At 41.9% G+C, this 72,089-nt stretch overlaps 1 protein-coding gene across 1 annotated transcript; it reads right to left on the bottom strand.

Moving 5' to 3' along the window:
• Positions 1–33,904: 33,904 nt before the first annotated feature.
• Positions 33,905–56,923, bottom strand: CLDN1 (claudin 1). The gene is made up of 4 exons (XM_056563217.1): positions 56,604–56,923; positions 37,120–37,284; positions 36,364–36,448; positions 33,905–35,748 (listed from the first exon to the last, which is right to left on the bottom strand). The coding sequence occupies exons 1-4, from the start codon at positions 56,824–56,826 to the stop codon at positions 35,586–35,588; spliced, it is 636 nt and encodes a 211-aa protein (XP_056419192.1). The 5' UTR covers positions 56,827–56,923; the 3' UTR covers positions 33,905–35,585.
• Between the last annotated feature and the right edge of the window lie 15,166 nt (positions 56,924–72,089).

The following is a 72,089-nucleotide window of genomic DNA, read 5'->3' as shown; positions in this document are numbered from 1 at the left end:
CAGCTTAGCTCAGGTGTTCTGTGTGTCATGTTCTCTGAGGAGAGGCCTGCTTCTAATCTAATCTCTCAACTGGTCATACTGCAAGGATTATTTGCAAGAAGGAAATTCATGCCTCAGCGGAACAGTCTTCAGTAACTTGGCAGGACTCTAGCAACCAGGATTTATTCTACACTCTCAAGTCAGTATAATTCTCTCTGGCAAGAGCACCACAAGTCTCATCAAGGCAACAGGGCTCCCAAGGGGTTACGCTGCACTCTTGCACCAAGGCCAGCTGTTTGTGTTTTACCATCTGCACCAGCTCAGTAAAGACAGTTATCCATAACCTGACATCGGTGTGTGTTCACTTAATCCCTGTGTCTGGCCCAGGAGAAGCTGTCTCCAACCTCGGACCATGTATAGGATAACGGTTCCCTGGCATCACAAGGTGATCAGGAACGTCCACCAACACCACCCCGTGAGCCGACGCCACAATAATATTACAGGTTATGGGTATTAGATCTGTAGGGACAGAATGTTGATCCAGGGATTTATTCTGATTGCCATATTTAAAGTTGGGAAGAAATTTTCCCTTAGTATTGTGTAGTAGGAATCAGCCCCATAAGGGTTTGTTCCTTTCTTCTGGATAAACACAGTAGGGACACACTAAAGATATAGGTTGAACCTTATGGACTCTAGTCTTTTTCTTAACCTATATGTAAATATGTGACTATGAAACTATAATGTGAGGCACTGGGTCTCGCGCTGGAGACGAGTGCTGTGAAGACAATGCGGTAAGCATTGTCTCCTAATTCATAGTTATACAGTGATCCCTCATCCCTGATGTCTGGTAGCGCCCCCTACAGTACAGGGAGGAATTACATGTTCTGTACACTTTACCTGTACCAGGGTTAGCTGCTCCTTTGGACACCAGGTGATGGCAACTCCATTACTTTTTTAGGACACTGTGTGTACTGTACAGGACCCCGAAGAAGCTCCTGTCCTCTACATAGACCAGTGTTTCCCAAGCAGAGTGCCCCCAGCTGTTGCAAAACTACAACTCCCAGCATGCCCGGACAGCCTTTGGCTGTCCGGGAAGGCTGGGAGTTGTAGTTTTGCAACAGCTGGAGGCTCCCTGCTTTATGAAGCACTGACATAGAAATTGATTTACAGCTCCCAGCAGATCTTTCTTACTTTTATATGTAAGGACTTGCTTTATCTGTATTAGTTATCTATTTATTTTTCTTTATTCCTCACTTTTTCTTATTTCTGGATGACATTTTGGTGCCTTTAGAACCAATTACCAGGTTTCCTTAGAGTTCTGGTCTCAACACACAATGGTTTCAACATACAATGGTGGTCCTGGAACCAATTAATATTGTAACTTGAGGGACCACTGTATATGGTGGGGAGAAAAGGCATTTAGGTGCCAAATTTAAAATGAATGTCATTTAGAAAGTGCACAATAGTAATAAAAAAAAAAAAAAAAAAAAAAAAAGAAGGCATGCTTTAATTAAGTTTAGTAGTGAAGTTTATTCATTCGCTGCAATTTTTGCTGCTTCGAAAGTGATTTCCTTGGGGTATTTATTTTATGACATACGGTATTTAATTACAAAATAAAAAGGAAAAAGGAAACATGATTTGATTCATCTACTACTCTGCTAAAATATTTTACCCATAATCTCTCTTTTCACGTGTCTAGGCATATAACAGTCACAGATGAAATGAGGACTCGTGTACACAACTATATTACAGAGCTTTGAAGGAAATCTTTTTGTTTTATCCTGATCTATCTAAGGGCAGCATAAAGTAGTGACTACTAGAACTAGAGTCCCTGATGTTAATGATGTATTATATATATATATACCTGAATGCAGCTGTAAGTCCATCTTTTTCTCCAGCTCACACAGCATAGACCAGTGTTTCCCAACTAAGGTCCCCATATCTGTTGAAAAACTACAACTCCCAGCATGCCCGGGCAGCCAAAAGCTGTCCAGGCATGCTGGCAGTTGTAGTTTTGCAACAACTGCAGTCACCCATTTGTGTAGACAGAAAGTTGTCAGTCAGCAGCTGGTGGATTGAGAAAGGGGCTGCCCATGGCTATCTCGGTCTACTGCGAAGTCAGTGTTTAGCATTGTTTTTGGTGTCCTGGTGCGGAACACACCTGTCTTCCTGAACTGTTAGGTGGATATGATCTAGCGTATCTGCTCCTGGCCCACTCATGTTTAAATGTGTTATTATTACATTGTAAGGTATTTTCAATGCACTTTCATGCTTTATTGTGCCCAAAGGGGTTAACCTGTATGTACAGGAGGATGCTAAGGGGATCACATGCTTGCTCTAGCCAACCAGGGTGGCTGCCCTGCCTCCCCCAAATCTGCTAAACTGGGAGGATTTGGTCAGTTTTTTAGTGAGGAGGAGAAGAGAGTGGAGGTCACCTCTAGACCTCTGCTGTGAACTTGTACCTCATTACAGGAGGACAGGGCAAAGAAAATCCAGTTGCAGCACTAAATTGAAGAAGAAGAAATCCCTCCACCAACGGCTTAGATGCAAATAAAGGATTTATTTGTAATATGGCATATTACATACACGTGACAAGACGCGTTTTGGCTATTACAGCCTTTCTCAATTGTATACAATTGAGAAAGGCTGTAATAGCCGAAACTCGTCTTGTAACATGTATGTGATGTGCCATATTACAAATAAATCCTTTATTTGCATCTAAGCCGTTGGTGCTGGGATTTCTTATTCTTCCATTGGATTTATATGATCCACGTGCACGGCGAACTACATCCTGGTGCCATCCTCCTCTACACAGCAGCACTAAATTGTTCCAGAGCTACAGTACCCTTCACAGGATCCCGCTGACCAGGTTATCTGGCAAGTCAGAAGCAAGACTGCAGTTGAAGAAAGAGCCAAGAAAGCCCCCTGACCTCATTAGCAAAGAAGAGGATTACAGATGATAGAAAGTCTCAGGCAACTCCAGTCCATAAATCTACAGTTTAAGGAACTGTAGTTTAAGGAACTTAAGTTTTACACTGGTGTACCCCTTTTAACCAGCGGTTCCCTCTCAACCAGGGTGCCTCCAGCTGTTGCAAGACACACGGACTGATATTTTAGCCCTAAAAAGGGCTTTTTTGGGTGCTGTCCTTAAAGCAGATGTTAGACTAGTGCTTTAGGAGTAAAGTGGACCCTGAATACACCACCTAGCAGAAACCTAGCTATCGCTTTCCCTATTACAGCAGGAGCAGCTTCTCTGTCCCTCCACTTTCTAAGCCTGCAGCATGCCGAATGAAGGTAAAATGGCATCCGTGCAGGAGGTAGGAGGGTCTGGAAGGGAGGGACTGCTGCTGATTGGCTGTAATGTGTCTGCTGACTCTGACTCACAGGGTCAAAGTTTACCGCAATGTTAAAGTATAGGGGGCGAATCGAACTTCGCCGGCAAACAATTTGCGTCATCTGTAGGACTAACCTTAAATGAGTACAGCTCAGTGAATATCGCACCTAGTGCTTTCATCCTGTCATGTCCTTTCAAACTTAGCTTCTGGGCTTTTCTAAGGTTATAGTATAGCAAAGTCATTGTATCATATAAAGTCAAGACATTTTAAATATCGATAACATTGAAATGGTTAAGATTAGGGATGAGTGAATTGAATCTGACGAATCCGAATTCATTACAAATTTCAGAAAAAAATTGCTTTGCAACGGATGTAAATATTGCCGCGATTCAATCGCACAAATCACTTCATTAAACTCCATTTAGTGCGGTCCAGGCTCTGGGGCTTCTAAGATGGTGGCTCCACATGGCAGGACATGGTGCAGAGAATGCTGGGAAAGAGGGAACAAGGGTAGATGGGATGATCCTGAATCACATGCAGCAGGCAGCCTATCAGAAGCCAGCCACCCCTGTAATGTCACAGTCCTATATAATCGGTAGCCATCTTGCGGCCACTCACATCAGCGTTCTATTGCAGATACAGAGGGACAGAGAGCAGTGTGTGTTGCACAGAAAAGCATTTTTACAGCAGCGATTCACATCAAGTCCAAATCCAGCCTAGAAACACTGATAGGGAAGGGAGAGAGATTGAGAGAGAGTGCAATTTTGGGTGTAGTACACAGCGACTGTGTGTTGCAGCACTGGTGTGTACAACAACTGAAAAGTTAATAGTATCCAGCCACTTAGGGTGAGCAGAGCACTAAAAGCTACAATCACCTGCTATTAGTGCCTAACACTGGTTGAGTAGAAGAGCATATTGTCCTCTCTTAAGTGTAACATGTGCGTACATAGGTGGTGTACCATTTTGCTCCTGTTAAAGTCTTAAGGGCCTAGTTACTGTGAAAGGCCAGCTAAGAGTACACACCTGCTGCTGTTCTAGACAAATACTGTTTTAAGCGTAGTGGAGCACATTGTACTCCCCTCTTAAGTGAATACCCTGCACTTGCATCTAAGTGGTGTACCATTTTGTTCCTGTTAAAGTCTTAAGGTCCTAGTTATTGTGAAAGGCCAGGCAAAGGTACACACCAAAGGTGCTGTTCTAGACAAATACTGTTTTAAGCATAGTGGAAGGCATTGTCCTCTCCTCATAAGTGAATACCCTGTACGTACATCTAAATGTGTACCATTTTTGTTCCTGTTACTGTTTCACAGTAACTAAGGTCCTAGTTACAGTGAAAGGCCAGTCAAAAGTACACACCTGCTGGTGTTGTAGACAACTACTGTTTTAAGCGTACTGGAGTGCTTTGTACTCCCCTCATAAGTGCAAACCACATACGTATATGTGTACCATTTTGTTCCTGTTAAAGTCCTATGGTCCTAGTTACTGTGAAAGGCCAGCCAAAAGTACACACCTGCTGGTTTTGTAGACAAAAAATGTTTTAAGCGTAGTGGAGCGCATTGTTCTCCCCTCATAAGTGCATACCATGTACGTATATCTAAGTGGCGTACCATGTTGTTCCTGTTAAAGTCTTAAGGGTCTAGTTACTGTGAAAGGCCAACCAAAAGTACACACCTGCTAGTGTTGTAGACAAATACAGTTTCAAGCGTAGTGGAACGTATTGTCCTCCCCTAATATACACACTAGGTATGTCAGGGAGAGAAGTGCAAGGACATGCATAAAGGAGTGGCAGAGGCCTAAATTCATCAGGCGCAGGCAGAGGTCGAAGCAGACTGGGGACAGGTGGCAGAAGGAGTCGCAGAGAGAGGCCTGAGCTCCCGGTATCAGCTAGTGGTCATGTCTCGACCAGCAACCGATTTGCCCTCATCGATTGGTTAACATGGTCATCCACTTCATCACAAGTGACATTTGACACCCCCAGTCAACAGTCGGTGGGTTCCTCAGACACAACCCTCAGTTGCATGGCCTGGAAGCAGTCCCTGTCTTCCCCTTGCCTCTTCCCTATGCTGTTCCCTCCCCCACAGAAGTATGTTATGCTGTGGGTTCAGCTCCACTATTTAGTGAGAACAATTTACTAGAGGACAGTCAGCAGCTACTGCCCAGCCAAGAAGTGGAGGAGACATCCGCCACTTCCTCCACTAGGCAGGCAAGCAGTGATGAGGAGAGTGGCATGGGAGGTGGTGTTGCGAGCGTTCAGGCTCCTGAAGCAGACACTGTTAAGGGTTCTGAGGATCACATCAGTGACGTGCAGACAACTCATCTTCAACAGCTCATAAGTACTGTAAGGATTAAGATTTTTTAATAGAAGTCATTTACAAATCTGTTTACCTTTCTAGAACCAGTTTATATATATATATATATATATATATATATATATATATATATAAAAGTTTTTTTCCTGGATAACCCATTTAACACAGTATCAGAGAACTTCCCCATTAGGGAAATTATTTGAGGAACTTCATTGGGTGGACCTCTTGGTTGAAGAATGGGGATAAAGCAGAATTTACTTGTGTTGAAGGAGTACTCTGGCACTAAGACATCTTATCCCCTATCCAAAGGGGATAGGGGATGAGATGCCTGATTGCCCCCTGTCACGCCCCCTCACACAGGCTTACATTGAGGGGGCGGAGTGTGTCATCACACGGGGGCGGGGCCGTGATGTCACTATGCTCCGGCCCACGTGATTGCCAGTAATCAGACCCGGAGCGAACGTGCTCCAGAGACTGATTCTAATGGGGTGCTGCGTGCAAGATCACGGGGGTCCCCAGCGCCGGGACCCCTCTGATCATGCATCTTATACCCTATCCTTTGGATAGGGGATAAGATGTCTTAGCGCTGGAGTACCCCTTTAAGAAGATCCTTTGAATTAGAGCTTGAATTTAAAGGTAGAACTTAAAGGAATGGTAATGCCGCAATTGTTCAAGTTTAATCTGGTATGGCTGAAGCTTATTTATATAGTTCTTGGGTCCGTAATAAAGAGTTTTTATTTGAATAATTAGGTTCCACTTCTGAACCGATTATATGGAATACATTCAAAGCCTATTAAGGGAACGTTCACGCATACAAGATCTGCTTCATGTTTTCTACAGCTGATTTAGCTAACTCTTGAAGTCAATGGGTAGCAAAATCAGCTGAACAAAATATGCAGCTAGCATATGCAGCAAAGATATGCAGCAGATCCTGTACGTGTGAACATAACCTTAAAGGGAAACTGACAGGCTGTTCACCTGCACAGAACTCAATGCACTGTGTTATAGTGCAGGTAACCATGAATAAAATGAGGAGTCACTTAAATGAATTGGTGCAGTGGATTAAATGTTCTGCCTCCCGGTATCCTCATTGCTACAACGCTGCTGTGCTCAATGGAGGTGGGGAGCTGGCTTGCCAAGTGCTATGTCCGCTCATCTAATAAATATTCTAATTTCTTTACTCTCACATTCTAGTGACATGAGAGCCTACACAGGAGCGGCCACTGTGTTCTGCTTGGGTCGGTTGCAAAGAACAGATCGCTCGCATGCCTGCAGGCTGTCACGTCACTAGGACTTGAGAGTGAATTGAAAGTTGTATTTTGAGGCAATGTTGTAAAGAGGTCTACTTGAGGAGGAAGTAATTATGCTTTAAAGGTTTAATGTGAGTAAAGATGGTGTCAAGTGGCCTGGCCATGTTAGTGGTATGGGTACAGGAAAAATAAAAGAAGGGGGTGAAGGGTAGAAGAGACTTTTTTCCCCTTCCTTTCTTTCCATTCCCCCCCCTCTCCATCTCCTTTATTCAATTGTCCCTGCCTCTATCTTTTTAGACCATCTTCCCATTCAGTCTGTGCTCTCTCCTGTCTGATAGTACTCCTCTGTGCTCTCTCCTGTCTGATAGGACTCCTCTGTACTCTCTCCTGTCTGATAGTATTCCTCTGTGCTCTCTCCTGTCTGATAGTACTCCTCTGTGCTCTCTCCTGTCTGATAGGACTCCTCTGTACTCTCTCCTGTCTGATAGTATTCCTCTGTGCTCTCTCCTGTCCTATCAGACAGAGCACAGTGGAGTGCTAGCCCACCCTAACTTACTGGACTTTGTCCATTGCCTGTGCTTTGTCCATGCCTGTTTTTTTATATATCAACTGGCTTCAGAAAGTTAAACAGATTTGTATATTACTTCTATTGAAAAATCTTAATCCTTTCAGTACTTATCAGCTTCTGAAGTTAAGGTTGTTCCCTTCTGTCTAAGTGCTCTCTGATGACACGTGTCTCGGGAACCGCCCAGTTTAGAAGAGGTTTGCTATGGGGATTTGCTTCTAAACTGGGCGGTTCCCAGTTTTTTCCTGGATAACCCCTTTAATCTCTATTATACATATATTGTACATAACATAAACACTACTACATGCCAGAGATCATAAAGTTCTGTTTAGCTGTATCATAGTTGAATCTAACTGTACATTTCTTGTCTAAACATAACATCTTATCCCTTTTAAAAGTACAAAAACTGTTCTTTTTTTTTTTACTGATCACAGTGCAGAAATTACAGCAAGTGTTGGATTTCATTCTACGTGGCACATGTCCTGGTCCAGAGAAATAATCATTTTATTGCTAGAGGAACCTATTACCTACTCTACTACCCTACCTCACTAGATGGTGAAATGCTTTTACACTGGAATCCTTCACAAGCATTCCATGTAACTTTCACAGTGACTGCCAAAAAAAGAGATCCTGCAGATCAATGTGACAACTGTAGTCCAATGTTGTTGCTAAATGTGTACTTTATGCACAAAACTTTTGGCAAGGAGACTGAATAAATAACTTTCCAAGCTTGAAGGAACTGAACAATCTGGATAATTAGATAAGTCAATAATAAGATAATAAGTCAAAGCTCAAAACATGCCTTTAGTAATTTTAGGTGCTAATGCCGAAAATGTTTTTGATAAGGTGAACTGGAGCTTATAGGGGTACTCCGGCCCTCAGACATCTTATCCCCTATCCAAAGGATAGGGGATAAGATATCTCACCGCGGGGGTCCCGCCACTGGGGTCCCCCGCAATCTTGTATTCGCCATCGGAGTATTGTGAGGTCACGACCCTGCCCCGTGTGACATCACACCCCGCCCCCGCTATGTAAGTCTATGGGAGGAGGGCGGGATGGCCGTAGACTTGCATAGCGGGGGTGGGGGTGACCTCTCATGGGGCGGAGTCGTGACATCACGATACTCCGGCCACATGGTCGCCACCCAGCTGTTTGGGAGCCTGTACCGCGGCATGCAGCTCAAACAGGTGGGTGGCCAATACAAGATTGCGCGGACCCACTTTGGATAGGGGATAAGATGTCTCAGGGCCAGAGTACCCCCTTAATGAAATTGACTCTCCAGAAATTTGATGCCTACCCACATTTTCACCCTCTATTCCCAACCTGCAGCCAGAACTCTAGTTACCAGTTCACTCTCATACTCCTTTACGATTAATTCTAATGGAACTGACATTAGTTATGGAAATATTGATGCAGACACTTTCAATGACGCCCACCATGCAGCAGTTTTCTTTGATCACCTTCTCATTTTTGTAATAAATCCCACCACACCTTTTCCACAATATTATAATATAATATTGCAGATTCTCTAGAAACTCAGTTTAGTGTCAAGCTTTAAAATAAAGAAAAATAAATCTAAGGCCCTAAAAATCGACCTACCTCCTCAAACTTTATGTCATTTTTGAAAACTAATAACCCCATTTAAATGGCAAAATACTTACAAACTGCCCTGCTTCTCACTAAAATTTTGAAAATTGCTGCTAAACTTTGAAGCCCTCTAATTTTTTCAAAAAGTAAAAATATGTCCATTTTATGATGCCAACATGAAGTAGACATATTGTATTTGTGAATCAATATAACATTTATTTTGAATATCCATTCTTCTTACAAGCAGAGAGCTTCAAAGTTAGAAAAATGCTAAATTTTCTAAATTTTCATGAAATTTTGGGATTTTTCAACAAGAAAGGATGCAAGTAACAACAACAATTTACCACTAAAAAAATAAAATAAATATGTCACGAAAAAACTATCTCAGAATCAGAATAATCGGTAAAAGAATCTTAGAGTTATTAATGCATAAAGTGACAGTGGTCAGAATTGCGAAAAAGGGCTGCGTCCTTAAAGGGGTATTCCAGGCAAAACCTTTTTATATATATATATATATATATCTCAACTGGCTCCAGAAAGTAAAACAGATTTGTAAATTACTTCTATTAAAAAATATTAATCCTTCCAATAGTTATTAGCTTCTGAAGTTTTCTGTCTAACTGCTTAATGATGATGTCATGTCTCGGGAGCTGTGCATGATGGGAGAATATCCCCATTGGAACTGCACAGCTCCTTGGACGTGATTCATCAGAGAGCAGTTAGACAGAAAATAAAAACTCAACTTCAGAAGCTAATAACTATTGGAAGGATTAAGATTTTTGAATAGAAGTAATTTATAAATCTGTTTAACTTTCCGGAGCCAGTTGATATATAAAAAAAAAGTTTGGGCCTGGAATAACCCTTTAAGGTGAAAATGAGCTGTGTCCTTAAGGGGTTAAAATCCCAAAGATCTCTTGGATCGGTTGCAAAAATATACTGAAATCTTTTAACTTTCCAAATGTCTTGAATAATATTTATATGTTGCTTTTTTTTTTCTCCAGATAAAATTCTTTGATAAAGTAAAATCTTTTTTCTAAATTTATAAAATCTAACACTATTATACATTATAAAGCATATTCCTAAATTCTACAAATCCTCTGATATTGTATTGCAGTCTTTTTGCTGGACACCTAACCCATTGATATGAGGTCTAGCAGAGTTATTAAGAAGTAGAAAAATCCTAATAAAAATAGATTTCTTAAAAGGGTAGTCCGGCAAAAAAAAATAAAAAATAAATCTAAATCAATTGTATATCAAAATGTATTTGTAATATTCTTCAGTTAGCTGAGGTGTAAGCTTTTTCCCAGCCATTATATATATTCCCCATTCTCAGGAAGCTCTGTAGTTCCGCTGGTTTCTTTTTCATGCCGTCTGTACTCAGCTCCTCCTTTCTCCTTCCCCATCCCCTTTTTAAGAGACAACATGTCATAACTCTTCTGTGCTCTGAGGGCTTGACTATTCAGAGCAGCCACCTGAGCTGATGTCAGCTGCCTCATCTTTAGTGAAAGCACTAAATCAATCTACCTAACAAAAGATGCAGCTACTACATGAGGTGCCAAAGCAGTGTAAACAGATAAACACTACTATGAAGTAAAATGCTGGCGATGAGGTGGATGGGGGGAAGGGAACAGTGGGAGGAAATTTCAGCACAGAGCTGGGAGACTTTGTAGGAGAAATGCATCATGGCAATTGTTGTCATTGAGCAGGCACAGATAAGAAGATGGACTCCATGCTGTGTCTGGGAGAAAGAACAGAACGGGCCCTTTTTTCATTGAAACCGCAGGGGAAGCATAAATATCAAGCAATTACACAAGTGCAAGCATTTTTTTTTTTTTTATGAATTGCAGGATAATTTAAACAAATAATGTGGTTATGATTATGTATTTATATATAGCAATAAAATATGTTTTCCTATAAAAGAGAAAGAAAAACAGCCAAAAAGCATGTTTCTAACCTTTGTATTGTTTTTGCCTCCACCCGAGATTCTTCTGCCAGTGTCTCTGTTGGACTTTGCTTTCCTTATTATCATTTGGAGTTATAGGAAAATGTAAGGGACAGAGACATTCAGTTTAGCTGGTTTGTAATTTGATCACTGTTTGCACTGATTTTCTTCTTCATACCATCATATTTTACTATAATAATAACATCAAAGCATCTCTTGAGCTTCATGGGGGATCATTTCCTTACAGTTATGTTTTTCTTTTGTGGATAGGGTTGGTCAAGGTCTTACCTCAAGGCTTACTCTATTTTTTCTTCATAGATTCAAATTTAAGGAGTGCCTTTAGTAGACTTAATATCTGGATTTAGCATCTGTTTACTCTGACCCGAATGTAAACTTAAAGATGGATGCCTGGTGATGTTCAGAAACACTGTTGTGTCTGGACCTCTATCTGCATTCAATTACACCTTTGAGATGGATCTGGGCAGTGCTAGAACACAGGGGCTTATAAAACAACAGAACGGAAGCAGACCACCCACTCACAGGTCATGTCATCACTGAAGGTAGGGAACAATGTGTTCCATTCACTACAGAATACTGCAGGCAGCTAAATAGCATTGTAGAACACTGGAACTTTTCATTTATTGATAAGTCCAATAAGTGTATATTAGGTGTTAAATGGTATGTCTGGTAAGAGAGGGGATCAATGACAATGCTTTAAAAAAAAGAAAAGAAAAAATTGCATCTGTATCAGAATTTCTGAACATTTCTCTACTCAATTTTGTAATGTGAACCTAGCCTTAAAGGGGTACTCCCGTGGAAAACTTTTTTTTTTTTTTTTTTTTTAAATCAACTGGTGCCAGAAAGTTAAACAGATTTGTAAATAACTTCTATTAAAATTTTTTATATCTTTCCAGTACTTTTTAGGGGCTGTATACTAAAGAGAAATCCAAAAAAGAAATGCATTTCCTCTGATGTCATGACCACAGTGCTCTCTGCTGACCTGTGCTGTTCATTTTAGGAACTGTCCAGAGCATGAGAAAATCCCTATGGCAAACATATGCTGCTCTGGACAGTTCCTAAAATGGACAACAGACGTTAGCAGAGAGCACTGTGGTCATGACATCATGGGAAATGCATTTCTTTTTTGGATTTCTCTTTAGTATACATCCCCTAAAAAGTACTGGAAGGATTAAGATTTTTTAATAGAAGTGATTCACAAATCTGTTTATCTTTCTGGCACCAGTTGATTTAAAAAAAATTTTTTTCCACGGGAGTACCCCTTTAAGGAGAATTGCTGGCTATATCAAAACTGTGTAAGGGTACGTTCTCACATACATTTTCAAGTCAATGGGTAGCAACATAATCCAGTGCATACATTTAGCTTTGGAAGCAGAATTTCTGTTGTGAAAAAGCTGCAATTGGATTATATATATGTGTGAATATTGTATATCCTAAAAGTTAAAATGTTTATGTTGCCCATGCCAGCTAATCACATAACAGATTTTATTTTTGAAAAGTGCTATAAGAAATAAATGCTGCACTCTGATTGGTTGCTATTGGCAAAAAATACAGTTTTATTTTAGCCATGTATATGGCCATGGTTACAGGTAGGGATGTCCTAATACCATTTTTTTAAGACCAAGTACGAATACCAATTAACAATACTTTTTTCAATGTCAAGTGACAGGGTTGTTTTTTTCTTTTTTTTTCCTTTAATGGGAAAAAAGGGGTGCTTTTTTTATAAGAGAAATGGCTTTTTTTATATAAAAAATATATCTTTTTTTATTTTATTTAATTCACATTTATAATTATTATTTATTACACATTTTTTCACATAGGAGGCTATTACTTGCAATCTGTAGATTGCATACACTGATCGATGATATGAGAGCACCGTGGTCGTGACATAAGAAAAAGCTAAAAAATAAAAACATTTTCTCTGTAGTATACAGCCCCTAAAAAGTACAGGAAGGATTAAGATTTTTTAATAGAAGTAATTTACAAATCTGTTTGTAAGCGCCGGAGTACCCCTTTAACTTTCTGGCGCCAGTTGATCTAAAAAAAAAAGTTTTCCACAGGAGTACCCCTTCAAGAGTTTAGTCAGCAGTCCAGGTAAAGAACTGGAGAGATTGTAATGTAGACAGAGGTTAGGCAGAGTCAATGACAGGCAGGTGAAAAGTGAAGTCAGCCAAATAGTAAACCTCCATATGTCTCGGGTACTAGGGGACACTGAATTTCCAAGTACACGCTGGTCCTTTAAGAGGCTGGCCCCATGTGTGCACATACACTTTAGGCAGACCTAAGGTACGTTCACACGTACAGGATCCTGCACAGATTTGATTCGCAGGATTTTCTGCTGCAGATTTCAATGTAAACTAAATGACTGAGCACAGCTTCTAATCTGCAGTTACAAGTCCTGCGCATCAAATCTGTGCAGGATCCTGTACATGTGAACACACCCCTAGAGTGAGAATAGATAGGATGCAGTGGAGATCAAATACTAAAGTGCAGTGGAGACCAGACAGTAACCGGAAGTGGTGCCTGCCAGGAGGAGCAGTACCTCAAATGGGGCAGCCTGCCAGCATGGTGGTATGAAACAGCGTTGGTAAGAATCAGGGTGCTGACAGGCAGGGATGCCATCAGGGAAGTACTGGCGGTACTGCCATTAGGTGCCAATGCTGAATTAAACATAAAAGGGGGGCCCTTGCTGCTGACTCAGCCCCTTTCCATGTACTGTCTGGGGGCCCAGATGGTTCGGAAGTATTGTTCCTTAAATGTCTAATGGTGGTCCTGCTGGAAGGAGCTTACCGCAGCATTGCTCTGATCTGTAATTATTCATTATTTGCTTATAGTATGTGTCTATTTTGTTTGAACTTAATACATCATTGTATTCTCTATCTTCTTTATCTACATTCCTTACTGGGTTTGGCCCAAGTAATTCCTTTATTTCCCTGACATTCATTCCCCTCTTTTGAGGTTCACATCCTCAGACTCTTCTGGCCATCTTCCTTAAGCGGTACAGTTGTCTGTTGAAAGCTGTCTATAGAAAGCTCTCCAAAGTGCTGCACCTCTATATATATCTCCGCACCAATCTGTCTACCATCCTACCTGTGCTTTTCGCACTGCTAATGATCTAAAACTAATATCTTCCATAATCTGAACATATTTCCAATCATATCATTCCAAAAGACTTTGCTCTTGCTGCACTAGTTTTTTTTGAAATGCAATACCCCAACATTCAGACTTATTCCTATTACCCAATGGGGGAGATTTATCAAAACCGGTGCAAAGAAAAATTGACCAGTTTCCCATAGCAACCAATCAGATTGTTTTTTTTCTTTCAGAGGCCTTTCAAAAATGAAAGAAGCGATCTGATTGGCTGTATGGGCAACTGGTCAACTTTTCCTCTGCACAGGTTTTGATAAATCTCCCCCAACATCCAGTTTAAAATTTTCTCTAAAAACACATGTTATCAGTCTGGTGTATAACATTCACTAACTGGTCTCCCCTACTACCGATCTACGCTCTAGACCAGGGGTCTTCAAACTATGGCCTGCGGGCCACATGCGGCCCGCAGAGGACATTTATCCGGCCCACCAGGAGGTACTACTTACTCCTACACGGCCGCTGCGCATTGATCAGGGATGTGGAAATTGTAGTCCCCAACGCCTGGGATATGCAGTTCTGGGTGCTGGGCAGGTGAATTCTTCAGGCATTTAGCCATGTTGTAACTTTCATGGTTTTACTGGTGTATAAATTGAGTTATATGAAGGCTAAAGATTCTTCTGCAGTCTACCAATGAAAAGAATATATGTATGTATAGCCGTTATTTACGATAAATATGAATTTCATCAATGTAATGAGAAGACCAGGAAAAACCTGTTGGCAAATCCCAAAATAACAGTCATAATAGAGGTTTAGTAAGTGTAGTAGATAATTATGGAGCTGAGGCTGAAGTTGTGAGAAAACCCAAACACACTAGCTCAGGGACATGAGGTTAGCCTTGTTCTGTCCTAACATGCTTGAGTTCTGGTGCCAGACACTGACATTTTTGCAATTGTTACAAAAGTTCCCACCCCACAATTATAGTAGGTGTTTATATTCAATGATTTTTGAACTGGGACTATCCAGGAAAACAAGCTGTGAGAGCTCCGCGGCTTCCACTCTCTGAAAGGTTTTTCTAATTATAATTTGGGGTGACTCAGTGTGAAAATGGCTGCTCTAAACTAAGTAGCAATTTTACTTTAAGGTAAACAGTTATTTTCAGGGGAAAACACCATGGTAATCTAAAATGTTGAAAGACTGTGTGAACACCAGCTATAGTAGTTTGGATTTGTTGTCTCCTAAAGATGTATATAACCTGACACTTGACTGATCCACCTCTCATACTGTTCTGTTCTTTAAAGGGGTACTCCAGTGGAATTTTTTTTATTTTAAATCAACTGGTGCCAGAAAGTTAAACAGATTTGTAAATTACTTCTATAAAAAAAAAATCTTAATCCTTCCAGTACTTCAGCTGCTGTTTACTACAGAGAAAGTGATTTTCTTTTTGAATTTCTTTTCTGTCTGTCCACAATGCTTTCTGCTGACACCTCTGTCCATGTCAGGAACTGTCCAGAGCAGTATAGGTTTGCTATGGGAATTTGCTCCTGCTCTGGACAGTTCCTGACATGGATAGAGGTGTCAGCAGAGAGCACTGTGGACAAAAAGAAAATAAATTCAAAAAGAAAATAACTTTCTCCAAGTATTGGAAGGATTACAAATCTGTAGGAAAAAATTGTATAACCAATCCTTCAAGGATTTTACCCCAAAAAAGGTACACAATGATATTTGAATCAAATATTATAGGAATACTTCAATTATGATTAATTAATTTTTATTATTAAACATTAATAAAACAATAAAATAACAATAATAATAATATCCTGGCACACATATATAAAAAAGGTGAGAATCCACTGGGCCCTAGTGGTATTAATCACCAACAACTTTGTATTAAGGCAACCATATGGTATATGATAAAGATTGCTGTATATCCCGGTCTAGAAAAATATGTTCAAAAGTCCTCTTCAATATGGCTAGTAAAAAAAGAGCTCTTGTATTGGATATTGTAGCAAGTATAAGATGTTATGATAAATAATGTAAAACGGATATTGTTACTTGTTGCAGTCTTTGAACTGTAATAGTCTTTTAGATGAGCCATATAGAACACTGCTGGTACAATATATCTCACCCGCTCCTGGTAGATGTTATCCTCTCCGCTCACCACACACCGGCAGCGCTGGCACAGGGCTGGCACTGATGGTAGGATGGACCTGTGCAGGGCAGCGTTTGGCACAACGTCCCCAATAGCCTCCGTACTGCTCCTGTGTTGTTACTTACAGGGCGGGCACGGGTTGGCGTCCCTCGTGGTGGATGTGATGGAGACTCAGGGCAGATGGATAGATGGATCTCTCCCGGCAGGTTCAGGCTGAGGCAAAACACAGTGAAGATACGGACTGGATCATGGCTGCAGTGGTTGCCGATTTCAATGGATGGTAAATAACGGTGCCAGGTTCACACCATGAGTATATTGCAAGGTGCGATAATTGATATAACTTTGTCCTATATCTGTGCCAGGATATTATTATTATTATTTTATTGTTTTATTAATGTTTAATAATAAAAATTAATTAATCATAATTGAAGTATTCCTATAATATTTGATTGAAATATCATTGTGTACCTTTTTGGGGGTAAAATCCTTGAAAGATTGGTTATACAATTTTTTCCTACATATTTTACCTCTGGCCGTTGGGTTTCGGCATATAACCAGATATATCCTCGGATTTTTGGTTTGTGAGCTGCACACACATTTGCATTTTTAATTTACAAATCTGTATAACTTTCTTGCATTAGTTTATTTGAAATATTTTTTTTTCCCACCGGAGTACCCCTTTAAATAAGCATATATGGCAAAGGTCTATTTTATTTTTATTTATTTTTTGGTGAAAAAGGATATTTCATCCTAAAGAATGTCAAAAATACATCTTTGGAGTAAAAGTTGTCTATGGATGCATTTGGAGCCTTTCCGTTGCGTATGATAGATGTATGGCTCTAACATAATAAGAGAGCCCTACAGAGTTGTACAGAGAAAGAGAGAAATCTTAAAAGGTAGATTGTCAAGTTTCTTGAATACAAATTTTTGTAGTATGCTGATAAACTATAGGGTGTGAACTTTTTTCTCATATTTAGATTGATAAAGCCTAGCCATGTTTTGAAGACACAGTAGTATTTTCATGTATATAGGCATAATCAATAAAGTAATATACTGTAATCAGTATCAATATCTACTGCATGCTACAGAAGGCGGTTACCAATGAATGTGGAGTGATCGAAACCAGATTTTGCTGTGTAATCCATGTAATACAGTAAGAGTTTGTTTTAAATATGACATCTAAAAATACAGAAAATCTGATTTTAAGACACTTTTTACAGCACTGAACTATAAGGGCATCTTGACAAAAGATGGAAATACCGAACGTACAAAAATGATAAATGGCCCAGTCATTAAAGAGTACCTCTCATGATCTTGTTAAAATTTATAATTCTCCCAGTTCACTGCCCCCATCATGATAAACCACCCCCTGCCTTTATTTTTTATTATTTGTTAGTTTTCTACCTTAATATTGCTCTGTATATTTTGCTCAGTCTCAGTCAGATTCACAGACAGACTGTTCTTATGGTCTACATACCTGACATGCTATAATATTTTTGGCCACGTTGTAGAAGGAGGTTTTAATATTAGGATCAATATCTGTACTTTCCACTGAATAGTCAGGTATGTGAAACCTTTGTTGAACATGTCATGTGTGAATGCTAAGAGGCTGCGTGGTCATGAATCATGTTCTGGGGGTGTGATTATGAGTTTCCTTATCACACTTCGTGAGCCTAGAATTCACACCCTATTTTGCAACAAAGTTCCTGCCCATATGACTCAATCAAGGCAAAAGTATTAGTTAAACCTAGGCTCAAGTCCTGCAGGAATGCATGGGAATGGAGTTGCTGCACTTTTTCTTCAGCAGAAACACTGTTCTTATTAGCAGCAAGACCTGGCCCCGCGTGGACATCTTGGGTGAGTTCCCACACTTTTCTCCGAGGGCTTGACCCCTGGTTAAACCCCTATATCTCAGGAGCAGGGGGTTGTAGCATAAAGTAAAACTACTGTTGGGATCAGGGCATCCTCTACGAAATGATATAAATAACTCAATATTTTTGGACTCTTTAAAGCATTACAGACTCCCTTTGCATTCACTTCCAGGCAAAGAAAGAGAGATGTGGTAACTATAAAAGCAAGTATACTAAGTGATTGTTTGAGCTAGTGATTGTGTGTCTGTATACAAGAGGGTGAAGTATACAAGTGAGTGTAAGTATAAAAGTGAGAGGGACTTAAAATTAAGGGACTTTAAAGTCAGGGAGTTTAAATGAAATATTTGATTGTTTTTCTACTGTAAATTTTTGATAAAGGCAGTCCAGTGTACATCTTGCACAATGTATGTAATCCTTGAACAGCAGTTTGGGGGTGCATATTTTTGTGTGAGATGTGTGCGAGTTGTTCATTTTGATGCCCAGATCCTGGATCTAGAGGAGCAACTGGCAACACTGAAACGCATTGACAACTTGGAGAGGAGTCTTCTGCTCACTGAGCAAGTACTCTCTGGGGTAGGGGAGGGGGAGGATAGTAGGACGGAGGTGCAGGACAGTCAGGCAGCTAGCTGGGTTACAGGTAGAGAACTAGGTAGAGGGAAAAGTGTCAGGGAGGCTAGTCCTGAACTGGCACACCCCAACAAGTTTGCCCAGTTGGCAGATAAGGGGGATGCCCTTTCAGAGCTAGCAGTACTGCAGCAGGACTCTGCCTCTGACTGCCAGGGGGGTCTGCTCCAGTAAGGAAGGAGTGAGGGAGGAGTGCAGGGCATGCCAGACAGGTACTGGTAGTGGGGGACTCAATTATTAGGGAGACAGACAGGGCGATCTGTCACAAAGACCGGGATCGCTGAACAATGTGTGGTCTTCCTGGCGCTCGAGTTCGGCAGATTGCGGATCGGGTTGACAGGTTGCTGGGTGGGGCTGGAGAGGACCCAGTAGTCAGGGTACATATTGGCACCAATGACAAAGTAAGAGGTAGGTGGAGTGTATTTAAAAATGATTTCAGGGACTTAGGCCGCAAGCTTAAGGCAAGGACCTCCAAGGTAATATTTTCTGAAATATTACTGGTACCAAGAGCCACACCAGAGAGGCAACAAGAGATAAGGGAGGTAAACAAGTGGCTCAGAAGCTGGTGTAGGAAAAAGGGGTTTGGGTTCATGGAGAACTGGGACGACTTCGCTCTTGGATACCGGCTCTACCGTAGGGACGGGCTGCACCTCAATGGGGAGGGTGCAGCTGTGCTTGAGGAGAAGATGGCTAGAAGGGTGGAGGAGTGTTTAAACTAGAGGCTGGGGGGGGGGGAGGGAACCTACAACATAAAGGGGGAAGATAGTGTAGATAGAGAAGTGGGACTTATTAATATACCTGGGGTGGAGCGGAGGGAGGGGTTAGAATAGTTAATAAGGAAGGCAAAGTTTGATCAACTCAGAGAAGCCCTTAACAATATAAATTGGGATGTCCTCAAAAACAAGAATACTGACACTAAATGGGAGACTTTTAAAAATATCTTAAATTCTCCCTGTAAGATGTATATACCTTATGGGAATAAAAGGGTCAGAAATAAAAGAAAACCAATATGGATGAATAAAAATGTTAAGGGGGCAATAAATGACAAAAATAAAGCAATTAAACTACTAAAACAGGATGGCAGTGAAGAAGCATTAAAAAGCTATAGAGAAAAATGAAAAAATATGTAAAAAAACAAATAAAAGCCGCAATAATAGAGACAGAAAAACTTATTGCCAAAGAGAGTAAAACTAACCTCAAAATGTTGTTTAACTATATAAATAGCAAAAAGGTCAAAAATGAAAGTGTTGGTCCTTTAAAAAATGATGATAAGGAAATTATAAACAGGGATCAGGAAAAAGCAAATATATTAAACAAATTTTCTCCACTGTATTCACCGAGGAAAATGAAATGCCAGGTGAAATACAACGAGTTAAGGTAAATTCCCCAGTACAGGTCACCTGTCTAACGCAGGAAGAAGTACAGTGCCACCTACAAAAAATCTAAATAGACAAATCACCAGGTCCAGATGGCATTCACCCCCGTGTTCTAAAGGAATTGAGTAATGTAATAGACAGACCCCTATTTTTAATTTTCAGGGACTCTATAGTAACAGGGACTGTTCCCCAGGACAGGCACATGGCAAATGTTGTGCCAATATTTAAAAAGGTGTCAAAAGTTGACCCTGGGAATTATAGGCCTGTTAGTTTAACCTCTGTTGTATGTAAATTGTTTGAGGGTTTTCTAAGGGATGCTATTTTGGAGTATCTTGATCAAAATAAATGTATAACTCCATATCAGCATGGCTTTATGACGGATCGGTCCTGTCAAACTAACCTGATCAGCTTTTATGAGGAGGGGAGCTCCAGACTGGACCAGGGGGAATCGCTGGATGTCGTATATCTGGATTTTTCCAAAGCATTTGATATGGTGCCACATAAAAGGTTGGTGCATAAAATGAGAGGGATTGAACTGGGGGAGAATGTGTGTAAGTGGGTAAGTAACTGGCTCAGTGATAGGAAACAGAAGGTGGTTATTAATGGTACTTATTCTGATTGGGTGACTGTTACTAGTGGGGTACCACAGGGGTGAGTCTTGGGTCCTGTTCTATTTAATATATTCATTAATGACCTTGTAGAGGGGTTGAATAGTAAAGTAGCAATCTTTGCAGATGATTCTAAACTCTGTAAAGTGGTAAACACTATAGAGGACAGTGCACTATTACAAATGGATCTGGATAGGTTGGAGGTTTTGGGTTGGGAAGTGGCAGATGAGGTTCAACACTGATAAATGTAAGGTTATGCACATGGTAAAGAAAAATCCAGGCTGGGATTATGTATTAAATGGGAGAACACTTGGGAGGACTGACATGGAAAAGGACTTGGGAGTCTTAGTTAATAGTAAATTTAGCTGTAGTGACCAGTGTCGGGCAGCTGCTGCCAAAATAAATAAAATCATGGGGTGAATCAATAGGGGCATAGATGCCCATGACAAGGAAATAATTCTACAGCTGTACAAATCACTAGTTAGACCACACATAGAATACTGTGTACAGTACTGGGCACCAGTGTACAAGAAAGATATAGTGGAGCTGGAGAGGGTTCAAAGACTGGCAACCAGGGTAATACGGGGGATGGGAGGACTACAGTACCTAGAAAGATTATCAGAATTGGGGTTATTTAGTTTAGAAAAAAGAAGGCTTAGGGGAGACCTAATAACTAAGTATAAATATATCAGGAGACAGTACAGAGATCTCTCCCATGATCTATTTATACCCAGGACTGTATCTATAACAAGGGGGCATCCTCTACGTTTAGAGGAAAGAAGGTTTCTACACCAGCACAGACAGGGGTTCTTTACTGTAAGAGCAGTGAGACTGTGGAATTCTCTCCCAGAGGAGGTGGTCATGGTGAACTCTGTAAAATAATTTAAAAGGGGTCTGGATGCATTTTTGGAGAATAATAACATTACAGGTTATGGATTCTAGATCTATATCAACTCATTAGGGTTATAGGTTGAACTTAATAGAATGGTCTTTTTTCGACCTTATGAACTATGTTATATGTAGAAATTGAAGCTCCACAATAGATTAGTCACTAGCTGACAAATGCACACAAAACAATTTTTCACAGACTTGCTCATACTGACTTATATCAGTTCTACCAACAATATCACAGCTAGGTCAAGATCAGAGCTTCAAGTATAACACATTGAAATACTCACCGACACAAAAAAATGTTAGTCATTTTGTATTCTTCTGATGCTGTAGCTTCTATGGAGCTGCAATAGATGGCATGGCCACATAATAGTTAAAGATGACACATGTCCTTAAAGAACATTTATACTCAAACTTTAAAGGAGTAGTCCAGTGGTGATTCAGTGGTGAGCAACTTATCCCCTATCCTAAGGATAGGGGATAAGTTGCAGATCGCGGGGGGTCCGACCCCTGGGGCCCCCCGCGATCTCCTGTACGGAGCCCCGACAGCCCGCTGGAAGGGGGCGTGTCGACCTCCGCACGAGGCGGCGGCCGACACGCCCCCTCAATACAACTCTATGGCAGAGCCGAAGCGCTGCCTTCGGCAATCTCCGGCTCTGCCATAGAGATGTATTGAGGGGGCGTGTCGGCCGCCGCCTCGTGCGGGGGTCGACACCCGCTATCTCGGCGGAGAGCCGGGGCCCCGTACAGAGAGATCGCAGGGGGCCCCAGCGGTCGGACCCCCCGCGATCTCAAACTTATCCCCTATCCTTAGGATAGGGGATAAGTTTTTCACCACTGGACTACCCCTTTAAAGGTGGCCTTTCATTAGTAATCTGCTTTGCTTACACTGCTAGGTACCAGGACTATAGATGAGCTGATCCTTAAAAGTTTTGTCCTTCATTTCTTTTTCCAAAATGAAAGTCACTGTTATTCACTGAATATTTTAAGCACGGTGACTCCATTTTTCTACCTCCAACCGAGACCATCATTTCTTTTTTTTTTTTCTTTTTTTTTTTTAAATAACTGTTTATTTTTATTTTTCCAAAGAGAAAAAAAAAATATTTTCAAAACATTTTATACGTACATCATTTCTTATTAGACTTAGAATAGCTCTGTGGTTATTTCTTTTCTCTTATCTTTTGCTGCTGTATAAAAGTGTGTTTGCTAGTGTTTTAGTACATCTGTCACCATTTGTCATCAGTTTCACCTGCACTACCCATCTGTACTGACAGGTTAGTGCAGGTGACACTGGTGACAGATTTCCTTTAATGCAGCTTCACATATCCTTCATTCTCAGGTGATGTATTTGATAGTGATGCTCAGTTTTGCCAATGCAAATAATCTTAGAAAGTAGCAGCTATTCCCAAATGGAGTATGGGCAGAGCTTAGTGACATCATTGTTGATATTTGCTAGCTCCGCCCATGCTCCAAGTCGGCCCCGGAAGATACAGCAGAAGATTACGGGAGAACCAGAGCATGGAACAGGACCAGGTAAGTATTGTTGTCATCAGTTTCACATGAACTACCCATCTGTACTGACAAGTTAGTGCAGGTGACACTGGTGACAGATTTCGTTTAATGCAGCTTCATATATCCTTACTTCTCAGGTGATGTATTTGATAGTGATACCAGGAGTGGATAAGGGTTCTGCTGGCAAAATGCCACACTGCAGCTTCAAATGGAAAGTATAATGTAATCAAAAACTGGTGGCAAGAAGTTTTAGAAGTTGTCTATTACGAGTGCTACAAAATCATCAAATTTGTAGTTGAAAACCAAAGGGCAGATACATTTTTCTTGTGCAGCGGCTCTCTCCTGTCCATGCACATGTTTGGGTAATTTCATAGCATTTGTGCATGCACTCATTTAATGAAAAGATGATATACCCAGAAAGAAATTTCGGAGGGCTGCAAAACTTGGCACACATTTTATGTCTCAGATATGACATGATTACAAGTGTGGTCTGATTAGACACTGGGTCTTGCCACAAGGGAGTGTTTTCCCAGCTGCTTTATGAAAAAAATTTTATATCTCAGAGGTTAATTTTGGGTAGTGTACCTTTTGCTGAGAAATTGCTGACCAATAGATATGACTTTATAATGCACTTGAGGACATTTTGCCCAGTTGACAGGCATTGAGAGGGGGTACATTGTTGGACTGAAAGAAGCAGGATGGCTGTTTTAACAAACTGCCCCCATCCCCAAGTGAAGTAATGGATATGTAAAGGCACACATGGCATACAGGGTCCAGATGGCTCAGACAGACCACCAGTAGAGCGGGTTATTTGATCTGCTGACAAGCACAAGCATCAAAACACAGAAGGCACCTTCATTATATACCTCTGTCTGCACCTGGACCATTTTCAGGTGCTATTGTCTTAAGCGATGAATCTAGGTTCTGTTTGGCATCCGGCAATGGTCGGACTGGAAGATGGAGGCCTTAACTGTGATACGACACACTACCCCAACTGCTGGTGTGATGATCAAAGGAGCCATCATATACAACAGTCAGTCACATCTAGTAGTAATATGAGGGATAGTATTGAGCAGGAATATTCAAAATGCTAATTTTTACAGCGAATATTGGCCCTTCGCGATATCGGAAATAATGAGAAAATAGCCATATATATTCGTAATGATGAATATTCATTTTCTTTTCTTCACAGTACACATGATGTGTACTGTGTAAAAAAAAAAGTGATCATCCCTCCCTGCTTCCAGCTTGTGGTCAAAAGAAGGCTCCAATATTATTTACTGTGTGAGTCAATGTGGAGCGTGAATATTTCATATATGCAAATATTCATGAATATCGGCACTTCCAGAGGACACTGATCCCTTCCTTTTTTTCGGTGAAAGATATAATCGCGCTTGCGCACTATGCAAATTTCATTCGAATTTCATAGCGAATATGTGAAATTCATAGCAAATATGCGAAATTCGCGAACACAGGACAAATATTTGTCCATATATTTGCAAAAGATTGCGAATTCGAATATAGCCCCTGCCGCTCATCACTAATGAGGGACACTATCAGCTCAGTGATGTGTGCTGGACACAAGTGTTGCCGCTTCCAACTGGCCTTTTCAGCAGGATTATGATCACCCACACACAGCAAGTGTTTCCGAGGAATGGGTTCACCAGATTGCAACACTTCCTTGGCCTCCCTAGTTGCCAGATTTATTGTCAATCTAGCATTGGATTAAAGAGGACAGGAAATCTTTCCCAATAGTAAAGACTTGTTCACATTGGCATTATTCGTGCAGCTCTCATCTCCATCTGCACCAACTTAAAAAAAGCCAATGAAACATGGAGCAAACATGGAGCATACAGATTATATGCTGTATATTTAAAATAAATGGTGTTAAAAAAAACCTGCTGATGCCTTAGGTGGGGTCATTTACTATTTGTCACTCTGGTACAGAACTGTGTGGAGAAAGGCCATTCATTTATTTTCTTTTTGGTGTTTGATCTTACAGGTTTTGACCGCTGGAGATTATTGATTCCTTATTGTAAAATATAATTTTCATTCTACCCATGTGCCATCTAAGTTTCCCTGACAACAATGTTGGGAAAAAAAGCAAAAATATTAAGGCAAGCCTAATAATAATTCAATATACGAAAATACATATTATTAATGCTATCCAAAAATACATATTATCCTTACTATGCCCTTCAGGAATTTATTTAAGGTGGTGGCCTTTTCTTTCCTTATCAGAGACTATTAGCATTTTAACATTGAGCATTTTCAAGGGAATTCATCACCTATTGCCCCCCCCCCCCCCCCACTAAAACTAAACGGTAAAAATATTATTTTCTTCTTATCTTTTTTTTTTGATTGTAGATTTTTTTTTCTATCTTCTGAATATGTTTGTGGTTTCAGCCATCTTTCCTGAGCTACTTTAACAACACGTTAAGATGATATGCTTTACAGCAGTCACATGGAGCATAGGAACCAATAGTCTGTAGCTGACCTACTGACTTATATGTCAAAGTGTTCTGGGCATGCAAGGTGTCTGTATTATCTATTAACACTAAATTGGAAAAAAAATGTACCAAGATGCCATATTGCTGCAAAACTCGGCATACTGTTAAGCCTTAGGCTGATATGTAAATAAATACAGGTTTGTTACATAGTAAGTACCATTGAAAAAATACACATCTATTTATGATTAGCGGCAGGGCCCATATTAGAATTTGCAATATTTCATGAATATATGGACGCATATTCGTCCTATGTTCGCAAAATTAGCATATTTGCTATGTTCGTTCACTTTTTTTTTGCCTTGCGAAAATCGTTATGAAATTCGTATAGTGGGTATTTAACCCCTTAAGGACGCAGGGTTTTTCCGTTTTTGCATTTTCATTTTTTCCTCATCACCTTCTAAAAATCATAATGCTTTTCAATTTTGCACATAAAATTCCATATGATGGCTTATTTTTTGCGCCACAATTCTACTTTGCAGTGACATTAGTCATTTTACCCAAAAATCCACGGCAAAACGGAAAAAAATTAATTGTGCGATAAAACTGAAGAAAAAATGTCATTTTGTAACTTTTTGGGGCTGCTGTTTCTACGCAGTGCATTTTTCGGTAGAAATAACACCTTATCTTTATTCTGTAGGTCCATACAATTAAAATGATACCCTACTTATATAGGTTGGATATTGTTGTACTTCGGAAAAAAATCATAACTACATGCAGGAATATTTATATGTTAAAAATTCTCATCTTCTAACCCCTATAACTTTTTTATTTTTCCGCTTACGGCCGTCATTTTTTGCGTCGTGTTCTGAAGTTTTTATCGGTACCATTTTTGTATTGAATGGACTTTTTGATCGCTTTTTATTCCTTTTTTCATGATATAAAAAGTGACCAAAAATACACTATTTTGGAGTTTGGAATTTTTTTGCGCGTATGCCATTGACTATGCGATTTAATTAATGATATATTTTTATAGTTCGGACATTTTCGCACGCTGCGATACCACATATGTTTATTTTTATTTACACTTTTTTTATGGGAAAAGGGGGGTGATTCAAACTTTTATTAGGGAAGGGGTTAAATGGCCTTTGTTAACTTTTTTTTTTGCAGTGCTATAGCTCCCATAGGGAGCTATAGCACTGCACACACTGATCTCCTATGCTGATCCCTGCAAAGACATAGCTTTGCACGGATCAGTCAGATAGGGGCTTAATTGCTCAAGCCTGTAGCTCAGGCTTGGAGCAATTAATCGACGATCGGGCACGGTGGAGTCAGGTAAGGAGACCTCCGCCTGCGTCCCAGCTGATCGGAACATCGCGATTTTATCGCGATGTCCCGATCAACCCAACGGAGCTGCCGGGAAGCGTTTACTTTCGTTTTCAGACGCGGTGGTCAACTTTGATCGCCGCGTCTGAAGGGTTAACAGCGCGCGGCACAACGATTGATGCCACATGCTGTTAGCCCAGGGTCCCGGCTCTGAATAGCAGCCAGGAACACCCTATGTCCTTAAGGAGTTATACTTATCATAATTCTACTTTCCTCGAGTCCAGAAGGCAGCACAGAAGGGTAATTTGGTCTCCCGGACCACCCACTAGGACCACCCATCTTAAATTAAAATTATTAATTTATTATCCCCTGGTCCAATGGATCCATAAATTGACCCCGACAACTCCAGTATACTGAGTAATAAAATAGACCGACTGATGCAAAACATAACTTTATTGGGAGGGTGTGTGTGCTGCCTTCTGGACTCGAGGAAAGTAGAATCACGGTAAGTATAAATACCCACTTTCCTCTTCGTCCATCCGGCAGCACAGAAGGGATATAACATAGAACAAAAAAAAGGGGGGGGGGGCTTAATATCTGCGAACTGCGAACAACACCCCGGTGCTGAAGGCTGGGCTCCCGGTCTGCAGATCCAACCGATAGTGTCTGGCAAACGTGGATGATGATGACCAAGAGGCAGCTTTGCAAATCTCCAAAAAGGATAGCTGCTCCCTTTCAGCCCAAGATGTAGATGTTGAGCGTGTAGAATAGGCTCATAACGGATGTGGTAGTTCCCTTCCTTCTTTAGTATAGGCTTCTACTATGGTGGTACAAATCCAACTTGCCAAGGTATATTTAGATGCCTTACAACCTTTTTTGTTGCCTGATCTCAAGATGAAGAGGTTTTCTTCCTTCCGTAATTCATGTACCTGTGACAAATAGCAGGAAAGCGCCCACTTAACATCCAGTGTATGGAACTTCTGTTCTTCCTCTGAGCCAGGATCCGGACAAAAAACTGGTAGAAAAGATTCCTTGTTTATATTTTCCCCAGATGGAACCTTTGGAACAAACGATGGCATAGTTCTGAGCCAAACTCCATCCAGCAGAAATCTGAGGTATGGTTCTTTAGATGATAGAGCTTGAATCTCTCCTAATCTCTTGGCGGAAGTAATAGCAACAAGAAAAAAGACCTTCATAGACAACCATTTAAATTCCACTGCACCCAGAGGCTCAAATGGTGGATTAGTCAAAGCCCTGAGTACTAGAGCCAGATCCCAGGCGGCCACTGGAGGATGGATTACAGGATTTCACTTCTTCAATGCTTTAAAGAACCTTATGATAAGCAGCTGATTGTTTAATCTCCCTTCTGTCATGGCATTAATAGCGGTTAAGTGGACTTAATGTGTTTACTTTAAGCCCTTTGTCATGACCCGACTGCAGGAACTGTAGAACCAAAGACAGAGAAATTGTAACCCCAACTGGGAGAGCCAGGCCTGGAACTAAATTGAGTTTGTGGACAATTTCCTGGAAGCCAGCAGAGTCTTCACTACTTCATCTGATAATCCTAGCTGCTTCAGTCTTTCCCTTTCAGGAACCATGCTGTCAAATGTAGATGCTCTGGTTGAGGATGGAAAAAAAAACCTTCTGCACTAGAAGATGTAGAACTACTGGGATCCTCCAAAAATTGCCTGCTGACAGCTAAAGCAGTACTGGAAACCAGGCCCTCCTGGGCCAGACTGGGGCTATTAAAATTACTGAGGGAGATTCTGCCATAATCTTGTACAGTACCTGGGGCAGAATAGGAAGAGGAGGATATAGGTAAATAAATCTCTTGCTCCGGAGTAAGGAAAATGGGTCTAGCACATCTGGCTGGTTGTGTCTCCTAAGAGAACCAAATGTCGCTAACTTCCGATTCTCCCGGGTGGCCATTAGATCCATCTCTGGGACTTCCCATTTCTCTGTTGACAACTTGAAATAAATCGGATCCAGCGACCACTCTCCGGACTGAAGCAATTGACAACTTAGGAGATCTATTTGATGGTTGATAACCGCTTTGATGTGTATTGCTCGAAGGTCTGAAACAACTGGCTCTGCCCACTTCCTGATTAGGGCACACAGATACTGAAGAGACTGGCAGCGAGTTCCCCCTTGCTGTTGACATAAAAAGCCGTGGGGGTGTTGTCTGTCTGCAATAAAACCGATTTTTCTAAGACAGTTGATTCATAATGCCGGAGGGCCAGCTTGATTGCCTTTAGTTCCCGGAAATTTAAAGGAGTAGTCCAGTGGTGACTCAGTGGTTCACAACTTATCCCCTATCTTAAGGATAGGGGATAAGTTTGCAGATCGCGGGCGGTCCGACCCCTGGGGCCCCCCCACGATCTCCTGTACGGAGCCCCGACAGCCCCTGGGAAGGGGGCGTGTCGACCTCCGCACTAAGCGGACACGCCCCCTCAATACAACTCAATGGCAGAGCAGAAGCGCTGCCTTCGGCAATCTCCGGCTCTGCCATTGAGATGTATTGAGGGGGCGTGTTTGCCGCCGCCTCGTGCGGGGGTCGACACCCGCTATCTCGGCGGAGAGCCGGGGCCCCGTACAGAGAGATCGTAGGGGGCCCCAGCGGTCGGACCCCCCGCGATCTCAAACTTATCCCCTATCCTTAGGATAGGGGATAAGTTTTTCACCACTGGACTACCCCTTTAAGGATTTCTTTCCAACACTGGAGGCCAAGATCCCCTGGACCCAAGTCTGTCCAGAATGAGCCCCTGTCCTGTGGTTGAGGCATCTGAAGTGATCACCACTGGATTGTTGTAGATTAAGCTTTTTCCCACTTCCAGATTTGAACTGACTGTCCACCAAATTAGACTGCTGCAGACTTTGAAGGATATGGATATCTGTGAGTCTAGGGACTGGAGATGCAGCCTGGACAAGAGAATCTCTTGTTGAAAACTTCTGAAGTGGGCTTTTGCCCAAGGACTGGCCTCTATAGCAGCAGTCAGAAGTCCAAGAATGCTCATGACCCTTCTGATGGTTACCCTTGGAGAGAGATAGAGCATCTGTATGTCATTTCTTATCTGAAGAATCTTCAGGACTGGCAAGATTTTCATCATCCAAAGATCTACAATAAGACCCAGGGACTGGATGGGGGATGTTGGAGCCAATTCCAACTTTTGGTGGTTTATAATAAATCTGACGTTCTGTAACAGCTGGATGCAGGTCTGAATGTGAATCTTCAGAACTTCTGGAGTAGAGACTATGATCAACCAGTCGTCCAGTAGGGTGTGATTCTTATACCGTGGAGCCGGAGTGCTGCCACAAGAACAATCACAATTTTTGTGAAAATTCTCGGTGCGGGAGATAGCCCGAACGGAAGAGGATGGAACTGAAAGTGAAAGATTTGATCTTTTGATGCGACTTCCACCTTGAGATATTTCCTGTCTTCTTTTCAGATAAGAACGGGGAGAGAGGCATCCTTCAGATCGAGGGATGCCATAACCTCCTTGGGTTGGATGACACTGTAGACAGACCTGATGTTGTCCATTCTGAACTTTGTCTTGACCAGATGTTTGTTCAGATATCATAGGTCGATTATCAATCTCCATTTTTGACCTGATTTTGGAACTGGGAAAACTCGGGAGTATACTCCCTAGAATTCTTTCTCTGCAGGAACAGGCCGGAGAGCTTATTTGGCCAGGAAATCGCGAGCAGAGAGAGCACTCTCTGATCCCTTTCCTGATTTAAGAAAAATCTGCTTCTGGGAAGATGAAGGAATTCCAGGACATACCCGGAACGGATAATGTTCAGCACCAAGACATCTGTGGTGAGTTTCTCCCATTCCCTTACAAACTTCAACAGCCTTGAACACATTGGATCCCCTCTCCTGGCCTCAGAACTCAGGTTTTGGCGAGGGTGGACCTGGGGCCTTTTTCTTTCCTTAGTCCTGAAACTTGGATTGGAACCTTCAACTGGTTCCAGAAATTTAAACAGATTTGTAAATTACTTCTATTAAAAAATCTTAATCCTTTCAGTACTTATGAGCTGCGGAAGTTAAGTTGTTCTTTTCTGTCTAAGTGCTGTCTAATGACACGTGTCTCGGGAATCGCCCAGTTTAGAAGCAAATCCCCATAGCAAACCTCTTTTACTCTGCAGTTCCCGAGACAAGCAGGGATGTCAGCAGAGAGCACTGTTGCCAGACAGAAAACAACAACTCAACTTCAGCAGCTGACAATTATTGAAAGGATTAAGATTTTTTAATAGAAGTAATTTACAAATCTGTTTAACTTTCTGGTGCCAGTTGATATAAAAAAAAAGTTTTTTTCCTGGAATACCCCTTTAACCCCTTAAGGACCTGGGGTTTTTCCGTTTTTGCATTTTTGTTTTTTGCTTCTTGCCTTTAAAAAATCATAACTCTTTAAATTTTGCACCTAAAAATCCATATGATGGCTTATTTTTTGCGCCACCAATTCTACTTTGTAATGACATCAGTCATTTTGCCCAAAAATCTACGGTGAAATGGAAAAAGAAATCATTGTGAGACAAAATTGAAAAAAAAACCCGCTGTTTTGTAATTTTTGGGGGCTTCCGTTTCTACGTAGTACATGTTTCGGTAAAAATGACACCTGATATTTATTCTGTAGGTCCATATGGTTAAAATGATACCCTACTTATGTAGGTTTGATTTTGTCGTACTTCTGGAAAAAATCATAACTTCATGCAGGAAAATGTATACGTTTAAAATTGTCATTTCTGACCTCTATAACTTTTTTATTTTTCCGCGTATGGGGCGGTATGAAAGCTAATTTTTTGCGCCGTGATCTGAAGTTTTTAACGGTACAATTTTTGCATTGATAGGACTTATTGATCGCTTTTTATTCATTTTTTCATGATAAAAAAAATGACCAAAAATGCACTATTTTGGACTTTGGAATTTTTTTGCGTGCACGCCATTGACCGTGCGGTTTAATTAACAATATATTTTTTATAATTCGGACATTTCCGCATGCGGCGATACCATATATGTTTTTTTTTATTTTTATTTACACTGTGTTTTTTTTATGGGGAAAGGGGATTGATTCAAACTTTTAATAGGGAAGGGGTTAAATGATCTTTATTCACTTTTTTTTCACTTTTTTTTTGCAGTGTTATAGGTCCTATAGGGGACGTCCACAGCTCTTCACCATCATAATGTTTTCAATGTGTGAGGAGACATACTGCAGGGGCTGGGGATGATTTCTATATGTGAGGAGACATAGTAAACTGCAGGGGCTGGTGGTGTATAGACTACAGGGAATAAATATCATACTGGGATGATTTCTATATGTGAGGGGGGGGGGACTCCTGAATGACATGCTGGGAGTTGTAGTCCCTGTTATGTATGTGTATGCCAGTGTTTCCCAACACTGGGGTAACATGATGTGTATACTGAATAGGCTAGATACAGTGTTTCCCAACCAGTGTGCCTCCAGCTGTTGCAAATCTACAACTCCCAGCATGCCCAAAGTCTGTCAGGGCATGCTGGGAGTTGTAGATTTGCAACAGCTGGAGGCACACCGGTTTGGAAACACTAGCATAAACACACATAACAGGGACTACAACTCCCAGCATGTCATTCAGGAGTCCCCCCTCACACATATAAATCATCCCCAGTATGAGATTTATTCCCCTACAGTCTATACATTCCCAGCCCGTTATTATGTCTCCTTCACACACGTCCTCCCTCCCCTCCCCCCATGCAAACTTGAAACCTCCCTATGATAAGTTAGGTCCTGTGTAAACAGAGCTGGGGGGGGGGGGGGAGGAGCTGTGTCAGTCCTCATTCTCCCCCTCACACTTCTCCTGGCTTACAGCACGGCACCCATGTGACCAGGCTCAAGCAGGAGTGCTGTGATTGGTTCAATGTGAGAGTGCTGTGTTTGGTTCAATGTGCGAGTGCTGTGATTGGTTCAATGTGCGAGTGCTGTGATTGGTTCAATGTGCGAGTGCTGTGATTGGTTCAATGTGCGAGTGCTGTGATTGGTTCAATGTGTGAGTGCTGTGATTGGTGAGCACTCACATATTGAGAACTATGAGGAAAGGAATGAGGAGCTGACCACAGGCTGTAGAAGAAGGTGGAGATGCTGGATTATGCAGCGCTTCCTGTCTAGAGAGAAATCACTGATAAAGGTACTTTCCGTTCCAGATGGGTTATGTGAGTATATTACAAAGTTATATAACTTTTTAAACTGTTGCTAGCTGTATAGAATTTTTCACCATTGGACTACTCCTTTAAGGACTCTATCCAGTTGTTTCCCTATTAGTCTTTCAGGCTCAAAGGGAAAGGCACAAAAGTGTGTTTTAGAGGAAGTATCCCCTGACCATGGCCTCAGCCAGACAGCTCTACGAACCAAGTTAGCTACTGCCATGGACTTCGAGGCCGTCTTCAGTACGTCAAGGGAAAATCACACAGGAATTCAGCTGCCGATTTTAGAGAAGAAAGATGTTCTTTCAGATAATGTTTATGACTCTGATCTTGCACATCCCTGGATAATTAACTCAGCCATAGCCTGACCACTCTGGATACTGGAACAGCAGAAATAGGGGATAAGCTGTCTAAGCGCCAGAGTACCCCTTTAAACAATAGGTAATTCTCTAAAACCCATTTCCTTTGAGCTGGGAATTATCTTGATTATTTTATACATATAGAAGTGAAACTGCACAAAGTTTGCCTTAATACAAAAATCAATGGCATTTTAGTAGGCTATGCCAATGACGTTGAGCTGTGGCCTCCACTGATCTAGCAAAGTGCTTTACCTCTTAATCTCCTGTCCGTCATGCTTGACTTTATTCAGAGGCATTAGGCACCAGAAAAAGCCATGCAAAAGACAAAGTGGTGCTTTTATATTTCACAGTTATAATAAGACCCCGGTAAATAAATAAAACACAGTTTGACTATTGTAAAAACAAGTTATTTATTTTAAAAAAATTAAAAAAAAAATTATAAAACAAAATAATGAAAAAACAATATATATATAAAATCAGGTTTATTATGTTAAGGTATGCCCTGACTCCAAAACCCATTGGCATTTGGATATCCTGATTATTTCTGCCTCCTAAGGTTTGACATTTATCATGCTGATTCTAGAGAATACATATTCCTAATACTATAGCATTTAACAATGGTAAATTTACATTTTAAAGAATGAAAATACATTTTGTTATCAGATGAAGGGCAGTGTCATATATACATATACCATATGTCTTAGGAATAAATGTTTGAGGGACATTGAAATGATTTATCTTCATCTTCATCTTAATTTGTATTAGTACAGAAAACCTTATTGTCCCTTTAAAGTGAATACAGAGCTACAGGTCCCTGACATTTAGGTGGTCTTTCATATCAATGTGTTCACCTACTATTAGATGATGGGGAGGAAGAGGAACGTGCTGGCTACTTGGAACACATATAAAGTGTTCTTTATGTATATTCTTGTTATCCCAATGAAAGGGAAATATGATAAAAGCAAAGTAGATTAAGGTTGCATTTACACAGTATTTAGTTCCGTAGTTTGGTAATAATTTTGAGCAGTATTTTTAGCCCAAAAACCAATACAGAAAAAAATATAACGTAAATTGGTTTTGGTTAAAAAGACTAAACAAAATACTGACCAAAAGCTAAACAGTATGTGTGAACCTAGCTTAAGGGGCTTATTTGTGTTCATTTTCAAGCGTACCATTTTTTAAAGACAGAAAAGAGTGCATGAACCATAGAGAAAATCTGTAGGGCTACTGTGGGACCCCTGAGGGGAAGGGGTCCAGCCAGGTTAACTGAATCTCCACATGTCCTACAACGTTACCAAACAAGTGTTTGGGGCATTGAACCGAGGATGACAGAAAAGAGCTGAGAACAAACAAGTATCAATTCTTTCTGTCCTACATTATTAGTGGGGGATAACCAGCAGCAAAATGGGGCTTTATTCACTTTTCTCTGAGACCCCCTCTATATATAACACAGAAGAAAGCATTCCTCTAAAGGCTACATAAAATTTCCAAGGAAACTAGTACATAAAAACACCATAGTTTGACATTAAAGAACTATCTCATATTGTTTTGTTGGCCCGAGTTCATGACGTCCAATATATAATGCTGCTGGTTTACATAGTGGTTCATTAAATGCAATAAATAGTTACTTAGCTCCATTTAACTATGACAAATGAGCTGTACATCCCGTAATTCCTCATTATGCAAAAAATAACCTTTGAGAATATGATATGTAAAAGTGCTTAATACTTATAAATGGGGGTATCGGGCAGGAATTAGTGATGATGTGTATCGTATTAATATAGAAATCCACTTTAATGGCCATTTAGCTGGATTTGCAATACTATGTACTTTTTCAGGACTCATGCATACATTTCCATGTATAAACCCTTCTACTCTTTAATCCTCTAGCATTGTATGCAACACATTATCAAGACAAAATCAAGGGAATTTGCACTTTTGTTTTTGACAAATAGCTGCATTTTGACCTTTCAACCACATCTCTGTTAATAAGTTCGTATCTGTCATCATTTTACTTTTAAGCCGAGATGTTTTGGACCACTTTTATCTAGATACTAGAATAATGGATTGTGTTGCCGGTAAAGAAGCAGATCATTTTGGCAAGTGGGTCTGTTTTACTGGTGGCAGTAAGAAAAAAAGATTATCAAGTCCCGGTGAAATATTAATACAGAATTACACGTAGTCCTTTCCTGTAGAAGGCGCACTTTTGTTGTAGGCTCTTGGTGGTGGGTAGGAGGTCTCTTTTTTGGGACAGGAGCAGCACAGAAGGGCACCTCCCAAAATAGCCAGTGCAGCACCAGCCCAGCCGATAAATAAAGCTGGTCCAAACTCATACCTGAAAAAAAGAAGAAAAAAATAAATATGTTTTATAGGTATCTGCATTGGTAACATATATACATTGTATCATGGAACTTGCAATTGGTTCCATCCATACACCAGTCTATATCAATAGATTTGTCAGGATTTAACTTTCATAACAAGTAGTTGAAGAATATTAAAGCTGAGTACTGAATACTTTGGGCAACAAGACCACTTTGATTTGTGTTTGTAACAGTTTAACTATATAGGGCCAAGCTAGTTTTTGAGTGCCACGACTCTAACATCAACTTCTGCTACTTCAAGTGCTGCATGTGGTGGTTCATACTGATTCCTGACCTATCTTAGGTTATTGGAAGCCAGAAAAGATGACATTTTTAGTTATTACAATATGAATTAAGTACCTGGCTTTATACTGTAACATGATGGATTCAAAAAGATAAGGGAGATTGTAAACTAGACAGACACATTTCTTCACAAAGGTTCAGATTTTTATGGTATAATTCATGTTTTTCTGTTTGCTAAAAAATAACAGCATTGAAAATAAGTTATAAAGGTATGATATAAGTATGATCTAAATGGCAAAAATGGTTTTTGTGCATTAAATGTAAGTTTTGTATTGCTGTAAACTTACTTGGAGTTGGTTGGTGTAAGTACACTATAGAATCTTCTGGCAATTTGGTTTCCATACCATGCTGTTGCAATTAGAACACAAAGTCCTATAGAAAGGGAAAAAATAATTCAGTAGAGGTAACATAGTACAAAATTATTCATTAAGAACTTTTTTGTATTTAACCACAAGATTTGGAAATGTGGATGAGTCTGTTAGATGGGAAAGATTTACACAACTGCAGGACCAAACGGCAAACAAGGCGTTGTGTAGTCTGTAACCATGGAGACATAAAAGTCTGATAAACCATTATGTACACATATGCCAGAAAAGCCTTTTTAACATTGGGTGATAATTGGCTGAACAGGCATCTATTGGCCTGTCTAAAAGGCACAACAATAAACCAATGGACAAGCAAACGCCCATCCATCAGCTAATCTCACTGATCATTCAGGCCTATAAATCATGGCTCTTCTGCAGTACATCTCTTGTGTAAATAAAGGATGTGCTTCAGACAATGATGGAAGTGAATGGCCATAGAAACTATCAACCAATCATTCATGCGGATGTTTACTGCGAGTTATCAACCCATCTTAGAGGTGCTTACAATAAAAACCAATTCATCAGTGCTTGTATCGTGCAGTTGTCTGCATTGGTAAAATGAACCTTACACCCTTACACATATTATAGTATTGAACAAGTAGATAGAAGTTCAAAATGGCTGTATGATATGTCAGATCAGAATGTCATCTCAAAATACTTAAAATGAATTATTCTTACCAGAAATAATAAATAGAACGCCACCTACAATCCCAACTTTGGCTTTCATCACCTCATCCTCCTGAAGACAGGTTAGGCATTTCATACCAACTGCAGCAGTACAAACAGCAAAGAAACCCAAGATAATCCCACAGATCATCAGGGCCCGTGTGGCCTGCATAGTGCCTGAATAAAGAAAGAATTGTTGATAAGTGACATTCACTAGTGACAGTCTATTTTCTAATTTTGACCATTCATATATAATTAAAATTGACACCAATATTCCATTCCCCTTACCCATGGTTACATTAACAAGGCCCTAATGACCTTATATCTGGGGGTCTTTATGTGAAGTCTTTACATTGGAACTCTATAGCAAGGTAACTCTGAGCTCTACAGAATCAGCCAATACAAATGGAAATCCTTGCCCTTGCAAAGTCAGTAGTTTTTCTCTGCTTTTTGCAGCTGAAGATCTTATGTCTGTCCTAAGAGACCAGGGGTGCAGTGATATACAGTGCAGTCCATATAGTGATTGGCAGCAGAGTAATACAACTCCCCTTATCACACTGACTGTGTCTCCTGTGTGCAGATTCTGTAGTGTGTCCGGTGTGATGTAGTGTTTTCTAGTTAGAGGACAGATGTTCTATGTCGCTGATCTATCACTTGCTGCACTTAGGTATAACTGTAAATTAGACTGTTTAGTAAATCTGGGCCAATGTATATAAAATGAGCGCATGGCTTAAATTGTACAATAAATCATCTCTATTTGTAAAAAAGACATAAGACCATTGAATACCTTGTCAGTGTTATAGTGAACAGGGCTGATACATAGCTCAGTATGAGGGGCATGAAACCACTGCTATTTCTTTAGATGAATAGGGCTTAAAGGTAATGGAATATTAGACTCCAGTCAAACCTGACTGGTGTTTTGAGCGGAGTGACAAATGTATCAACTTCTAACTTTCCCAAGATTTTGTTAAGGACTCTTTCCTGATACATATTCAATACTTTTATACTCTAGCAAATCAATTAAAGTGCTGCATGTCCTATCACAACCATTGGATGGCCATGTACTATATACAGCATTTACATCTCCTGACATAGTAATGCAATACATTGCCTTTTCAAAGCACACAAGAAATATCAAGCCAAAAAGAAAAGAAAGGAAGGACAAACCTGTAAGGCTATGTTCACATCAGTGTTCAGAGCTCTGTTAGAGAGTTCCATTTATTCTATTCGTTAAAATGATGGGACTTTAGTGGAGAAAAAAAATCCTGCATTTCTTTCCCCCTAAAATACTGAAAAATAATGAGAAATCTAACAGAACCCTGATGTACCCCATTCAAGGTGAATGAGACCTTTTTGGGATCTGTTGGTGTCCGAAGTCACACCCACCATCCAGCCCCATTATCAGCATGTGTAACAGAGCTCCACAACGCTGATGTGAACATAGCCTAAGCATTTAATGATTTATAAACACTTCTATACTGAATTCAAAATAGAAACAATAAACTTGCAACAATTGGAAGCATTGCTATTTCCATAATACAGGACTAACCAGAGGTACAATGCAATGGTGCAAAAAGTACAAACATGATTTTTTTTCCCCCTTCTGTATTCATAGTCCACGTTCTTCTTGACAGTGGTTTGTACTGTAAACTTAATACTCAATTATTAAGATTTGACTACATGCAGAGCGCTGCTGGGGAATCCGACACCTGCCTTCTAAAAGGAACTTTGTGATCTGGTGCAATTTGGGGCAAGGAATGGAATTTTTACGCAGAAGGTAGTAGACAATTTAAATATAGAACATCATATAGTGACAATATTCCATTCCTTGAACAAAATCAACAAAAACATTTTTCTACCTCAAATGAGACCCATAGTGGCTGGAATTTCATCGTTAAATAAAAGATTGTGTGCTTGGACAAATAGCATGCTGCAACCATTTATTTCTCACATGCCAGGGTTTATCAGATACCCAACAAGTTTTGGCAGCCTTTGATAAATTGGAGTGGCAGAATCATTATTTTTGGATGACTGCTGCTGTGACCGCTTTATATTCTGTAATTCCGCACAATTTAGCTTTGGTTGCCCTACGTTGGTTTCTTTGTAATTTCTCATCATATTCCCATGATCTGCAGGAGTATTTGATCTTAGTAGTCAAACATCTCCTGACCCATCATTTTTTAATGATCAATACTACTTCAAAGTTTAATGATCAATACTACCTGCAGATCACGGCAGCTTCGATGGGGGGCGAAATTTTCTCCCTCTCTCGCCAACATCTATATGTGTTGGTGGGAGAGGGAGAACTTATTCGCAACCCATAATCCCTATGTCCATTGCATCATATGGTATGGCCACTACATCGACGACCTCCTATTTATTTGGGGGTCCGAGTAAGCGACCATACAGGGATTTGGTCAGTATGATAATTCTTTAGGTTTAATTTTTACACTCAATCATCATTCAACAGAAATGTTGTTTCTTGATTTGAAACTAAATGGAGATAGGGAAACACATAATGTCATAACTAGAACATATAGAAAAGTGATGGCAGTGAAATAAATTCTCCATGCAGGCTCTTGTCATCCTTCTCCTGTTATTGATAATATTCCTATAGGTGAGATGATACGTGCTCAAGGAAGTGCTCTAGATTGTCTGATTTCAAATTAGAAGCTGATAATATTGAAAGTCGACTATTGGAGAGGGGCTATTCAGCCTGGAACATCAGTAGGGCCCATAATATAGCAGAAAATAGGGACAGAAGCACTTTGGTACATCCTACTAAATCTGAGGACTCGAGGGCTAAAAATATTAATACACTGGAAGCCAATCAGGAAGTGGTATTCTCTACCCCATATAGTAAGCAATTTAAATCTATATGTGATATTATAAAGAAATACATGCCGATTATTTTGTCTGATCCAATATTTGTTCCAGCGTTAACGGAAGGTTACAGATGTGTAGCACGCCGAAAACCCACTCTGGGACAAAAATTTTCCCCTTGTTTATATAGTGACAAATCTTGAGCCAGTCCCGTATGGTTGGAACAGAAAGGAATTTTTAAATGGGGTCATAGCGTGTGCACACGCTGCAAAATCCTGTTGCCAACTACACATTTCAAGTCTTATACCACTGACGAGTCTTTTCCAATTAAACAATATATAAATTGTAACACCACATATGTTATTTATTTTTTTACATGTGAATCGTGTCTGGTGCAATATGTTGGATGCACAACAAATTCATTAAAAACTCGTATCAGGAAACATTTATCGGATGTCCCACACTTCAAATGTAGAAATAACTCCAAAGAGTGCCTTGGCGGGGATATTTCTTCAATGAAAGTGCAGGGAATTGAAAGAGTGTCATGTCCTCGCAGAGGAGGCAATCACAGATGGAAACTTGTGGATCGAGAAATATTTTGGATCCTAAAAATTTGATACAAGATTCCCGAAGGGTCTCAATATGAGGCAAGATGTCATCCTCCACTACTAGTCTCTAGTGTAATAGCGCCCTCTCCTTTTTCTGGTTGCTTTTTACTTTTGTATTAATATTTGTTTTTCTTTTTCTTTGGTTGCTTTATTTCTTTTTACATCTACATCCATTTTTCTTCATATATACAGTATATATTTTTCAGTATATATATTTTCAGTATATATTTTTCCTCTGTTTGGTTATTATATTTTTTCTGATTATGGTCTGTGTATTATGCGTTTTATTCGTTTGACCATTTCATTTTGGCTAGGGGTTTAATAAAAGCCGTGCCGAAAAATGTTCAACCACCACAACGTTTTGGGTATTTTATTATAAACTATTACATTATAGTGTTGGTTTTCTTAAGTACCATATAGTGATATTCCTTTTGCAGTTTCCTTCTCCTGTGTGCGAGGGATTGAGCAAGATATATTCCCTTACATATTTAATTTAAGTATTGACTTGTACAAGTCCATGTTCACACTGTCCAATTCATGAGTAGCCTTATATGCGGCATCATTATATTAGGAGTTCTTTTGCTCTCTCCTGCACACAATGAGAAGATTTGCAGTTCATTTCCTTTTAAGCTGACATCTGGTTGTCCCATATATTGTCATAAATTTAAATAAAAGTATTGGAATTTGGACACCCATCTGTTGCTTAAATCTCTAAATTTTTTAAGATACGTTAAGCATACAAATTATGATTTTAATATTTAGATAATAAATCAATAAATATGTTTTGTATTGTATTTGAGTCATATGTTTAATGTCCAACATTTGTTAGTTGGTAACTTTTCTTTTCATATATAAACAATACTGGGAAAGCAGCACAACCCACAAAGCAAAATTGCAAAAAAATTGCAAAAAAAATAATAGGAGGGTGCAAGCAACTAGTTGGGCACGGTGTGTGACCCCAATCCAGGTACAGCAATGCAAGATAGTCGCAGCACTCCAGGTGTAGGAAAAAATAAAAGTGGCTTTATTCCATTATCAAATACAAGTGCAACGTTTTAGCTGAGCATGCAGCCTTTTTCAAGCAATCTATATGTCATTGTCTTTTGCGAATAGACATGAGGGAGTTAATTTGATATAATCAGGTTTTTACACCTGCCTTGCATTTGCCTCCTCTCACCTCCATATATACGATTCTTGGAGTGTGTAATCAGTGTATGAGTAAGGTCGGCACCTGGCCGAAACGCGTCACATCCTGCCATGTACCTGTGATCTGTGTAGCTATGGTCTAATAAAGATGGCAATTTGATCTGCAACTTGAGCTGGAGTCAACCTGTCTTTTGCCATAGTCCACAATGATATAAAAAGAACTGGATCATTGTTTGTATTGCCCTGGGTGCTTTAAATGCTACAGTAAGATACATAATTCATGATTTTGCTGTATATGTCACATGTTTGCCTGAAGTTTTGTCTACATTCCACATCCTGCTTTGATTCCGTAATGTAGTATACAAACATATCCTTTGTACCATTAATATAACCACCAACAAAAGGTTATTGGAAGGGTTTCTAACCCCAGGAAACAGGCTAGCCGTATACAGCAAGACTTTGTCACTAACATAAAATGTGTTCAGCAAACATCCAACTACTTACAAGTATATACCCCAAACCATAACAATTGCCCTCGCCAAGTGGACATTGACTTCAATAACTTTTACAATTGATTTCTATTGAATGTATTATGTTTGGCTGGGGGTTGTATTATTTTCATGGCCGACTGATGTTATTATGTCTTTACACATCCCAGATTAGGTGACTGTATAATAAACATCTTTGACAATCTTCCTGTTTTTAATTCTGTGCCAAGTTCTTACTTGAAAAGTAGCAACGTTCCTGACTTGTATGCAAACCTTAAACCTGACTCTGTTTTCTTTGCAAGTTCATCCAAAAGATTCTTCTACCCCTGGATGCACGGAAACCGAGCCCTGTTATATTCTTTGTGTGTCTATGGTCTATGGATTACATTTTCATAGAGATGAAGAAAAACAGTAACATGAATTTTTAGCTGCGCCTTTCACCCTCTCTCTTTCTCTTTCTACCTATCAATCCATTTTTCCATCTATCTACCTATCTATATGGATATTCAATTATTGATATATGAATATATTTCAGTAGCAAAAGTTACATTTTATTTCAATTTTAAAATAGTAAAAAATCTTTGAATGTCCAGGCATGCTGGGAATTGAAGTTTTGCTGCAGATGGAGGCACCCTGGTTGACAAACACTAGTTTAAATGGGCACTGTCACATTCAGAAACGTTTTACTGATGAAAATTAAAGACCTTTTGCAATAGGGTTGTTTACATTTTTCAGATTTTTTTATAAAGAAAATGGCCCCTGAAAATCCTACCACTAGGGGGACATACTGGGACACTAATCAGTCCTGAAGCAGCATCAGATCAGGCTTGTCCATGAGTCATGGACAAGAGATAACTCATAGACAAGGCTGCATGAGCAGACACACAAATCACCTCCCACCACCACAAGGAGGTACACGCCCCCTTCCCCATAGAGGATTTCTAACACTGAGAGCCAAGAAAAGAGGTATTTTTATAAGAAATATAAGTTGACAGAAGCATAAGAATTAGATGTACATGGTCAAGATTAGGTACTGAGTAACATTTAAATTTTTTGTCGGATCTGAAAACTTTTTCATCACCCCACGCATGGTCTTTTTGCAACTTGACCGTAGCAAGTTGATGGGTTTCCATGCCAACTGGGGGCTTTACAAAGGTCCTTCAGGTCTGCTATGTGTGCAGTGCCCGCCTAGGTATATGTGCCGATATACAAAAGAGCAAACACTGACACATGGAAGTGCATTAATGTATGGGAGCTGAGCTTCAGTAACCTTGCATAACCACCACACAATGAACGTGACTGAGGTATCTGGCTCTGTTCACAGTTTACATCTACACCAGTGTTTCCCAATTAAGGTGCCTCCAGATGTTGCAAAACTACAACTCTGAGCATGCCCGGACAGCCATATGCTGGAAGTTGTAGTTTTGCAACAATTGGAGGTACTCTGGTTGGAAAAGACCGATCTACACTCTCAATGTTGATCTGTCCTTTAGATCACGGTAAAGATGTGATTCATGATTCTCTCAAGAACACAAAATAGTAATGGCCCTAGGGCAACCAAAAATTCCATTACCATCACACTACCACCACCATGTTTGCCTGTTTGTATGATGTTCTTGCAGTGGAATGTTGATATTTAAATAGTGGCAGACATAATAAAAACTGTTCTGTTCAGAAATGTTAAGTTTCGACTGAACTGTCCAAAATGTATTATATCAGATTACCAGGAGAACATCCAAAATTTTCCTCCTTAAAAGGAGATAAAAACTTATCCACTAAGTTTTAGGTCGCGGGGGGTCCCAACGGTCGCCCCAAATCCCCCCCCCCAACCCCCGGCAATCTAAAACTTATACCCTATTCTGCGGATAGGGGATACGTTTTTATGCATGACATATGTCCATTAAAGGAGTAGTCCAGTGGTGACTCAGTGGTGAACAACTTATCCCCTATCTTAAGGATAGGGGATAAGTTGCAGATCGCGGGGGGTCCGACTGCTGGGGCCCCCTGCGATCTCCTGTACGGAGCCCCGAGAGCCCGCGGGAAGGGGGCGTGTCGACCTCCGCACGAAGCGGCGGCCGACACGCCCCCTCAATACAACTCTATGGCAGAGCCGAAGCGCTGCCTTCGGCAATCTCCGGCTCTTCCATTGAGATGTATTGAGGGGGCATGTCGGCCGCCGCTTCGTGCGGGGGTCGACACCCGCTATGTGGCCGGAAAGCCGGGGCCCTGTACAGAGAGATCGCAGGGGGCCCCAGCGGTCAGACCCCCCGCGATCTCAAACTTATCCCCTATCCTTAGGATAGGGGATGTTTTTCACCACTGGACTACCCCTTTAAGGAAGAAAAAATTATAATTTAGGAGTTTAACTCCTGCATGGGCCCCCTATTATCCCCAGTAACAGGGCATGCTGACCCCCGCAAGAAGCAGCAGCCGATATGCCCCCTCTATATCTTTGGCTCTCCTATAGAGATATATGGAGGGGTTGTATCGGCCGCCGCTTTGTGCGTGGATCGTGACGCTCTGTTCCCAGGGAGAGCAGGGGGCCGGTGTATATAATTTTGGGCTTATAGTAGTGACGTTGGCTTTTGAATGGAAGCCAGCAGATAAGTCCCTAGGATAGCCCTTGTTTTAGTTTTGTAACTTCCTGAATGAGTTGTTAGGGTGTGTTCACACAATGCACACCTTTTTTTTCTTTTTTTTTTAAGTTTTAGTTTTACATATGGATTAATCCTATGGAATGGCTACTCAACAGGGTTATGTCATAGAAATATACGCACCAACTGCATCAGTAAGTGGCATGTCACATATTACAAGGGCTGTACAAACTATGGTGAGCATTCTCTGAGACAATTATGTGACGAGGTCTGGCCAAGGAATTCACATTTGTAATCCATGTTAAAATCCTCGTAATAATCCATGTGAACGTCCTTGTAATACATGTCAAAATGTGTTGTGTGAACATGCTCTTATTCCTCTCTTTGGGGTCATTTTTCAAAACAGAGGATTTCCCAATGTTTTCCTTTTGTAATAATGGTCCGCATATGTACGCGGACCAGTTTTTTTCTCCATTCAACTCCCGAAAACAATAGATAGCCAATGGGACTCATTGGGACCTGTTGGAGTCTGCTGTGCAATGGACTGCCCAGGTCCATTGTTTGTCACTGGAACGGACTCTGCGACGGACCTCTGGAATGGAGCTTTGACGCAGCTGTGAACCCGGCCTTACTGCTTGGTCAGGTCTAAGGCACATTCATGAAATGCCACTTTGTAGTTGTAGATAATAATAAATAAAGTCACGTATCTACTCCGCACCGTCCCCGGTGTATAAAAAGTGAAGCACACTTAGCTGTTATGAAAATGAATGGCAGGTATGTATAACTGAGACAGATGTATCAAACTGCATGCAGTCATCCATTTGTCACATATATATCAATCACTGAAATTAGTGTAAGTGACAAAAATACTGGTCCATTAGGTTGCACTTTGGTTTGATGTCCCAAGGCCTTAGAGAAAGTTCTTTGTATCAACTTCCAGATTTATACATTTTAAGAACAAGTGACTAATTTCTTCTCATATGAAATGGTGTTTCATGTTTGTGTTCTAAAAGATAGATATCCAGTTACAAGTGCTTAGGTGTTTCTTCCTACTGCTAAAGATGGAGCAATCTGGTCTTTTTATATTTAATAGGAATACTTTGCAGTAGGTAGTTGGTTTTCTGAGAAAACTGCTAAAGCTCTCCAGCTTTTCTTTGCTTTATTTCTTAAAATAAGATTGAAAATGGAGCAGTAATTGTCATGTGGAGTCAAGTGCCACTGTAGTTCCAATTTCTGTAGCAATATGTTATGACTGGCTGTTGCTAAAATGCATTGTCAGTATGTGAGAAATCAATTCAATATTTAGAAATACTGACTTACCGTATTTTTCGCCGTATAAGACGCACTTTTTCTTCCCCAAAACTGGGGGGGAAAAGTTTGTTCATCTTATACGGCGAATACACACCTAAAGCAGCGGTCCCTGCAGCCATCAACGGCCGGGACCCACGGCTAATACAGGGCATCACCGATCGCGGTAATGCTCTGTATTTACCCTTCAGACGCGGCGATCAAAGCTGACTGCCGCGTCTGAAGCGAAAGTGACACTAACCTGGCTACATCGGGAGGGACCTTACCAGCCTCCTTGGTGTCTGCTCCGTGCCGGGATCCCCTGCATGGCCGGCGCTCTCCTTCATCGTCATCATGTCGTCACGCAAGCCGCCCAAGTGCATCCAGGGCAGCGGTGACGAGCGGTGACGGGTCCGGAGGGGCGGGGACACGTGAGTATTACCTCCTATACCAGTGGTCTTCAACCAGCAGACCTCCAGATGTTGCAAAACTACAACTCCTGGCATGCCCGGACAGCCAACGGCTGTCCGGGCATGCTGGGAGTTGTGGTTTTGCAACATCTGGAGGTCCGCTGGTTGAAGATCACTGTGACCTATACTTTACATTGTATTCTCGATTTTTATCATTTAAAATTGGGTGGGTCTTATATGCCGGAGCATCCTATAGGGTGAAAAATACGGTAATTTGCAATTAAAGAGTATTAAAGGGCCTGATATTGGCGGTGTGCAACACATGGATTCTATATTTGATTCTCTTTAAAATCTTGTATCTTGGACCGCTCTCTTATGACCTCCCTATAGTCCACATTTCTTCATTTATGTCTGTTACCCCTTTTTTCCCATAATTTACTGAAAAAATATCAGTGGGGACCATGTGCAGGAACTGTAGGACCATGTGCAGGTGCTATAGCCACATGGAAAATACAGTAGGGAAGAGAATGGATGCAAATTGTGTGGGTAGATTTGACATTGCATGGCGGGTATGTTATTACTTTATGGGATATAGTTTCAAAAGTTTCCTTCTACAATACAGAACTGTAGTGTGAAGCCAAATGGATTCCAGGAAAATCGTATTACTTTGTGTGAGTCTGACATTGATAAATTGGGCTATAAGAGACCAATGTGAATTTTCATTTGTGACATGTTGGTGCTATATAAATAAGAACTACTTCAATTGAAAGGGAGACTGACTAGCCATTGGTGCACAATTCACATTGATATCTAGTAATGACAATATCTCATTTTCTTAAAGGGGTACTCTGGTGAAAACCTTTTTTCTTTTAAATCAACTGGTGGCAGAAAGTTAAACATGTTTGTAAATTACTTCTATTAAAAAATCTTAATCCTTCCAGTACTTATTAGCTGCTGAATGCTACAGAGGAAATTCCTTTCTTTTTGGAACACTGATGACATCACGAGCACAGTGCTCTCTGCTGACATCTCTGTCCATTTTAGCAACCATGCATAGCAGATGTATGCTAAGGGCAGCATGGTGGCTCAGTGGTTAGCACTGAATTTCCTCTGTAGTATTCAGCAGCTAATAAGTACAAGAAGGATTACGATTTTTTTATAGAAGCAATTTACAAATATGTATAACTTTCTGCCACCAGTTGATTTAAAAGAAAAAAAGGTTTTCACCGGAGTACCCCTTTAAATAGGGGAAATACAGCAATAATAATGGGTGATTTGCTTCTTGCTGCATTAGACTTAGGTAGGGGGCAGTCCTTGTGTTTTTTTAAAGGGATTGGCATAATATATGTCAAACTACAGGGGGTCCTGTAAGTAGAAGGGGCCCATTGCTACCTAAAAAGCAGCCTACAGCTTTATGCTGTCTAATAGATTGTACGTTCAGGATTGAAATAATAAATCTAATAACTAATAAATAGTGGTGGACTGTATGAGACACATGTAAGGATGGTAAAACACCTATTGGACTATGTAAAAGCCACTATAGGACATATGTGTTCCCTCCTTGCACAAAAATATGTAATTGTTAATGCTGTACATGATCGTGTTCACATTGACTGTTTATGCCTTCCTTTGCAGGAATGTTGAAGGCCTGAATATAGATGTGCACACCCTTCCCATTCCTCCAGTGTGGTTAAGGACTCCTCACATGGTTTCCCACCAGCGAGTTTGGTGTGGTATGTGCTGACACTGCTCTAAGATGATTCCTGGCCTATGTAACGCCAGCACTGGTATTGTGGTGTTTGTTATGGACAGCTGATAGAGACTGTGTGGACGCCTGACCAGTGAGTCTGTTGACTGAGCCATAGAGAAAGAGAACTATTCACAAAAGTGACAGTAAATACGAGGGGTGTAAGAAAAAATCGATTCACTCGATTATCACAATTTTTTATTTGGCAATACAGTATCGATTCAAAATATTTTTGAATCGATCCTTTTAGGTATGTGAAATTCGTATCTCCCGACGCCCGAAACATGCAGTTCCGGGCGCCGGACAGGTGAATTTTTCCAGCTCATGCAAGCAGGGTCGGACCTGACAAGCGCGGCGGCGCTCTGGGTGTATGGAGCGGGCTCCCGACTCGTGCCCGCTTCGTACTCTGCGGCCCCGGCTGATTTCAGTAGCCGGGGGCCACCGCTAATAGCCAGCATGCAGCGATCGCCGCGGCTGGCTATTAACCCTTTAGATTGCCGCTGTCAAAGCTGACAGCGGCGTCTAAAGGGATCTGCAAATGCTCCCTGGTAGGTTAGTGGGATGGATCGACGATCCACTGTGGAGGTAGCCGGAAGGCTTACCTCTGCTTCCTGCTGTCCCATGGCTCTGTCATTGATAGAGCCTGGCTTGACTAGGCTCTATCAATGGATCACAGAGCAATGGAGTTCAATAGAACTCTATTCATCTGTCTGAGGAATCTAATGATTCCTCCTAAAACTCTAATAAGGTGTATAAAAAAAAAAAAACGTTTTAATAAAAGTGTAAAAGGCATTGTTTTTGAGACAGAATCGGGATATATCGTGATATATCATCTCGTAAACAGAATCGGGATATATCGGGAAATATATCGTATTGTCATACGTGTATCGCGATACGCATCATATCGCCAAATTTTTGCCGATTCCCACCCCTAGTAAATACAGAGGTTAGGATCGACAACTACATAAGAATGAACCTGGACAGACTAGGACAGAGGACTCTGAATGCAGGAGTGGACCATCAGTGACTTACCTGCAGACTATAGTTCTCTAAAGCGCAGCCTGCATGTGTGACTATGTACACTACACCCCTGACTCACAGGACAGAGACTGGATTCACATCATGTTACTGCATTAGTACTGCCAGCTTGCAATTGTTATAATACAAACTGTGCCTCTACATCAGGACTGCTAAGCATTGTGAAACTGTATATATGTATTGCTGTAACCATGTGTGCTAAGCAGTCCGGCACTACGAGGGTATTCGGAGACAGGTGGGGGTAGATATATTCTGCTAGATGTGGATGTGTGGTGGTGCTCTGGTTGTCTTAGCAGTGGGATCTTCGTAATCTTGCAAGAGATAAAGGAAAAACCGGCAACTCACCAAGTTCACTTCTTCCGACTTCTTTATTGAAATAAATACTTACATATAGTATCGTGGGGAGGGGACATACACAGGGGGGATACCACAGACGACAAGCTCCGTTTCATACTTAGTTAGTACTTCATCCGGCCATCTATTTTTCCTCTATCTCTTGCACGATTACGTATTGCTGTAACCGTCAAGCTTATAGTGCCTCAACTGAGTGAAGTGTTCTAGAGTTTCACTTTAAAGAGTGTGTCAACTGCACCATCTTCGGGGGTCCTATAAGTTACACAACTTTTTCGTTTTTCTCTGTTTCGTTCCCCCTCTGAATTTGGCTAAAAATGCTGACCAAATACTTACCAAAATGTTGTGTGGGAAGCCAGCCTAAAGGGGTTATCCAGGAAAAAACTTATATATATATATATATATATATATATATATATATCAACTGGCTCCAGAAAGTTAAACAGATTTGTAAATTACTTCTATTAAGAATAAAGTATTCCTCTGTGCTCTCTCCTGTCCTATCAGACAGAGCACAGTGGAGTGCTATCCCACCCTAACTTACTGGACTTTGTCCATTGCCTGTGCTTTGTCCATGCCTGTTTTTTTTTATATATCAACTGGCTTCAGAAAGTTAAACAGATTTGTATATTACTTCTATTGAAAAATCTTAATCCTTTCAGTACTTATCAGCTTCTGAAGTTAAGGTTGTTCTTTTCTGTCTAAGTGCTCTCTGATGACACGTGTCTCGGGAACCACCCAGTTTAGAAGAGGTTTGCTATGGGGATTTGCTTCTAAACTGGGCGGTTCCCGAGACACGTGTCATCAGAGAGCACTTAGACAGAAAAGAACAACCTTAATTTCAGAAGCTCATAAGTACTGAAAGGATTAAGATTTTTTAATAGAAGTAATTTACAAATCTGTTTAACTTTCTGGAGCCAGTTGATATATAAAAAAAAAAAGTTTTTTCCTAGATAACCCCTTAACGACGCAAGACGTATATTTACGTCCTGCGCCGGCTCCCGCGATATGAAGCGCATATCCCGCATCATATCGCGTCGGTCCCGGCGCTAATCAACGGCCGGGACCCGCGGCTAATACCACACATCGCCAATCGCGCCGATGTGCGGTATTATCCCTTTAGAAGCGGCGGTCAAAGATGACCGCCGCTTCTAAAGTGAAACTGAAAGTATCCCGGCTGCTCAGTCGGGCTGTTCGGGACCGCCGCGGTGAAATCGCGGCATCCCGAACAGCTGACCGGACACCGGGAGGGCCCTTACCTGCCTCCTCGGTGTCCGATCGGCGAATGACTGCTCCGTGCCTGAGATCCAGGCAGGAGCAGTCAAGCGCCGATAATGCTGATCACAGGCAGGTTAATACACGCCTGTGATCAGGATGAGAGATCAGTGTGTGCAGTGTTATAGGTCCCTATGGGACCTATAACACTGCAAAAAAAAAAGTAAAAAAAAGTGTTAATAAAGGTCATTTAACCCCTTCCCTAATAAAAGTTTGAATCACCCCCCTTTTCCCATAAAAAAAAAAAAACTGTGTAAAAAAATAAATAAATAAACATATGTGGTATCGCCGCGTGCGTAAATGTCCGAACTATAAAAATATATCATTAATTAAGCCGCACAGTCAATGGCGTACGCGCAAAAAAATTCCAAAGTCCAAAAAGCGTATTTTGGTCACTTTTTATAACATTAAAAAATGAATAAAAAGTGATCAAAAAGTCCATTCAATACAAAAATCATACCGATCAAAACTTCAGATAACGGTTCAAAAAATGAGTCCTCATACCGCCCCGTACGTGGAAAAATAAAAAAGTTATAGGGGTCAGAAGATGACATTTTTAAACGTATAAATTTTCCTGCATGTAGTTATGATTTTTTCCAGAAGTGCGACAAAATCAAACCTATATAAGTAGGGTATCATTTTAACCGTATGGACCTACAAAATAACGATAAGGTGTAATTTTTACCGAAATATGCACTGCGTAGAAACGGAAGCCCCCAAAAGTCACAAAATGGTGGTTTTTTTTCGATTTTGTCGCACAATGATTTTTTTTTCCGTTTCGCCGTGCATTTTTGTGTAAAATGACTAATGTCACTGCAAAGTAGAATTGGAGACGCAAAAAATAAGCCATAATATGGATTTTTAGGCGGAAAATTGAAAGGGTTATGATTTTTAAAAGGTAAGGAGGAAAAAACGAAAGTGCAAAAACTGAAAAACCCTGAGTCCTTAAGGGGTTAACTATCATGGCTCCCCTTACACACATAACAGGGTGTTTTATGATGAGTTTTTGGAGAACAAGGGCCCTCTTTTGCTTGTATCTACCACTCTGGTTTGGAATGGTTAACACTATATTGTATGTGGAATGTTCTACTAGGTATGCTGTTAATTCTTGTCTTTTATGTTTGGGCGGAGTGTTGCTTTGTAGAAAATATGCAGCTCTCCGGGGGGACTGTTTTGACAGGTTTGATCTTGTCTTCCGTCTATAGCATCAGACATGTTCAGCATTGCTCAGATCCTTACCTAGATATAATGTGAATCAGCCATCTTTGCTGTGCTAAAGCCTAGCCTATAAGAAAACCAGTAACCCTTTATTAACTCATCTTTTATATCTCTGGCCAGAAATCATTTATTTTCTGGATAAAAGACACCTGGCAATTGTTTCCTAAGAGAGTGCAGTTAAAGTTTAATGGTCTTTTTGATGAAATCATTATACATGTGAGAGTCTTTTAGTCTGACACTTTTATTACCAAGATTTTTATAATTGCCCAACAGCTTCTGTGACTGCCGCAATATTTCTTGTTTAGCAAGTCTCCTGGTAAAAAGAATAAAGAAACATAAGAAAGCTGGGAGGGCGAAGGCTCTGGTTTATGGTACTTAGAAAATCTGCAGCATTAAAATTCATGCCCATTCCCTGGCAAAAAATCAAAACAGGCAAAAAGGGTGAAAAAAAAGAAAAAAGCATCAAAATGTCAATATACATTTTCCCTAATAACAATCACTCATTTATCTAGCCTTATGGAAATCTTCTGGATTGCAATGCGCTTAACCCAAAACAATGAAGTCACTCAATGAAAGTATTAATCTATCAAATTTGTATTAATATGCTAAAAAATTACATACAGAAGGTGACTCAACATCATATCATCAAATTAAGGGTAGGGTGACTCATAGAATATATGCTGCATATTTTTCTGCGGATTTTCTGCAAGTGATTTTGGGGCATGGCCTTTCGCAAAAAGCGGCGTGACCGGCCCAAAAAGGGGCTCGGTTTCACAACCCGACCAATTTACTATTGAATTCACAGAAAATCCTGTGGGTAAATGGCTGGAAATATCGACCTAGAAAAAGCTGGTCAGAAAATGGTCCCGACTTTTCCCAATAGTAAATAGAGAGGAATCCTGCAAGTCTGAAACAACTTTTTCCGCTAGTAAAAACCTGACACTCTTAGTAAATTAGGCCCATTGTGATTGTTATTTGTGGATCGGTGTGAGTACAGGGTGTCGCTTCTTTCTCCCCTGAGGGGGATCATCTCCTATTTTAAAGGAGTACTCCAGTGGAATTTTTTTTTTTTAAATCACCTGGTGCCAAAAAGATATACAGATTAGTAAATTACTTCAATTTAAAAATCTTAATCCTTCCAGTACTTATCAGCTGCTGTATGCTCCACAGGAAGGGGTACTCCCCTGGAGGGCGGGACTAGCACTCCTTTGTGCTCAATCCTCCAGTCCTATCTGACTCCTGTCTGAAAACAGAGAGGAAGGGGTTACACAGAAGGGGTTTTCTTTTTGAATTTCCATTCTGTCTGATCACAGTGCTCTCTGCTGACACCTCTGTCCATGTCAGGAACTGTCCATATCCCCATAGCAAACTTATCCTGCTCTGGACAGTTCCTGACACAAACAAAGGTGTCCGCAGAGAGCACTGTGGTCAAACTGAAAAGAAATTAAATAAAAAAAAAAAAAAAAGAACTTCCTGTGTAGTATACAGCCGCTGATAAGTACTGGAAGGATTAAGATTTTTCAATAGAAGTCATTTACACATCTGTTTAACTTTCTGTCACCAGTTGATTTGAAAACAAAAATTGTTTTCCACCGGAGCACCCCTTTAAATTGATATGCAAATTTATCGTTTGCAAATTTATCAATATTAATACGAATAAAAAAAGGTGTTCCCTTATTTTTCTCATTAATTACCTGTTCTCTTTTAAACTGTACATGTTCTTTTGGGAAGTGTTCACATAATAGTTTCCAATAAGTTTGTCATACAGCGTTCCCAGACTGATAAACCATAGGTGCGGCTAGTTATGTAGTGACAGAGGAGAATGGATTGTATCATTGCCTATAAGAATGCCTGAAAAATACTAGATGAGAGGCTATATGGGAGTTGTAATGGTGACTATAATGTTTATCACCCAGCTCTCCTAAATTCATATGAAGAGAAGAAATGGGTAATAGTCATTTGTTTAAGGAGGGGTGTGCTTGGCTTAGAAGTGTTGAATAGTGCCGGACTAGACACGTATAGTTGTATATGTCAGTAATTGGTTCCTATGGGATACTTTTGCCTTTTGTACTATACTATTAAACCAGGCCCTTCGTCGTGACTTGCCTTCACTTATTTTAAAAGCATGGTGTTCCTGATCTTCACCAAGATGAATTGTAACTTACATGTCATAAAGTTTACATTGCTCAGAACACAACATTTATACAATTCAAGCTGCGGCGTAACATCAAATAAAAAAAGTATTAAGGCAGCATTCATTGGAGCTGAACTACTGCTGCACAGATCAATATGATCTTGGTGGGACAGTTATGTACAGTCTGTCAACTTGTAATAGCCAGCCATCTGTGAGCAAATAATAATATACATCTGTAAAACAGCTCAATCTGACAATGTTCTCCCAGTCATCCAAACTAAACACCATGCAGGAAAGATGAACCTATCTTGTAGAAGGAAAACAGCAGGCAGCTCTTTATCTCTCTAAACCAGTGTTTCCCAATCAGGGTGCCTCCAGCTGTTGCAAAATTACAACTCCCAGCATGCCCGGACAGCCAACGGCTGTCCGGGCATGCTGGGAGTTGTAGTTTTGCAACAGCTGGAGGCACCCTGATTGGGAAATACTGCTCTATACAATCTCCAGCTCTGCAATGTCTGGCTTTATATGGATCTGTACTGCTTAGAACCTGCTATGTAAAACTCATAAAGTCCAATACAATTTTAACCTATTACCTTTAAAAAACATCAGGCCTAAAAGTGTTAGATGACCAATCAGATAGGTCATAAAGTGAGCCATTGGCATAAACACTCATTTGTGGTCAATATTCCTTTTACAGTTTGTTAACACATAGCTATATAGTATAATATTGTGATACTATATCATACTGTACTATTAAATATAAACCCACAGTTTTGTTACTGTACATACCTGATATTCATATGCATCTCTCAATAACCTGAAACATGCCCTTTACCAGCTTTCATAGTAAATGTATGGTCCCAGATACTGTACTATTCTGTATAATGTGACTTAGTTAGTATGTATTAGTGTAAGTGGCAGCACATTTAGGTCTATCTCATGAACACTAAATAAAACCATTGATCAGGTGATCATTTCTGAGATAAATAGACAGATGATAGATAGATAGATAGATAGATAGATAGATAGATAGATAGATAGATAAAAAGAAGAAAAGCAGCACAACCCTTAGATAGTAGGTTCCAAAGTAAATGGTGCACGCAGACTCTGGGGGTCCTGGTTAGGGATCCACTCAATTCAGGCAGGAAAAACGATCTCTCCATAGCACCATGGTGATAAAGGTGAAATTTATTCCAGAAAAGTGTCTTTACAAAAGCGACGTTTCGGCTGGCTCAACCCAGCCTTTATCAAGCAGTGCTTGAGAAAGGCTGGGTTGAGCCAGCCGAAACGTTGCTTTTGTAAAGACACTTTTCTGGAATAAATGTCACCTTTATCGCCATGGTGCTGTGGAGAGATCTTTCTCCTGCCTAGATAGATAGATATGAGATAGATTGATAGATATGAGATAGATATATAGATAGACAGACAGATACTGTATATAGATAAATATAAGATAGATAGATAATAGATAGAAAAATATGAGATATATAGATAGATATGAGATAGATAGATAGACAGATAGATAAATAAATATATATATATATATATATATATATATATATATATATATATGATAGGTAGATAGATAGATGTGACTAGATAGATAGATAGATATGAGATATATAAATAGGTAGACAGATATATAAATAAATATAAGATAGATAGATAGATGTGACTAGATAGATATGAGATAGATAGATATGAGATAGATAGATAGATAGATAGATAGATATGAGACAGACATAGATAAGTATAAGATAGATAGATAGATGTGGCTAGATAGATATGAAATAGATAGATTAATATGAGATAGATAGATATGAGATAGATAGATATGAGATAGATAGATATGAGATATATAGATAGATAGATATGAGATAGATAGATATGAGACAGATAGATAGATAGATATGAGATAGATAGATCGATATGAGATAGATAGATATGAGATATATATGAGATAGATAGATATGAGATAGATATGAGATAGATAGATAGATATGAGATAGATATGAGATAGATAGATATGACAGATAGATATGAGATAGATAGATAGATAGATAGATATGAGATAGATAGATGGATAGATAGATATGAGATAGATAGATAGATAGGTATGAGATAGATAGATAGATATGAAATAGATATGAGATAGATAGATAGATATGAGATAGATATGAGATAGATAGATAGGTATGAGATAGATAGATATGAAATAGATATGAGATAGATAGATAGATAGATAGATATGAGATAGATAAATATGAGACAGATATGAGATAGATAGATATGAGATAGATAGATGGACAGAACTCATACAACTAATTCTAAAATTCAAAAAGAAAAAAAATTCTTAATATAGTAGAATTGTACTTACTGTCCAAATTGAGCAGAGAATCATAGGTTTTGCACTGCATTTGCCCTGTGCTCTGCATGACACAGGACATCCACAGTCCTTCATAGGTCACTTGCGCTGTTATGATGGCTTCTCCAATAAAAGAGGACATCTTCCATTGAGGAATAGCTACTGCCACTATAAACCCAATCCACCCTATACAAGCCAAAGCAAATCCTAATAATTGTAAGCCTGCATTGGCCATCTTCTTTGCTCTAAGATGTTGCAACTAGTTATGTAGAACTGCACTGGACACAGGTTCTTCCTGCACTAATCTACCTGAACTAAATGCACAGAGCTGTCTGTCAGTCCTATTTAAAGTCCCCGCAGAAGTTCTCCCAGTGGAAGACAGTGTTTAAGAAAGTCAGCATCCAGAGGGTAAGCACTCCCATTCCACAAGCCTTCCCCTCCATCACCTCCCACTGCTGCTGTGGATAGCACATGTTTTTCTATGGGATGCCTGGGGTTAGTGGCTATGCCCTGAAGTCATTGTTTTGAGTCTAATACATAATACATATTTACAGAGCCAGGTGTTTTCCATACATAGGGAAGAATAGTAGAGAAATGTACAAACAGCCAGAACAATACCATGGAAAATAGATGAATCAGACCGTCACAACAGGTTTCTGCTGTTAAATATCAATTGCTTGAGGAGGATTATTGTCCAGATGTTTTGAAAAGACGCAACTTATCTTAGGGATTTATGGTATGTTATTATGGGTTTAAGTAAAACTCGAATTTACAGACAGATATTGCTACAACAATAAATATGTAAAATATGCAATTTTTTACATATTGACAAGATGTTCTCAGCTTCTGGGTTCTGCAATGTTCTTCATTTTAATGCAGTCTTGCATGAGATTTCTAGGAAACATTAAGGGCTTATTCCCACTGAGGAATTTGGTATGAAGTTTGGGCCCAGTAGCTTTAAAAAGAATCTGTGCCATAGTCTACACAAAACAAAGTTTTCTGACATGGATTTAAAAATCAGCATGTACAAAAAAGAATGTTACTTGTTACTTACTGTTGTTATCAGGAAGATTGCACCAGAATTCAGCATGAAAACCATGTGATGAAGTCATTCCATTGTTATGGGGGGCATCTTCAGTAAGAAAAGTCAAAATTTGAATCAAACATGGACAACTGACACTGATAAATGACTGATTTTTTTCCAATGGGAAAATACGTAATCTGCACAAAGCCTTAAGCGTCTGATTCTGCTGTTGGGGGGTGGGTGGCATTTGGACCCAAGGGGTGGGTGGTATTCCAATTAAACATTTATTTTTTTAATGCCTCCCCATGCATTTAAAACAAACAAACATTGTACTTACCTCCCTAGCTTCCCCACTGCTCCCACTTCTAATAACATCCTACTCCCTACTGAGCCAATAACAGCAGAACAGGGCAGGACAACTTCACTGGAACAAGGGAGGGTAATATGCACTCTTTTATCTTTTAAATGCATGGGAGGCAGTAAACAGTGTTTTCTATTTTCAATGAAAACCCCTTTAAGCCTTGAAAACCCTCTATTAAGTTGAGTATGGATTATAGAAAGAAAGAATAAGGAGCAAGGAGTAGTATGCAACAGGGAACAATCAGAAAGAAGTTAGTTGTCGAGACCTAGCCTAGGACGTGCAGGAAGAAATGTGGTTCTTGCAAGGAATTTCAATAACTTCCCAGTGTACCATCTACGCACCTGGCCTGGGGGACACATTTCTGTTGTAGCCTTTGTATGAAAGAACAGCATCCCATCTCTACTATTCTGAGTGGATAAAAGTTTGTCAAGGATTGCAACCCAAAACCTTAGTGGACCTCTGGTCAGTTTCAATAAGTGCGAATTCTGTCATCTCAGGAAGTAGCTCAAAATACCCTCTGACTTTTGCAAGGGTTAACTCTCCACTACCCATACCACATGTTCCAGTTTTTACTTTATAGAACTGAAAAGCGTTAAATAACTGTGCATCATTATGTGGATGATTTGCCTGTTACGAGTAAATTTACCAATTGCAACGTAATCCTTTCTGAACTACAAAAATACCACAAGAATACCAAAACTAAAAGGTTATGTATGTTATGATTTTAGTTGACATCTGGTTGCAGAATATTAGTCAAAAAAAAACTAAAATAAAGTAAAAACACCAGATCTAAAACATATGTGATGTCCCAGTACAGGTACATGTTCCTATATTACCTGTAGGCCCTGTCAGGTTGAGTCCTTCAGTGACCTAGGGGCTCCCCTGCAGGGACTCCCCTTGTTCTCTTGTTAATTTATTAAATGTGGTGTGTGTATCTTTAAGAGCATAGACAGGATCCTCATGTTTAGATAGTATACAGGACCTTTGGAGGACTCAAAGACCTGTGAGTATTCCTGTCACATCTTATGTTATACTGTTATATGATTGGTTGTAACATGTACTCCCAGAGAGCACCAGCTTTGACCTATGACCCACAGCTTGACTAATGAGCTTTAGTCCAGCCCCCCTCACTATATAATGGGGCAGCCATCTTAATTCTGTCTCTTTGAGTTATGTGCTCATAGCTGCAACATACAAGTCTTTGCTGAAGCAGCTACCAGAGGCCTTAGAGACAAGTGTTCAGCATCTGGAGTACCACAAAGCTACAACTCTCCAGTAAGTCTACAAGTCTATGTCTGCTGTCACTGAAGTTATACAAGTCCTGCACATAGTACAAGTCAAGTATAAATTACAAGTCAAAGTCAATTGTATTACAATTATTGGTGCAGCAAGCTGCAAGGTCCTCTGGGTACTGGTCACTTCTCTGGGAATTCTGGCCATAACTGTGAAGATAATTACACCTGTCTTCTATTCAGTAAAGCCTCCGTTTACCCATAACTGGTTGTGGACTCTTTATTCACTTCTAGCCCGTGGGATAGCGGAGAATCCAGGCGTGTTGTGTTCCGGAACCCGAAAACCGCACTGGCATCACAAACACATATGGGTTAATACCATCCGACCCCCAGGGTTAATGGTGCACCACAAATCTTGGCATCAAGAACAGGATACGGGTGTGTGCCTTAACCACTCAGCTACCGCAGGCTACCCGCAACAGGATACGGGTGCGTGCCTTAACCATTCAGTCACCAAGTCAAGTCCGACCTCCCATAAACAGTATGAAAGTGGGTGCTGAAGGAAAGTTGCCTCAAGCCATACCCCCAAGTCTGGACTGTGTCTTATTGAAAGTTTCATGTCTTTACAAGAAAGTGTGCGCCAGCAAAGTGTACGGGACTATGTCATTGAAATAAGTTTATTCGCTGGCGCTGAAGAAATAGTGGGGGAGGTGAAGTTAACAGTATTGCCGGTGACGAGAAAGTTTACAAAAAGTGGATTTACAATGTGCAAGTTTAGAACGGAAATGATGTTGTGCGCCAAAATGTTTGTTGTACCTGAAAGAGTTAAAGATATATTTGAAAAGCGTGCCAAAGATTCCAGCCAAGGCCAGCGTCCCGCCCCTGGGTGTGGAAACAATGTCGTACTGTCCAACCCCAAGTGGAACTCGAAAGGTCCATCCCCTGTTGCCAGGGGGGTAGATGAAGAGGATGCATCGCTGTGCCGCTTCCGATCCAAGGCCCTGCTAATGACGTCCTTCCGGCTGGTGGCCATCTTCTTGGAGACCAATATAAAAGGCAAAGCGGAGTTTGACCTCTTCAGTCCACAGGAAGCGCGGGAGAAGATCATCAAGATGGCGGAGGTCCAGCGATACACGTGTACCGGGAGTCCCAACATAGAACCGGAGCCTGCCCCCGAGGAGTCTACAGCTGGAAGATTCCCGGGAGAAGCTGTGCCACAAGTACCGGCGACTAATTGACTAAGCCCCAATCACCCTAGGGTGATGGGGTAAAAAAACCCTAATCCAAATGTCCCTCTCTTATAATGACCTATAGGTCTATAAAACTTCACTTTTATTGTATCCAGTAAAAGGTTCAATACAATGCTTAAAACCAATAGCACAGTCCCTGTAGTACTATATTTCAATCCTCTGTGGGATATGTATTTGTCACAGGATGCCTGCAGTGCGTCCCTCTTTGGGACTAGTAGCTAGTTGTTAAAACTAATGAATTATGTCTCCCCTACATGTTTCGTGGTACCAACCACGTCCTCAGGGGCTTGAGACATACTGACACGTGCAGCCTTCTAGGATTCCTTTTATAACATACCAAGGACCTCCCCCAAATTTACAAGTACCGGCGACGGCGCACGGCTTCGGAGGTTCCAGTCAAGGACCCGCTACTGCGTAGACTCTGCCGATACTTCTATCAAGTAAGTCGCTGCTAGTGGGGGATCCCTGTAGTCACCCTTTAGTGCACGGCAGTCCCCCGAAAGACTTACACCCTAGGGGAAAAGCACTAGATGGAGGGCCCCACTTAGTCCAGCACAGGGTGCTGCGGCCTCAGCAGTGCCGTTCACAACGACCCTACCTCAGGCCCTGGAAGAGGTCAGCAACCTATAGGGCCACAAAAGAGGTAGCTCCTAAAAGAAAACGGTGGGCCAAAATTAAAGTACATGCTGCCGCGTCGACGGCGGATGGCTACACCCTCTGTCTCAGTTGTGCCGCATCTTTAAAAAGATACACCGTCCAAGGCAAAAAGACGGTCCCTGCCTCTCCCAACAAGTCTGTCGGGTCCGCCGCAAGATGTGAAGGATCTGACCCGAGAAGTGCAAACAAGGGACCTAAAGGAGCTGGTTCACAAGCTGATTCCAAAATGTTGAGAGGGCCTGCCACAACATATGCCCACTACAGACTGTCCACTTCAAAAGAATCAAACTAATCACACAAGTCCCTGGGGGCCTGACCTGGCCCACTCCAGCAGCCACAGAGCTGAGGCTGGGTCCAAAGGCCTCCGGGGGCGCTTGCAAGGGGCCAATCTATGCCCCCCCCCACCTGTCTATGTCAAAAAGACCCAATGGTCTCCTCCCTCCAAGTGTTAAAGGGGCCATAGTCAAGGAGGAGCATCCTGATCTCTCAGCGATGGATCTGCAGTATCAAAGTGATCCGCCTGCGATCCCAAGCATCAAAGTTCTGCAAGACGTCATTCCTGTACAGATGTGCCCAGGCCTACTGCTAAAAGCGAGGAGGTTTGGCCTGACCACCGGGCACCATCTAATTTACCCAGGCCTACTCCAGCTGTCAAGGAGGTGTGGCCTAACCAACGAGTACCAACGACAGTGCCAAGGCCCCCTCCAGTTGTCAAGGAGGTTTGACCTAAAGAGCAGGCACCACCAAGTAATCCCTCTGTGGCACAAGCCGCAGCAGAGCAAGTGATGGCTACAGTCAATCCCACCATCACTAATTCCAGTCTGTCCCAAGTCGCAAGGGGCCCAGTCTTGCAACCCTCGGTTCATCTCACAGTCTAGGACCCCACCTGGAAGGCGAGATTGGGAAAGAAAGCTATCTAAGTGATTTCTGTGTACAGTAATATAACCAAACTTTGGTCGTGAGACTAACTGTTGTGCAATAGCACTTTTCTTCAGATTCCGCAACAGTTCAAGAAATGTGCCTGACAAGACTGTGTCAAGAAAAGTTCTTCAAATTGCAAGCAATCTCGTAAGTCATGTGCCCGGCTTCGGCCAAGAGACTCCTTGCTTAAAGGAGATTCTATTAAGTAATGTGCCCGGTATTAGCTAAAAGACTCCATGTGGTAGGAGATTCTATTAAGCTGCATACCAGTCTTCTCAGGATGGGGACCCTGAGTTGGCTAAAAAACAAACTCCTTATGTACATGAACTACTGAGAAGTAAATGAACTATAAAGTAATATATTTTGGTTTGATGCAAAGAGGGTTACGGAGGTACACTGAGTTGTTGTGGTTCACATGTGACCTGTCTGTCTTGTATTGCTAATGTCAGTAATAAGTAAAAATTTATAAAGTTCTTGTACACCAAAAGTCATTGTATACAGTCATGTATGATGTTTGGTTGTCTTCTTACAGCGGTTTATCCTGACACGGTCGGGAGGAGCACATATTGCCCTCATCACCAGCATCTAGTACAAACAAATGTAAATAGTATGTAAGTATACTACAGTATACATAGTCTAGTATACACAAGTCAAGTATACTTCAGTCACATAAAGTAGAGCTGCATCACTCACATTACACAGTCTACTAACAGTAACATGTCTAATGTATCTAATGTCATATATCATCCTGTTCTTGCACAGGAAACCTTTCCTGGCCAGTAAGTATTCCTGAATCTAACCTAAAACACGTAAACAGTAAAGGTAACATGAATGTCAAAGTTTTATCTGTATTAAATGTCTGGCATTTAATGTCTAACATAAAATAATAACAGTGTTCTGGGGAGAAATGTTTTATGTCAAGGGACCCCAGTAGCCAAGGCATTGGTGTCACGGTGCCGGCTGGCAGGAGGTGGATCCTCTGTGCCAGAGAGGGATTGGCGTGGACCGTGCTAGTGGACCGGTTCTAAGTCACTACTGGTTTTCACCAGAGCCTGCCGCAAAGCGGGATGGTCTTGCTGCGGCGGTAGTGACCAGGTCGTATCCACTAGCAACGGCTCAACCTCTCTGACTGCTGAAGATAGGCGCGGTACAAGGGAGTAGACAGAAGCAAGGTCGGACGTAGCAGAAGGTCGGGGCAGGCAGCAAGGATCGTAGTCAGGGGCAACGGCAGGAGGTCTGGAACACAGGCTAGGAACATACAAGGAAACGCTTTCACTGGCACAATGGCAACAAGATCCGGCATGCATGGGAGGAGATCAGATATAGCCAGGGAGCAGGTGGAAGCAAATTAAGCTAATTGGGCCAGGCACCAATCATTGGTGCACTGGCCCTTTAAGTCTCAGAGAGCTGGCGCGCGCGCGCCCTAGAGAGCGGAGCCGCGCGCGCCAGCACATGACAGCAGGGGACCGGGATGGGTAAGTGACCTGGGATGCGATTCGCGAGCGGGCACGTCCCGCTGTGCGAATCGCATCCCCAACGGCCATGACAGTGCAGCGCTCCCGGTCAGCGGGACTGACCGGGGCGCTGCAGGGAGAAAGACGCCGTGAGCGCTCCGGGGAGGAGCGGGGACCCGGAGCGCTAGGCGTAACAGTACCCCCCCCCTTAGGTCTCCCCTTTTTTTTGTCCGGCAACTGCCTCCCCTGGGACGAGGACACCGGGAAAGAATGGAGGGTTTCCTCAACGGAAGGCAGTACAGCAGGAGTAGGAATGGGGAGGGAGGGCAGAGGGTGAAGCTTGGCACGGGGCAGGGAGACACAAGGACGGGAGCCATGAGGAGGCACAGAGGCTTGCCTGACGGGACTGGGAGGGGGGGAGAGGCACTTCCTGTGGCAGGCAGAGTCCCAGTTCCTGATCTCCCCGGTAGTCCAATCAAGGGTGGGAGAATGAAGCCGGAGCCATGGCAGACCGAGGAGGACCTCAGAGGTACAATTGGGGAGAACGAAGAGCTCAATCCTTTCGTGGTGGGGTCCAATAGACATCAGGAGGGGTTCTATGCGGTAACGCACGGTGCAATCCAATCTGACTCCGTTGACCGCGGAGATGTAGAGCGGCTTGACGAGATGGGTCACCGGGATGCTGAATTTATTCACAAAGGACTCCAAAATAAAATTCCCGGAGGCACCAGAGTCCAAGCAGGCCACGGCTGAGAGGGAGGAGTTGGCTGTAGGAGAAATCCGCACGGGCACCGTGAGACGTGGAGAAGAAGACTTAGAACCAAGAGATGCCACACCCACGTGAGCTGGGTGCGTGCGTGCGTTTCCCAGACGTGGAGGACGGATAGGGCAATCCACCAAGAAATGCTCGGTACTGGCACAGTACAGACAGAGATTTTCTTCTCTACGGCGATTCCTCTCTTCCTGGGTCAGGCGAGACCGATCCACTTGCATGGCCTCCTCGGCGGGAGGCCCAGGCGTAGACTGCAAAGGATGCTGTGGGAGAGGTGCCCAGAGATCTAAGTCTTTTTCCTGGCGGAGCTCTTGGTGTCGCTCAGAAAAACGCATGTCAATGCGGGTAGCCAAATGGATGAGTTCTTGGAGGTTGGCAGGAATCTCTCGTGCGGCCAGCACATCCTTGATGCGACTGGATAGGCCTTTTTTAAAGGTCGCGCAGAGAGCCTCGTTATTCCATGATAACTCGGAAGCAAGAGTACGAAATTGGATGGCGTACTCGCCCACAGAAGAATTACCCTGGACCAGGTTCAACACGGCAGTCTCGGCAGAAGAAGCTCGGGCTGGCTCCTCGAAGACACTCCGGACTTCAGCGAAGAAGGACTGGACTGTGGCTGTGGCAGGATCATTGCGGTCCCAGAGCGGTGTGGCCCAAGACAAGGCCTTTCCTGAAAGAAGACTCACTACGAACGCCACCTTAGACCGTTCTGTAGGAAACAAGTCCGACAACATCTCCATATGCAGGGAACACTGAGACAAAAATCCACGGCAGAGTTTAGAGTCCCCATCAAATTTGTCCGGCAGGGACAAGCGGAGGTTAGGAGCGGCCACTCGCTGCGGAGGAGGTGCAGGAGCTGGCGGAGGAGATGGTTGCTGCTGTAGCAGAGGCAGAAGTTGCTGTAACATGGCGGTCAACTGCGACAGCTGCTGTCCTTGTTGGGCAATCTGCTGCGATTGCTGAGCGACCACCGTGGGAAGATCAGCGAGACTTGGCAGCGGCACCTCAGCGGGATCCATGGCCGGATCTACTGTCACGATTCGGCTTACGGGTTGTGGATCCGCTGTGTCAGCGAGGGATTGGCGTGGACCGTGCTAGTGGACCGGTTCTAAGAGGCTACTGGTTTTCGCCAAAGCCCGCCGCAAAGCGGGATGGTCTTGCTGCGGCGGTAGTGACCAGGTCGTATCCACTAGCAACGGCTCAACCTCTCTGACTGCTGAAGATAGGCGCGGTACAAGGGAGTAGACAGAAGCAAGGTCGGACGTAGCAGAAGGTCGGGGCAGGCAGCAAGGATCGTAGTCAGGGGCAACGGCAGGAGGTCTGGAACACAGGCTAGGAACATACAAGGAAACGCTTTCACTGGCACAATGGCAACAAGATCCGGCAAGGGAGTGCATGGGAGGAGATCAGATATAGCCAGGGAGCAGGTGGAAGCAAATTAAGCTAATTGGGCCAGGCACCAATCATTGGTGCACTGGCCCTTTAAGTTTCAGAGAGCTGGCGCGCGCGCGCCCTAGAGAGCGGAGCCGCGCGCGCCAGCACATGACAGCAGGGGACCGGGATGGGTAAGTGACCTGGGATGCGATTCGCGAGCGGGCGGGTCCCGCTGTGCGAATCGCATCCCCAACGGCCATGACAGTGCAGTGCTCCCGGTCAGCGGGACTGACCGGGGCGCTGCAGGGAGAAAGACGCCGTGAGCGCTCCGGGGAGGAGCGGGGACCCGGAGCGCTAGGCGTAACAATTGGGCAGAAAGCCTCCAGCAACAGTCATAAGTCTAGTCATGTATATAATGTCTAGTAAATAATGTCTAGTCGTGTACAGTACAGGGTGGGCCATTTATATGCATACACCTTAATTAAATGGGAATGGTTGGTGATATTAACTTCCTGTTTGTGGCACATTAGTATATGTGAGGGGGGAAACTTTTCAAGATGAGTGACCATGGCGGCCATTTTGAAGTCGGCCATTTTGAATCCAACTTTAGTTTTTTCAATAGGAAGAGGGTCATGTGACACATCAAACTTATTGGGAATTTTACAGGGAAAACAATGATGTGCTTGGTTTTAACTGTATTCTTTCATGAGTTATTTACAAGTTTCTGACCACTTATAAAATGTGTTCAATGTGCTGCCACTCTTCACACACTGATAGCAACACCGCAGGAGAAATGATAGCACAGGCTTCCAGTATCCATAGTTTCAGGTGCTGCACATCACATATCTTCACAGCATAGACAATTGCCTTCAGATGACCCCAAAGATAAAAGTCTAAGGGGGTCAGATCGGGAGACCTTGGGGGCCATTCAACTGGCCCACGATGACCAATCCACTTTCCAGGAAACTGTTCATCTAAGAATGCTCGGACCTGACACCCATAATGTGGTGGGGCACCATCTTGCTGGGAAAACTCAGGGAACGTGCCAGCTTCAGTGCATAAAGAGGGAAACACATCATCATGTAGCAATTTTGCATGTCCAGTGACCTTGAGGTTTCCATTGATGAAGAATGACCCCACTATCTTTGTACCCCATATGCCCCACCATACCATCAATTTTTGTGTTCCAACAGTCTTGGAGAGATCCATCTAATGTGGGTTAGTTTCAGACCAATAGCGGTGGTTTTGTTTGTTAACTTCACCATTCACATAAAAGTTTGCCTCATCACTGAACAAAATCTTCTGCGTAAACTGAGGGTCCTGTTCCAATTTTTGTTTTGCCCATTCTGCAGCACCTGAAACTACGGATACTGGAAGCCTGTGCTAGCATTTCTCCTGCGGTGTTGCTATCAGTGTGTGAAGAGTGGGAGAAGAGGGTTGCATTGACAATCCAACACAATGGACAACACATTGAACACATTTTATAAGTGGTCAGAAACTTGTAAATAACTCATGAAAGAATAAAGTTACGTTAAAACCAAGCACATCATTGTTTTTCTTGTGAAATTCCCAATAAATGTGATGTGTCCCATGACCCTCTTCCTATTGAAAAAACAAAAGTTGGATTCAAAATGGCTGACTTCAAAATGGCCACCATAGTCACCATCCATCTTGAAAAGTTTCCCCCCTCACATATACTAATGTGCCAAAACAGTAAGTTAATATCACCAACCATTCCCATTTAATTAAGGTGTATCCATATAAATGAATAATCCAAGGTGTATCCATATAAATAAACAATCTTCAATCCTGTTTATAGTCCCATTCATAAATCCTGTCCACAATCCTGGTTAACTACAAAAGAATGTATGGACCATTATACAAAGACTCTAATGTTATCTGTTATCAGCCTGAAATTTGACGTTTGTGCATAAAATGCCTCAGGACTACATGTGGCTCCCACAGCCGCTTTGTTCCTCAAGCCTGACAGAACCTTACGTCGAGGAGGGCTTTTGTTAAGCAAGGGGGTTTGTGATGTCCCCTGCAGGGACTCCCCTTGTTCTCTTGTTAATTTATTAAATGTGGTGTGTGTAGGGGTTAATACCATCTGCCCCCCGGGGTTAATAACATCTGATCCCACCACTCACACCGCAACACCCATGGTTGCGTCATTCACCGCAGTGGTGCACCACACATATATTGCGTATTTACACCTTTTATACCAATAATAAATGTTTAGCTTGGTCTGCTAAGAAATCATTATGTAACATACCGTATATACTCGAGTATAGGCCGAGTTTTTCAGCACGATTTTTCATGCTGAAAACACCCCCCTCGGCTTATACTCGAGTGAACTCCCCCACCCGCAGTGGTCTTCAACCTGCGGACCTCCAGAGGTTTCAAAACTACAACTCCCAGCAAGCCCGGGCAGCCATCGGCTGTCCGGGCTTGCTGGGAGTTGTAGTTTTGAAACCTCCGGAGGTCCGCAGGTTGAAGACCACTGCGGCCTTCAACATGCGGACCTCCAGAGGTTTCAAAACTACAACTCCCAGCAAGCCCGGGCAGCCATCGGCTGTCCGGGCTTGCTGGGAGTTGTAGTTTTGAAACCTCCGGAGGTCCGCAGGTTGAAGACCACTGCGGCCTTCAACATGCGGACCTCCAGAGGTTTCAAAACTACAACTCCCAGCAAGCCCGGGCAGCCATCGGCTGTCCGGGCTTGCTGGGAGTTATAGTTTTGAAACCTCCGGAGGTCCGCAGGTTGAAGACCACTGCGGCCTTCAACATCATCCAGCCCCCTCTCACCCCCTTTAGTTCTGAGTACTCACCTCCGCTCGGCGCTGGTCCGGTCCTGCAGGGCTGTCCGGTGAGGAGGTGGTCCGGTGAGGAGGTGGTCCGGGCTGCTATCTTCACCGGGGAGGCCTCTTCTAAGCGCTTCGGGCCCGGCCTCAGAATAGTCACGTTGCCTTAACAACGACGCAGATGCGTCGTTGTCTAGGCAACGGCTCTATTCCGGGCCGGAAGCGCGGAGAAGAGGCGCCCCCGGTGAAGATAGCAGCCCGGACCACCTCCTCACCGGACCACCTCCTCACCGGACAGCCCTGCAGGACCGGACCAGCGCCGAGCGGAGGTGAGTACTCAGAACTAAAGGGGGTGAGAGGGGGCTGGATGATGTTGAAGGCCGCAGTGGTCTTCAACCTGCGGACCTCCGGAGGTTTCAAAACTACAACTCCCAGCAAGCCCGGACAGCCGATGGCTGCCCGGGCTTGCTGGGAGTTGTAGTTTTGAAACCTCTGGAGGTCCGCATGTTGAAGGCCGCAGTGGTCTTCAACCTGCGGACCTCCGGAGGTTTCAAAACTACAACTCCCAGCAAGCCCGGACAGCCGATGGCTGCCCGGGCTTGCTGGGAGTTGTAGTTTTGAAACCTCTGGAGGTCCGCAGGTTGAAGACCACTGAGGGCGAATGATAAGAAGAGGATGATGAAGGGGGGGGTGTGGGGATGATGAAGGGGGGTGGGGATGATGAAGGGGGGGTGTGTGGGATGATTACAAGGGGATGATGAAGGGGGGATGTGTGGGATGATAAGGGGATGTGTGGGATGATGACAAGGGGATGATGAAGGGGGGATGTGTGGGATGATGACAAGGGGATGATGAAGGGGGGATGTGTGGGATAAGGGGATGTGTGGGATGATGACAAGGGGATGATGACAAGGGGATGATGAAGGGTGGATGTGTGGGATGATGACAAGGGGATGATGAAGGGGGATGTGTGGGATGATAAGGGGATGTGTGGGATGATGACAAGGGGATGATGAAGGGGGGATGTGTGGGATGATAAGGGGATGTGTGGGATGATGACAAGGGGATGATGAAGGGGGGATGTGTGGGATGATGACAAGGGGATGATGAGGATGTTAATGACGGGTCTGGATGATGACAGGGGGGGATGAGGTATTTCCCACCCTAGGCTTATACTCGAGTCAATAACTTTTCCTGGGATTTTGGGTTGAAATTAGGGGTCTCGGCTTATACTCGGGTCGGCTTATACTCGAGTATATACGGTACACTTCTTTTTTTAGGACAACTGCTTTATTCACACCACGTTTTATTATTGTCATGTCATTTGATTTATATGAATTTGTAAAAAAAAAACAATGATACAAATGTATACTGTAATGTTCCTATAAGCGTCTGTGAAATGTATGGTATAAATATGTCCCTTTGGAATGTTTGACATCATTACTATTTACTAGTTTATTTTGGCTATCATAGCTAAACAAGCAAAAAACAAAAACATAACAAACATGATTAAACTGTATAATACTGAGCCAGGATGTGTAAAGATAATGTATAAAGATAATTCATATAGATCAATTTTGTGAGGGTTTTCAAAGGGCACTTTTAGAATCAAAAACTTTTTATATGTTGTAAATCGTGGTAAAACATTAATCTGTATCTAATAAATTTCATTAAAAAAATGTACCGTATTTATCGGGGTATACCACGCACCGGCCTATAACACGCACCCTCATTTTACCAAGGGTATTTGGGTAAAAAAAGTTTTTTACCCAAATATCCATGATAAAATGAGGGTGCGTGTGTGCGCGTGTATACCCCTATATACCCCCAGGAAAGGCAGGGGGATAGAGGCTGTCGCTGCCCGCTTCTCTCCCCCTGCCTTTCCTGGGGCCTAGAGCGCTGCTGTCGGCCCTTTTCACCCCCTGGTTATCGGCGCCGCTGCCCGTTCTGTCTCCCTGACTATCGGTGCCGGCGCCGATAGCCAGGGGGAGAGAAGCGGCGCCGACAGCCAGGGGGAGAGAAGGGGCAGCGGCACCCATTGCCGGCGCCGCTGCCCCGTTGCCCCGTTGCCTCCCCCCATCCCCGGTGGCATAATTACCTGAGTCGGGTCCGCGCTGCTCCAGGCCTCCGTCCTGCGTCCCCAGCGTCGTTGCTATGCACGGCGCGGCGCTCTGACGTCATGCGCCGCGCCGTTCAGCGCATAGCAATGATGCCGGGGACGCACGACGGAGGCCTGGAGCAGCGCGGACCCGACTCAGGTAATTATGCCACCGGGGATGGGGGGAGGCAACGGGGCAGCGGCGCCGGCAATGGGTGCCGCTGCCCCTTTTCTCCCCCTGGCGCCGATAACCAGGGGGTGAAAAGGGCCGACAGCAGCGCTCTAGACCCCAGGAAAGGCAGGGGGAGAGAAGCGGGCAGCGATGGCCTCTCTCCCCCTGCCTTTCCTGGGGGTGTATCGGCGTATAACACGCACACAGACTTTAGGCTAAAAATTTTAGCCTAAAAAGTGCGTGTTATACACCGATAAATACGGTAATCTCTTTTTTACAGAAATCATGGCTTAAAAAAAGACCACTGGGGTCCCCATACCATCCAGAACATAATGATGTCCGGCTGCTGCATCATCTTTGCCCCAGTTTAAACGCAGGCACAGACAAAGTCCTGTAAGTGAGGGCGACTGTCCAAAGTAGGAGCAAATGCCCATAGGAAACCTATCCTTCTCTGGACAGTTCCTAAAATGGACAGCGGTGTCAGCAGAGAGCACTGTGGTCAGACAGAAAGGAAATTCAAAAAGAAAACCCCTTCTCTGTAACCACTTCCTCTCTGTTTTCAGACAGGAGTCAGATAGGACTGGAGGATTGAGCACAAAGGAGTGCTAGTCCCGCCCTCCAGGGGAGTACCACTTTAACCCCTTAAGGACTCAGGGTTTTTCCGTTTTTGCACTTTCGTTTTTTCCTCCTTACCTTTTAAAAATCATAACCCTTTCAATTTTCCACCTAATAATCCATATTATGGCTTATTTTTTGCGTCGCCAATTCTACTTTGCAGTGACATTAGTCATTTTACCCAAAAATGCACGGCGAAACGGAAAAAAAAATCATTGTGCGACAAAATCGAAGAAAAAACGCCATTTTGTGACTTTTGGGGGCTTCCGTTTCTACGCAGTGCATATTTCGGTAAAAATGACACCTTATCATTATTCTGTAGGTCCATACGGTTAAAATGATACCCTACTTATATAGGTTTGATTTTGTCGCACTTCTGGAAAAAATCATAACTACATGTAGGAAAATTTATACGTTTAAAAATGTCATCTTCTGACCCCTATAACTTTTTTATTTTTCCACGTCCAGGGTGGTATGAGGACTCATTTTTTGCACCGTGATCTGAAGTTTTGATCGGTATGATTTTTGTTTTGATCGGACTTTTTGATCACTTTTTATTCATTTTTTAATGGTATAAAAAGTGACCAAATTACGCTTTTTGGACTTTGGAATTTTTTTGCGCATACGCCATTGACCGTGCGGTTTAATTAATGATATATTTTTATCGTTCGGACATTTACGCACACGGCGATACCACATATGTTTATTTTTTTTTTTTTACACTGTTTTATTTTTTTATGGGAAAAGGGGGGGGTGATTCAAACTTTTAT

The sequence above is a fragment of the Hyla sarda genome, chromosome 3, assembly GCF_029499605.1.
Source record: "Hyla sarda isolate aHylSar1 chromosome 3, aHylSar1.hap1, whole genome shotgun sequence".
Taxonomy (NCBI): Eukaryota; Metazoa; Chordata; class Amphibia; order Anura; family Hylidae; genus Hyla; species Hyla sarda.
The sequence above is the reverse complement of the archived record's forward strand: the minus strand, read 5'-3'. Positions and strand labels throughout refer to the sequence as shown.

What these genes read in the sequence shown, in the direction of transcription:
- CLDN1 (XM_056563217.1), bottom strand. Translation starts at nt 56,826, where the DNA reads ATGGCCAATGCAGGCTTACAATTATTAGGATTTGCTTTGGCTTGTATA. An exon ending in CGTTCTATTTATTATTTCTG is followed by an intron (nt 36,449 to 37,119) that starts GTAAGAATAATT and finishes CCCTTTCTATAG; the next exon opens with GACTTTGTGTTCTAATTGCA. An exon ending in CTTACACCAACCAACTCCAA is followed by an intron (nt 35,749 to 36,363) that starts GTAAGTTTACAG and finishes TCTTTTTTTCAG; the next exon opens with GTATGAGTTTGGACCAGCTT.